This window comes from Stegostoma tigrinum, chromosome 42 (genome assembly GCF_030684315.1).
Source record: "Stegostoma tigrinum isolate sSteTig4 chromosome 42, sSteTig4.hap1, whole genome shotgun sequence".
Taxonomy (NCBI): domain Eukaryota; kingdom Metazoa; phylum Chordata; class Chondrichthyes; order Orectolobiformes; family Stegostomatidae; genus Stegostoma; species Stegostoma tigrinum.
The window spans coordinates 6,071,981-6,144,069 of record NC_081395.1 but is presented as its reverse complement, the minus strand read 5'-3'; the positions used below and the strand labels follow the sequence as shown (position 1 = coordinate 6,144,069).

At 49.7% G+C, this 72,089-nt stretch overlaps 3 protein-coding genes across 4 annotated transcripts in view; 1 reads left to right on the top strand and 2 right to left on the bottom strand.

Moving 5' to 3' along the window:
• Positions 1–496: 496 nt before the first annotated feature.
• On the bottom strand, positions 497–12,015 carry LOC125449352 (zinc finger and BTB domain-containing protein 3-like). 2 transcript variants are annotated; one of them, XM_048525095.2, is made up of 2 exons: positions 11,429–12,015; positions 497–4,791 (listed from the first exon to the last, which is right to left on the bottom strand). In XM_048525095.2, exon 2 carries the CDS (start codon positions 4,712–4,714, stop codon positions 3,107–3,109), a length of 1,608 nt encoding a protein of 535 aa, XP_048381052.1. In that variant the 5' UTR covers positions 4,715–4,791; positions 11,429–12,015; the 3' UTR covers positions 497–3,106. The 2 variants fall into 2 exon arrangements, with proteins under 2 accessions (XP_048381052.1, XP_048381051.1); XM_048525094.2 differs by having other exon boundaries at positions 11,433–12,012.
• Positions 12,016–22,131: 10,116 nt separating this feature from the next.
• Positions 22,132–59,251, top strand: pld7 (phospholipase D family, member 7). The gene is made up of 13 exons (XM_059641581.1): positions 22,132–22,497; positions 35,430–35,585; positions 39,965–40,171; positions 41,516–41,644; positions 42,572–42,783; positions 45,200–45,383; positions 45,938–46,052; positions 47,077–47,204; positions 48,096–48,296; positions 49,954–50,093; positions 50,730–50,895; positions 51,380–51,479; positions 55,860–59,251. The coding sequence occupies exons 1-13, from the start codon at positions 22,444–22,446 to the stop codon at positions 56,066–56,068; spliced, it is 2,001 nt and encodes a 666-aa protein (XP_059497564.1). The 5' UTR covers positions 22,132–22,443; the 3' UTR covers positions 56,069–59,251.
• Positions 59,252–67,265: 8,014 nt separating this feature from the next.
• Positions 67,266–72,089, bottom strand: part of polr2g (RNA polymerase II subunit G) — a 17,017-nt gene continuing 12,193 nt past the window's right edge. The window contains exons 4-8 of the mRNA XM_048525013.2: positions 72,043–72,089; positions 71,806–71,871; positions 70,347–70,418; positions 68,793–68,826; positions 67,266–68,115 (exon numbers count right to left, since the gene is read on the bottom strand). The exon at positions 72,043–72,089 is cut by the window's right edge and continues 4 nt beyond it. Of these exons, the coding sequence (XP_048380970.1) occupies positions 68,102–68,115; positions 68,793–68,826; positions 70,347–70,418; positions 71,806–71,871; positions 72,043–72,089 (233 nt within the window). The 3' untranslated portion in view covers positions 67,266–68,101. The remainder of the gene's footprint in view (positions 68,116–68,792; positions 68,827–70,346; positions 70,419–71,805; positions 71,872–72,042) is intronic.

Below are 72,089 nucleotides of genomic sequence, written 5' to 3'. Positions count from 1 at the left end.
AGTTTCCTTTGTCATTAGGACTTTTGTAATTTCATATTTTGAAGATTTTTTAACCAGTTTGTTATAATTTTCTCCAATTGTAGGACTCTTGTAGCCTCCTAGGGCCCATTGATGCTGAGTTTAGCACCTGAATATTTTGAAATAGTGGATTATCACAGAATATTACTTAAATGGGGAAAGACTACAGAAACCTATGGGAGAGGGATTGGGAGTCCTTGTCCATGAGTCACAAAAAAAACTACCACTCAATTTCAGGAAAGGTAAATAGAATGTTGACTGTGTTTTGAAAAGGAGTGGAGCGTAAGAGTAGGGAAGTTTTTGCTAAAACTATACAAGGCACTGGTCAGACTATAGATGAAAAACTGAACAGTTTTGAGTCCCTTATCTAAGGAAAGATATACTGGCATGGGAAGCAGTCAGAGACAATTCATCAGCTTCATTCAGGGTATGGAGAGACTGTCTTATGAGAAGTTGAAAAAGTTTGTGCCTGCACTCATTGGAATATACAAGAATGAAAGGCAACTTTATTGAAACATACTACAGTCTTGGGGGTACAACTCAATGATAAAACATTTGACTGCAGATCAAGAGGTCCCCTGGTTCATATTCAGATGGCCCCTATTTTAAGGGCAGCACGGTGCCTCACAGCGCCAGGGACCTAGGTTTGATTCCATCCTGGGGCAACTGTCTAGGGTTTGCACACTCTTCCCCATGTCTGCAAGGGCTTGCTCCAGTTCTCTCCCACAGTCCAAAGATGTGCATGTTAGATGGATTGGCTGTACTAACCTGCCCGTGGTGTCCACAAATGTGCAGGCTAGCTATGGGAAATGCAGGATTACAGAAATAGGGTAGGGGAGTAAGTCTGGGTGGAATGCTTTTTGCAGGGTTGTTGTGGGCTCAATGGGGCAAAATGGCCTGTTTCCATACTGTTGGGATTGTATGATTCTTAAGGGACTTGAACCAGAAGATATAATCTCTGACTTCACCTCACGAAGAAGCAGCACTCCGAAAGCTTGTGATTCCAAATAAACCTGTTGGACTATAACCTGGAATCATGTGACTTCTGATTTTGTCTGACAGTCACCTCCACATCAGAGTAAGGAGGTCACCTATTTTAAGACAGAGATGAGGAGGAATTTCTTCTTGGAGGCTAGTGACAGTGGAATTCTTAACTGTAGAGGTTTGAGGTTTGGTAACTAAGTATGCTAAGAAAGACAGATTTTTAATTGGTAAAAGATTGAGAGTTATGGGGAAGGAGTTGAAGATGATCAGATCAGCCATGATCTCATTAAATGAGAGAGAAGAGTCAATGGGCTGAATTAGTCCCACTTCAGCTCTTATGTCTTATGGAGAAGTCAAAGGCCAAATAAAAATGGGTGGAAAGCCAACTGGATCAGCAAATAGCAACTCCAGAACTGGGAATGTCCTCACCCTGGCACAGTTTACCAGAATGTAGCATTGTCCTCTGTTTACAAGATCAGGAACATAAACAAATAAATATTCCAAAGGCATATGGGATACTTGTATTACATTGCAGTAGTTAGGCCACAGCTGGATTACTGTGTTCAGTTCTGGTTGCCTCACTAAAAGAATTAAAGGTTAGGGTGAGCAGGTGGGTTAGTGGAGCCGAGTCCACAGAAAGATCAAACATGATCTTATTGAATGGTGGAGTGGGCTCAAAAGGCCAGATGGCCTACTCCTGCTCGAATTTCTTACGTTTTATAGGAAGGATGCAATTACACTTGAGGGAGTGCAGAATCTCCAGGGAGTTGCCTGGGCTAGGGTGTTTCAGCAATGAAGACAGGATGGGCATGAGTTGTTTTCCTTAGAGCAGTGAAGGCTGAGGAGCATAAAATTGAGAAGCATAAGGAGAGAAAGATCCATCTTAGTGGGGGCATAGATTTAAGGTACAGAGCAGGAGGGTTTAGAAGGGATTTAAGGCAGCATTTTCTTTCACCCAGAGGGTGATGGGTATCTGGAACTTACTGCCGAGAAAGGAGGTACAGTTGGGGAACATCAAGACATCTAAGTATTCAGATGATCACTTGGATATTCATAGCATAAAAGGCTACATGAGGGGGGCTCTTGTGCAGCACTGTCCTTACCACTGAGACAGGAGACCCGAATATGAGTCCCACTTACTCACAGATTGGTGTCATAACATCTCTGAACAGGTTTATCAGAAAATAACAACAAGGCTACAGGTCAAATGCTGGAAAATGAGACAAGATAAGTGCTTATTGACTGCACAGAAATGATGAGTCTCTTTCCTAAGCTGCTAAACTATTTGACTGTAAAACAAATCCCATGTCACTGTGCACGGTGAGACCAAACTAAATGGGTCTATGAACAGGACCTACAGACCTAACAAAGACATCCCTCCTACTTCAAAACTGTCCCTGTGAACACATCTACCCCTTCCTGCTCTGCGGGTGCTCCACACTGTGACACATTTACATTTAGAAATTACCATCACAAGAATGGTCAACAGCATTATTACACAGCAGTGAGGTGATTGCGTCGAGCAAATCGATGATTGTTTTAATATATGTAACAAACTAAATGCTGTTAAATCATCACCCATTTGACCCAGAGAGAGTACGAACAAAGAAATTAATTGGAAACAAAGACCCATTCCTCAAATGTACAGCTTTTACTCAACTGCTCCTGGGACCGAATTTAAAGTCATTTTACAGGATGGCTGGTGTGGATATATATATATATATATGTATATATTAAAAGACTTTTTGTTGCAATTTTGTGTTTTTTTTCCCCTCCAAATGTTAGAACTCTTGTAGCATCGAAAACTGTCCACTGTCACTTCAGGACACAAAGTGGGAGTGCGGAGAAAGAGTTGGTGGTGGGGTAAGAGTTGAGAAGGCAGGAGAGGGAAGAGTGGGGGAAACGGGGGGAAGAGTTGAAGATAGAAGAGGGGGAAGAGTTGAGAATAGATGATGAAAGAAGAGTTGAGTTGAAGATGGAAAAGGGGAGGAAAGAATTGAGTTGAGGATAGAAGAAGGGGGAAAAGAGTTCAGTTGAGGATGGAAGCAGGGGGAGGGGGGGAAGAGTTGAGGATGGAGGAGAGGTCGGGGAATGGGGATGGATTTCATTTCCACTGTTCTGAAGGAGGCTTGTCCAGCCACTTCCAGCCCCCGTTGGAGTCCTGTCGTCCGGGGCTGGGTCCGGGGCCAGGACCAGGGCCAGGCCCTGGCCCAGGGGATGAGGATGAGACCTGGGCGTTATGGTACTTGCGCATATGGCGGTACAGGTCCCCGGACTGAGAGTAGCGACGAAGACAGAAGCGGCAGCTGTGGGGTCTCTCTCGGGTGTGCACCAGGGCATGGCGCTTCAGGCTGTAGGCGCAGGAGAAAGTCTTGCCGCAAGCCCCACAGGTTGGCAGCTCATCCTCGGAGCCAGCTGGGCCCGTTCCAGGCCCAGGCGGCAGGTCCTGGAAGTACAGCTTGGCTGAAAGGCCCAGGGCGGCCGGAGTTCCCAGGTCTCCGGGAGAGGCCTGTGGAGCAGGAGCGGGAAGGCCCCGGTGCTGCTGGTGGTAGAGGCTGGGAGCCGGGAACGCGTCGTCCTCTGAAGGCATCTCATCCTCATCCGAGATCACAATGTGGCCCCCGCCCCCTCCACTGCAGGCCAAGGCTGGGGCCTGGGGTTGGGCTAACTCTGTGGGTGGGCAGCCTCGGGACGGCTGCTGAAAGAGCTCATCAAGCTGAGGGCAACAGGAGGCTGCTGTCTCCACCTCCTCAGCCTCGCCTTCGGGTGGCTCCTCACCGCCCTCCTCCTCCGAGAACAGGTCATCCTCCACCTTGACAGTGATCAGATCGCCGTCCTCCTCCGTGTCTCCGTCCCTGGCTGCCTCCTCGTCCTCCTCCTCGTGGGGCTTCCTCCTCCGGCCACTCCTCTCGCCCGACACCCCGGCCCAGCGAGGGCCCGAGGCCTCAGCCGTCGAGGACGAGGGGCTAGCCAGGACATTGCCAGCTGGCCTGCTGGGGTAGGCCTCCGTTTCCATGCCAGCCTGGCTGGTGGTAGTGTCTGCTGGCTCGGGTGGCCAGCGGCCAGGGCCTGAAGCCGGGGCCTCAGGCTGCAACAGCAGGAGGGAGGCCCCAGCCCCGTTCTGCTCACCCTCCGGGCGCCCTGAGGCATATGGCAGCTCCGTTGGCAGTGGGAGCTGCCTCCGAGGCAGTGCTTGTGGGGGAGGTGCTGGAGGAGGAGGCACAACCCCCTGGTAGGAGGCGGACAGGCCCAAAGTTCCGAGGCCGCCTCCTGCACCTGGTGGCGGTTGCTGCTGGGCCTCGTCCTCTTTGCGGGTGCTGTCGGCCTCAGCCAGGGCCCGGGCCTTCAGGCGGCCCTTGCACACCTTGACGATGTCGTTCATGTGCAAGAAGCTGGCGGCAGCCAGGACGTCTTCGGTGGGAGCGCCGCTGAAGCGGAGCCGGCCCTCGTACATGAACTCGAGCAGCAACGAGAAGGCCGGTGCCGTGACTATCTCGTCATCCAGGCCGACCACGTCCCGGCGGCCTGCTGTCACTGCCGCCGCCTCCTCCTTGTAGAACATGTGGAAGTAGGTGCTAAAGGAGGCCAGCACAGCTCGGTGGGCCTGGAACTGCACTGCCCCCACCAGCACTGTGCAATCACACAGAAAACCCTGGTGCCTCTGGTCCCGCAGGCTCTGCAGCAGCACACGACCGTGGTCTGGGAATTCCATCGGGGTGAACTGTGTGTTGGGGGTAGGGGGATCAGGGATTGTCTCAGACTCACAGGGAGCCTCAGGCCTTGCTCATCCTGGAACAGAAAAGAGAGTGGAGAAGGATCATTCAGTGACACTGGACTGACATGAAGGCAGCTTCCATATTTACCAAATCTGGATGGTCCTTGGAGAAAAGAGAGTGCCTGCTCCCTCAGCATTGACCCTCCAACCTCACGGCACCCTGTCAGCACTGACCCTCCGACGTCAAGGCACCCCCTCGGCACTGACCCTCCCACCTCACGGCACCCCGTCAGCACTGACCCTCCCACCTCACGGCACCCCCTCGGCACTGACCCTCCCACCTCACGGCACCCCCTCAGCACTGACCCTCCGACGGCACAGCACCCCCTCGGGACTGACCCTCCAACGTCACGGCACCCCCTCAGCACTGAACCTCCGACGGCACGGCACCCCCTCGGGACTGACCCTCCAACGTCACGGCACCCCCTCAGCACTGAACCTCCGACGGCACGGCACCCCCTCGGCACTGAAGCTCCGACGGCACGGCGCCCCTTGGCATTGACTCCCTGACAACACAGCACCCCCTTGGCATTGACCCTCCAACGTCACGGCACCCCCTCAGCACTGACCCTCCCACCTCACGGCACCCCCTCGGCATTGACCCTCCGACGTCACGGCACCCCCTCGGCACTGGACCTCCATCGTCACGGCACCCCCTCAGCACTGGACCTCCGTCGTCACGGCACCCCCTCAGCACTGGACCTCCGTCGTCACGGCACCCCCTCAGCACTGACCCTCTGACGTCACGGCACCCCCTCGGCACTGACCCTCCGACGTCACGGCACTCCCTTGGCACTGACCCACCGACGTGGCGGCACCCCCTCGGCATTGTCCTCCGACGTCACGGCACCCCCTCGTCACTGACCCTCCGACGTCACGGCACCCCCTTGGCACTGACCCTCCGACAACATGGCACCCCCTCGGCACTGAACCTCTGATGGCTTGGCACCTCCTGACAGCACTGACCCACCGACAGCATGGCACCTTCTCACAGCACTGACCCTCTGACAGTGCGGCACCCCCTCACAGCACTGACCCTCCAGCAGCACGGCACCCCCTCGCAGCACTGGCCCTCTGATGGTTTGGCACTGCCTCACAGTGGTGACCCTCCAACAACATGGCGCCCCCTTAGCACTGACCCTCCGAGGGCATGGTGCCCCATAAATGGGACAGTCACATTAACACCAATAACCAACATTTACATTGCATAGGAACCAGGAGGTCATTCAGCCGCTTGAGACTGTCCCACTATTCATTTAACCAAAGCTGATCTCTTTGCAACTCCATTTACTCCCTCCTTGGTCCCTTAACTCTTAATTCCTCTTTACCAAACAAAATCTATTGATTCCCAGTTTTGTCACCTGTAAGTAATGCGCAGGGCTTGTTGACAATCTGGGTATACATCTACATTTTATACATACGGAGAAAGAGTGCAGGAGGAGAAACGGGAGAGGGGGAAGAGAAAGAAAGAGAGAGAACAAAATGGCAGTTCCAGATCTCCTATCCCCTTTATGTGAAGAATTGCCTCATCAAACCTGAGTCAACAGAATTAATGATCTCACAGGAAAAGCATCTCCAGGTATCAGCAATCATTATATGACTGAATTTTAGATTCCATATGATGGAGAGGGGGCTGGGTCCCTCAGCATCATTTTTTAAACAAATTTAAATGAGGGGAATTATGAGGGTGCGAAAGCGGCACTGGCTAAAGTCATTTGGCAAAGTGTGTTAAAGGATGGGTCAATAAGAGACGCGTTTAAGCGGATATTTCAGAATACACAGAATAGATACATTCAAAGAGTATAAAAAATTCCAAGGGATGGACTCACTACTCAATGTTACCAATTATCAATGTGAAAAACAGGATGTAAATATTATAAAAATAACATTGTGTGTTGACAAGTGGTATTAAAAAATTAGAACATAAAAGATTGCAAAGATTAGCAAGGAGAGACAAATTACAGCAAGAGGGAAAGCTGGCTAGAAACATAAAGAGAGATGGTAAGAGTTTCCATAAATATTTTAAAAGGGAACGAGTTAAAAAAGTGAGCACTGTTCCTGTGAAAAGTGAATCTGGAAAATTATAGAGTCACAGGATTTTACAGTATGGAGGAGTCTATTTGACTCGCTGCCCGTATACCAGCTCCCAAAAGAGATCCCAGCTGGTCCCATTCTCCAGCACTATCTCCGTAGTGCTCTAAATGTACCACTTTCAAACATATATCCAGGTCACTTTTCAAGCTTGGTATGGGATCCACCTCCATCACTATCTCAGGCAGCTTGTTCCAAATCCTATCAACACTCTGAGTAAAGGTGTTTTGCCTCATCTCACTGACAATCTTGAAATTGTGACCCCTCTTTACTGACATACCAAATAGTGGAAACAGAATATCTTTCTTTACCCTGTCAAAATTGTTCATAATTTTGAACATCTCAACCTCTTAATCTTCTATGCTCCAAGGAGAATAAACCCAATCTCTCTACTCTCTCTTTGGTTCTAAAATCCCTCATTCTTATTATCACTTTGGTAAATCTCCTTTGCATTCCCTCCAAGGCTTTACCGTTCTTCCCTAAAATAAAGGTGCCCAGGGCTGAGCAGAACACTCCAAATTAATAATGAAAAATAAGGAGTTGGAAGATGAATTGCACAGATATTTTACATTGATCTTCACTGTAGAGGATACCAGTGACATCTCTGAAGCAGTTAAAAATCAGGAAATGAAATGAAGGACGGAACTCAGGGAAATCACAATCACCAGAGAAGCAGCCTCCCCCCTTTAATATTTCAGCTTGATCTGTCTTAACCGCTCCATTGTCTGGGAGAGAAAGTTTCTCCCAAATTCCCAACTGTTTTTATTAGTGACTGTCTGACATTGATGGCTGAACCCTAAACCCCAGAGACAATAGATATAGTTTTGAGAAGAACCACTTAGCTATCCTGTCTCTTTGACAGATTTGTCCAATTACAGCCACTCAGCCCCACAGCTATTTTCCCCAAATTGTTACTCTACAGACCGAAAAGTACCCAGGTCCTGATGGACTTCAACCCAAGGGCTTAAAAAAATTGGCTTGTGAGACAGTTCACACATTGCTTTTAATTTGTAAAATTCCCATTAGATTGGAAAGCAGGAAACCACATGCCAGTTAGATTTGCTGTGGAGAAAATGTTAAAAGTTACTAATCAAAAGGTATAGCAGAGTGCTTAGATAAATTGAAGATAATCAGGCAGAGTCAGCACGATTTTGTGAAAGAGAATCATGTTCAACCAATCTATTGGAGTTATTTGAAAAGAAATTATGCATTATGAATAAAGAGGATTTCCAGAAGGCAGTTGATAATGTGCCAAATGAAAAGTTTTTGACAATATTCAAAGTTCACTGTGTTGGGGTGACATATTAGCATGGAGAAAGGAGTGTTTGGAAGGCAGAATATATTATGCATTAATGGTCTTTTTCAGATTGGCAAAATAAGACAGTGGCATGCCACAAGGTGGTGTTGCTGGGATTTCAACTATTTAGAATTTATGTAAATGACTTGGAGAAAGAAATTAAAGGTATCAATGCTAAATTTGCCCATGAAACAAAGATGGATGCTGTGAGGTGCAGAGGATTCTGGCTGTCCAGTGCATGAATCTTAAAAGTATCCAGGGAGAGCAAGTAATTCAGAAAGACAACAAAAGTAAGGAGGTTTTGCTTCACCTATACAGAGCATCGGAGAGACCACGTCTGGAATATCGTGTACAATTTCGGTCCCCTTATTTAAATAAAGGATGTAAATGCATTGGAGGCATTTCAGACATTTACTAGGCTAATACCGGGAATGGGCAAGTTCATTTATGAGGAAAGGTTGAACTGGCTAGGCTAATATCTACTGCAGTTCAGAAGAGTAAGGGGCCAATTGATTGAAACATATACGATCCTGAGGGGTTTTGACAGGATGGATGTGGAGAGGACGTTTCCCCTTATGGGAGAATCTAGAACTGAGAGTTATTATTTAAAAGATCAGGAGTCATACATTTAAACCTGCTTTCTCTCAGAGGATTGAAATTCTTTAGCACTCATTGCCTGAATAGAATCATAGAACCCCTCCAGTGTGGGAGCAGGCCATTTGGCCCTTGAGTCCACACTGAATGTCCGAAGAGCATCCCAAACCCCCTACCCTATCTCTGTAACCCTGCATTTCCCATGGCCAATCCACCTAACCTGCACATCTTTGGCCTTCATTGAATAGGTAGTGGAAGCAGAGTCCTTGAACAATTTTAAGAGCTAGGCAAATAGGTGCTTAATAAACAAAGGTTATGGGGGGGGCAGGGGTTAACGTAGATTTGAGGTTATAATCAGCTCAGCTGTGATGTTACTGGATCACAGAATGTGCTCGAGTGGCTGAATGGCCTACTCTTCCTTATTCATATGTTTGTCTGAATTTGATGGTTCTATTCCACTTGAGGAAACAGTTTCTATCAACTCTGTCGAGTCCTTTAATCATCTTAGATACCTTGACTGGCTAATCCGATTGAAGAAGGAAGTGACAGAGGTGGGTGCAACATTTAAAAGAGATTTGCACAGGTGGATGAACAGGAAAAGTTTAGAGGGATATGGGACAAATGCTGGCAAACTGGACTAGTTCTGTTTAGGAAACCTGGTTGGCATGGATGATTTGGGCAAAAGGGTCTGTTTCCCTTTAAGGGACTGTACGACTCTATGGCCCCCTAATCTTCCACACTCAAGGAAATGTGAGCACAGTCTGTGCAACTCATCCTTGGAATTTAACACTTTCCAAACCCACCTTCCATGTTGGTAATACTGCTTCACATCAACCTCCTCCCAGCCCTCTTCAACTTCCCCGGTCACCCTAATCTATTCCTTCCAGTCTCATGTGTTTATGCAGCCTCCCCCCTTTAATATTTCAGCTTGATCTGTCTTAACCGCTCCATTGTCTGGGAGAGAAAGTTTCTCCCAAATTCCCAACTGTTTTTATTAGTGACTGTCTGACATTGATGGCTGAACCCTAAACCCCAGAGACAATAGATATAGTTTTGAGAAGAACCACTTAGCTATCCTGTCTCTTTGACAGATTTGTCCAATTACAGCCACTCAGCCCCACAGCTATTTTCCCCAACAACTCAATAACCCTTTTCTTTGAAGATGTTTCCCTGGAGTAGAATTAGCCAGAACAGTGTCAGCAGAGAGTGCTGGCTTGTAGGCCCGATGTGCGAACTCCTGGAATGGTGGCAGGGTGCTGTAGTAATGGTGAAGCAGGACTCTTGGCTGCGTTGGGCCTGGAGTGGGACACTTTTGGCATCAGTGGTGTCGGTGCCTGGAACAGGGACCGTGCATTAGTTCTGCAGCTGTGTTTGGGACCCCAGTCGATGAAAATGAACTCAATTTCAGTACTTTTCCTTTCATTGTTTTTTACATCAAAATGGTGCCTAATTGTGTACCTTTCCCTCTATCTCTGTGGACATGTTTGACAATAAATCATTCTTTCATTCATTCACTCACTGCCTCAAATAAAACATTCTCATCTCCCCCTCGGGTCCTTTTCTTTAGTCTCTTCAATCTGTGTTACACTGGTGATGGATCCTCCTGCTGCTTTTCTCACTCATTCATTCGACCCAAACATCTTCCTGATTTTGAACTTCACAAATCAATATCCCGCTGAACCTTCCCTTCTCCATGAGGAATGGTCCCAGCGTCTCCAGAATCCCGCATGAACCAAAGTCCCTCTTTCTGGGTCCCATTCCAGTAAAACTCCTCTACGTCCTCTGCAAGGCCCTGAGATCCTTCCTGAAGTTTGGAACCCAGAATTGAATATGACGCTTTAGTTGGGGACTAACCAGTGTTTATACTTTTTAACTTGGTGCCTTTATCGAGCAGGTCGAGGATTCCAGTGTTGATTTTGTGTTTCATCAGAGTTGTGTTCCAAAAGTTTATCGCTTATTTTAACTTGTTTAAGACTGGATCGGTTTAGCTTGGGACTGCCTCTTCTCAATCAGAAAAAAAACATTCCCTCAACTGGTACCCAAGATGTGGCGGTGGATTTACAAGGGCTGGCTAATATGCATTAAATGCATTAAAGAAGTTGATCTGCTTGAGGCCAGAGATAATGGGAACTGCAGATGCTGGAGAATCCGAGATAACAAAGTGTGGAGCTGGATGAACACAGCAGGCCGAGCAGCATCTCAGGAGCACAAAAGCTGACGTTTCGGGCACAGACCCTTACGATGAAGGGTCTAGTCCCCGAAACGTCAGCTTTTGTGCTCCTGAGATGCTGCTTGGCCTGCTGTGTTCATCCAGCCTCACACTTTGTTATGTTAGATCTGATTGAGGCACAAGATTTTGAGTAAATTTGACGAGGTGGATGCTGAGAGGATGTCTCCAGCTGCGCCAGAGAATCAAAGTAGGGGGCACAGGTCAAATAAAAAAAATTCTCCCGTTTAACACAGGAGGAATTTTCTGTTTCAGAAGGTGGTGGGTCAGAGGAGCTGATTGGTCAGTTGTTACCTCCCGAGGGGATCTGATTGGCGAGTTAGGTGCCCCGCTGAGGGGATCTGATTGTCCAGTTCGTTACCCCCTGAAAGGACCTGATTGGCCAGTTACTTAGCCTCCCTCTCTCTCTATTGGCGGCTCTACAACAATTAAAAAAACGTACTCACTCCGTTCACTGATTGGTCGCAGACTCATAACCAATTCGCAAACGGCTGCCGTCCGCACTGGGAGGGGGCAGGCCTCCACTCAGGCCCGACCCCGCTGTTGATTTGCCAGTCCGACTGTCAATCTGTCTTCGATCGCCGCTGATTGGCTATAGTTTGGCCGTCGCTCGCCCGGCACTCCGCTGTTGATTGTCTGGCGTAGATGTCACTCATTCCAGGTTCTGCGGCTGATTGGTCAGGTGGGCTGTCACTCAACGCTCCGGCCGCAGTCCAATTGGATATTATCCGCGAACCGCTGCCGGGGTGACACACAAAAAAATAACCGAAAAGGGGCGGGAGGGGATAGATCCAGTTCACCCCAGGTTCCGTACCCGCTCCTCCTTCTCTCTGCCTCACACGGCCTCACTCTGTAGAGTCCCGAGCCAGAGTCTCTTCCTCTCCGGAGAAAACCTTCTAAACGCAGCGGCGCCTTTGGTTCCTTTCGCCCACCCCCCCCACAGCGCGAGCCGCCGGAGCTGATGCGCAGGCGCAGAACGGGCCACGACCACGACCAGACCGGAAATGGCTCCCGATCTCGCGAGATCCTCGCCGCTTTCGCCTTGGCAACGCCAAGGTTGGGAGGACTGTCACATGCATTGCACGTTCGGCCCCTGACCGAGCAAGATAGTCGCCGCTGTAGCGCCACCTGGAGGCTTGGAGGACTACATCCACAATCAACACCCCGCTCGGAGACTCTCTTCCCAGTGATCAGCCGTCCCCCTATCGCCACCTGGAGGCTGGGAGGACTTTTCTATACACCTCAGTCCCCCCCACCCCCAGTGCTCCGCTCACCTGTAGCGCCCCCACTGGTTGGGAGGGCTACCACATTCTAACATCCTCCTAGGTTCCTCAATGCTTTGGGAGGACTCCTCCACCACCCTTTTGGAGTCCCTCATCCTGTTTACCATTGACCAGAAGTGAGTAACTCACCTCTTAACTCCACAAAGCCTGCCCAAGGCACAAGGTAAGGGTGGGATGGAATGCCCCCCACTTGCCCCTGGGTGGGGGCAGCCCCAACCACACTCAAGAAACCTGACACCATCCAGGACAAAGCAGCCCCCCCCCCGCTTCGATTGGCACCACATCCACAAACATCCCACTCCCTCCCTCCACCCACCGACGCTCGGTCGCAGCAGTGTGTACCATCTACAAGATGCACAGCAGAAACTCACCAAAGATCCTCAGGCAGCACCTTCCAAAACCCAAGACTTCTACCCACGCAGATGGGAAAGGGCAACAGCTACGTGAGAAATCCACCACCTGTAAGTTCTCCTCCAAGCCGTTCGCTATGCTGACTTGAAAATGGATCACCATTCCTTCCGAGTCACCAGGTCAAAATCCTGCCCCAATGGCGTTGTGAATGCACCTAGATCAAAGAGACTACGGGAGGGAAGCTCACCACCACCTTCTCTGAAGGGAAGTGACACCTTTAGAATTGCTCGGAGAACACCAGTGTAAAACTCTGTCTTAAAGTGACGTGAAGTGGTGGACGTGGGTACAGGTACAATGTTAAAAAGAACATTTAGATAAGTACGTGAATAAGAAATGTTCAGAGGGATACAGGCCAAATGCAGCCAGGTGGAACCACACTGTTAGTTTGGAATTATGGTTGGTATGGACTGAAGGGTCTGTTTCCATGCTGTTTGACTGAGAAATGACCCCATGAGTAGCAACAAAGCAAATATTTTGCTATTTGTCATCGTTAGTGATATAAGTATGATGAATGACCCAAACAGGTTATTCATTGCTATAGAGATGTGGCAGAATTTTGTAGTAAATTAATTCCCTTTTTCCTTCTTTTGTAACACGGTTTCTGTCTGAAGGGAGGAAGAATGGCAGCCCATTTCGCATCTAGCAAGCTCCCATAGACTACATGAATGACTCTTACCTTCTGAGGCCTGGAACACCAAAATTATAGAAGCCTCTGAGAGAAAATAATTCTCCTTATCTGTGGATTGACAGGTGACCCCTCTCAAAGTTAAAACAGTGCCCCCTGGTTTTGGACTGACCCACAAGAGGAAACATCCTTTCCACATTCAAATCGTCAGGCTGTTCAGGGTCTTAGAGCCACCAATAGAACTGTGGAACAAAAGGAAAGTTGCTGGAAAAGCCCAGCGGTTCTGGCAGCATCCGTGAAGGATAAAACAGAGTTAACATTTTGGGTCTGGTGACCCTTCCTCAGAACTATGAACTGTGGATGCTGTGAATCAGGAACAAAAACCGAAGTTGCTGGAAAAGCTCAGCAGGTCTGGCAGCACCTGAGGGCAGAAATTAGCATTAATGATTCGGGTCCAGTGACCCTTCCTCAGAACTGATGGTAGCATGGAAAATGTTGGATTATATGCAGAACACAGGGTGTTGGGAGAGGGTAAGGAGTAAATGATAGGTGGGGATACAGCCAAAAAGAGAGAGAGAAGAACAGTTGGACAGATAAAGGAGTGGATAACAATCTGGCTAGGAGGATGAATAGCTATTAATGGGGACTGTTAGTGATTGACTTTGGGTTGTGTTATCTTGCGTGTCTTGTAAACTTCAGTCAAATTGTCCCTCGCTGCTTTGAATTCCAGAGGATTTAAACCCAGTATGTCCAACCTTTCCTAAATAAGACAACCCACTCCTTCTAGTAAACCTCTGCTGAACTGCCTCAAGCCCCTTTACGTTTAGGGGAGGTGACAGTCTAGTAGAATTATCACTGGACCTGGATTTGAATCCCGCCACGGCAGATGGTGGAATTCTAATTCAATAAAAATCTGGAATTATAGAGTCTGATGTTGTTTGATTATCAGAAAAAAAACACCCTTTAGGGAAGGAAATCTGCCATCCTTACTTGGTCTGGCCGACATGTGACTCCAGACCGATAGCAATGGGGTTAACTCTTATCTGCCCTCTGGGCAATTAGAGATGGGATATTATGATGGCCTGGTCAGCGACGCCTTCATCCTATGAATGAATTTTTAAAATTGCATCTTTAAATAAGCACACTATGCTCTAGGTATGGTCTTACCAATCCGCTATGTAACTGAAGCATAATTTACTTCTTTTTATTTTCAGTTCCTCTCATAATAGACCCCATAATAAGACTGTAAGCTATTGGACCAGAATTTGGCCATTCAGCTCCACCATTCGGTCATGTTTGATATGTTTCTCAACCCCAATCTCCTGCCTTCCCTCCTGTCACCCTCGATCCCTCTTTCCAATCAAGAACCCAGCTATCTCTGTCTTAAATACGCTCAATGACTTGGCCTCTGCAGCAATGAGTTCCATAGATTCATCAGTCTCTGGCTGAAGAAATTTCTTCTTATCATTAAGGGATAACATTCTAACAAGCCACTTCATTATTCGCTGTACCTACACACTTTTTGCGATTTGAGTATTCAAACACATAGATCATTCTGCAACTTAGAATGCTGCAGCTATTCTCTATACCCTGCCTTTTTATTCTTCCTGCCAAAGTGAACAATTTTATCATTTTCCATGTCATATACCAAAGTTTTGCGCGATCACTTAACTTATCCAAATTGGTCTGCATCCTTGTTATGTTATCTTCATAACATGTGTCTTTGTGTCAATTGTAAATTTAGCTCCCACTTCTTCACTTTCCCTTTGGTAAGTCATTGATATAAATTGGAAAATGTTGAGAGCTCAGAACAGATCCATGAGGGACTTGTGATGATAGTGTCACTTTAAAAGATTATTTTGTCTTTTTTTGTTTGAAGAGAATTTGTAAAGGCAGAGGTGCTGAACTGGCTATTGAAGTCAGCTCAAGTAAACAACATGGGAAGCTTTTAGGTTTTCTTTAGAAAAGTTAGAACCATGGAAGCAGCTTGAATGGGAGTGGCCACTTCTCACAGATCAGGCTTTCTAATTTTTTTAGCTTTAAGCAGCAGAAGCTGTTTGGGGTCTCAGGAGAGCTGGAAGCTGTTCAGTGAATGATTCCTCGCTGCTACTTTTTCCGAAATTCCTCTTAATGCTTTATCCCTCCTGGAATGGAGAACTGCTGTTAAGAACCTGAGATAACAAGGTGTGGAGCTGGATGAACACAGCAGGCCAAGCAGCATCTCAGGACCAGGAACGCTGATGTTTCTGCCCCTCTGATGCTGTGTTCATCCAGCTCCACACCTTGTTATCTCGGATTCTCCAGCATCTGCAGTTCCTACTGTCTCTCAGAAGCATCTGTGTCTGAATTTGTGTTTTTGCCAAGGGGTGTGTATATGAAATGTTACCATATTGGAACAGTTAGTTAGTAATAGTTACTGTATCTATTATTCAGTTAAATTTTCCAATTGTTGCTATTCTAAATTCCTTCTTTGTTTGTATTTGAACTATAGTGCTTAAATAAATAGTGTTTTGCTAAGCATTGAGTAGTTTGACCAGTCACATCACATCTGGAACATGCACTTCAGATCTACCTTTAAAATAAGAAAAAGTTAGGGTTTAGGCTACCTTTGTAAAATATTTTGAGGGGCCCCAGTCTGGTCCACTAGTCACATCCTGCGGTGGGAAAAAGACTCATTTATCCGTAGTGCATTTTACTCCTATGAACATAGAACAATACAGCACAGAACTCACCCTTCGGCCCTCAATGTTGCGCCGACCTGTGAACTAATCTAAGCCCCTCCCCCTATACTATCCCATCATTATCCATATGCTTATCCAAGGACTGTTTAAATGCCCCTAATGTGGCTGAGTTAACTACATTGGCAGACAGGGCGTTCCACACCCTTACCACTCTCTGAGTAAAGAACCTGCCTCTGACATCTGTCTTAAATCTATCACCCCTCAATTTGTAGCTATGCTCCCTCATACAAGCCGACATCATCATCCTCGTAAAAAGACTCTCGCTGTCCACCCTATCTAATCCTCTGATCATCTTGTATGTCTCCATTAAATCCCCTCTTAGCCTTCTTCTCTCCAATAAGAACAGACCCAAGTCCCTCAGCCTTTCCTCATAACACCTTTGCTCCAGACCAGGCAACATCCTGATAAATCTCCTCTGCACCTTTTCCAATGATTCCACATCCTTCCAGTAATGGGGCGACCAGAACTGCACGCAGTATTCCAAATGAGGCCGCACTAGCGTTTAGTACAGTTGCAGCATGACATCACGGCTCCGGAACTCCATCCCTCTCCCAATTAAACCTAACACATCGTAAGCCTTCTTAACAGCACTATCAACCTGGGTGGCAACTTTCAGGGATCTATGTACATGGACACCAAGATCCCTCTGCACATCCACACTATCAAGAATCTTTCCATTGACCCAGTATTCTGCCTTCCTATTATTCCTCCCAAAGTAAACCACCTCACACTTATCCGTATTAAACTCCATTTGCCACCTTACAGCCCAATTCTGCAGTTTATCCAAGTCTCCCTGCAACCTGCAACATTCTTCCACACTGTCCACCACTCCACCGACTTTAGTGCCATCTGCAAACTTACTAAACCCATTAACCTATGCCTGTGTTGAAATCGTTTATAAGAATGACAAACAGCAGTGGTCCCAAAACAGATCCTTGAGGCACACCCCCAGTAACCGGACTCCAGGCTGAATATTTTCCATCAACCATCACTCATTGCTTTCTTACAGAAAGCCAGTTTCTAATCCAAACTGCTAAATCTCCCTCAATCCCATGCCTCCGTATTTTCTCCAATAGCCTACCATTTGGAACCTTATCAAAGGCTTTACTGAAGTCCATGTACACCACGCCAACTGCCCGACCCTCATCCACATGCTTGGTCACCTTCTCAAAAACTCAGTGAGGTTTGTGAGACACGACCTGCCCTTGACGAATCCATGTTGACTATCTCCAATCAAATTGTTGCTTCCTAGATGATTACAAATCCTATCTCTTATAATCCTTTCCAAACCTTTTCCTACAACAGACGTAAGGCTCACTGGGTTTATAATTACCTGGGTCATCTCTACTGCCCTTCTTGAACAAGGACACAACATTTGCAATTCTCCAGTCCTCTGGTACTAAACCTGTAGACAATGAGGACTCAAAGATCAAGGCCAAAGGCTCCGCCACCTCCTCCCTACATTCCCAGAGAATCCTCCGAAAAATTCCATCCTCTACAATATTCTCCTTTTCCTGAGTAAAAACAGATGAAAAATATTCATTTAGCACCTCTCCAATCTCCACAGGGTCCACTCCAATAATTTGGATAAAATGGATTTCCTTTTGACAAAATTGTGTTGACACTTTCCAATGACCTTGCCTTTTCTAAGTGTGAACCTATAATCTCTGTAATGTCTGATTTTAATACCTTTTCCCACAGCACATGTCAAGCTAACTGGCTCATAGTTTCCTGCTTTCCACAGGACACCGAAGGAACACCTTAAAGGAGGGGATGAAGAGATTCAGGGGCCCAGTTTATGGCACAGCAGTGAGTGTGTTGGGATTAAGCGGAGGAGGAGGTGACTGATGTAAGGGAGTAGGCCAAAAAGACACATAAATGTGAATTTGACAATTTTAATTTGTTGGGTTCTGATGCACAGAGGGAACCTCTGTTTGTTGGTCTCTTCCCACAGCTGCTGAAAATTTGTGACTGTGCTGAGGCTTTAAGAAGTGCATTTTGTCCTGGTTTCTTTCAGAGAGACTGACTGGGGGACAGCTGCTGAGCAGTCTATAAGAAGAAAAGCAACTTGTAAAGCTCCCTCTACACTGTGTCCCTATGAAACACCCCCGAGGACAGGGACAGCACAGGGTTAGATACAGAGTAAAGCTATCTCTACACTGTCCCCCATCAAACATTCCCAGGACAGGGACAGCATGGGGTTAGATGCAGAGTAAAGCTCCCTCTACACTGTTCCCACCAAACACTCCCAGGACAGGGACAGCACAGGGTTAGATACAGAGTAAAGCTTCCTCTACATTGTTCCCACCAAACACTCCCAGGACAGGGACAACACAGGGTTAGATACAGAGTAAAGCTCTCTACACTGTTCCCAACAAACACTCCCAGGACAGGGACTGCACGGGGTTAGATACAGAGTAAAGCTCTCTACACTGTTCCCACCAAACACTCCCAGGACAGGGACAGCACAGGGTTAGATACAGAGTAAATCTCTCTACACTGTTCCCACCAAACACTCCCAGGATAGGGACAGCACGGGGTTAGATACAGAGTAAAGCTCTCTACACTGTTCCCACCAAACACTCCCCAGGGACAGGGACGGTACATGATTACATTTGGTTTGATTTATTGTAGTGAAATGTACCTAAGTACAGTGTAAAGCTTTGTTTGCAAGCAGTCCAGGCAGGTCATTAGCAAGCAAGTACATACAGATCATAGGGTGCTCAGACAGAGCAACGCGTACAAAGTTACCCCCCACAAGAAGTGCCCAAAGCAATACGATCATTAGCAAAACGCACACTGTTTGAAGTTAGAGAGACCATTCATCAGTCTACTAACTGCAGGGAAGAAGCTGTTCTTCCTTGGTGTATGTCTTCAAGCTTCTGTATCTTCTGCCTGATGGAAAAAGTTTTGGGAGAACACTACTGGGGTGGGGGATGGGTCTTTGATGATGTTGGCAGCCTTTCCATGGCAATGAGAAGTGTAAGTGGAGTCCATGGATGGGAGGCTGCCTTCTGGGATGTGCACACAACGTTTTGTAGCTTCTTGCAGAACAGCTGGGCAGAGCAGTTGCCGTACCAGGCCGTTATGCACCCGAGCAGTTTGCTTTCAATGGTGCATCTGTAAATGTTGGTGAGGGACCTTTAAGGACATACGAAATTTCCTGAGCTGCCTTCTTGTTGTGCCTTCTTGACCATCACATCTACATGGGAAGCCCAGGACAGGGTGTTGGTTATCATCTCTCCTAGGAACCCGATGCTGTTGACCCTCTCCACCTCAGCTGCGTTGATGTAGATGGGGACGTGTCCTCCTCCTTTCTTCCTGAAGTCAATGATCAGTTCTTTAGTTTTGCGACATTGAGAGAGAGGCTGTTATCGTTGCAACCACAACACCAAGCCCTCTGTCTTCTTCGTCTATTCTGACTCATCGTTGTTTGATATTCTGACCTACAGTGGTGGCATTGTCAACAAACTGGTCGATGGCGTTCCTTCGTAATTTGGCTACACAAACATGAGCTTAGAGTAAGGGGCTGAGAACGCATTCTTTGGGGGGGGGGGTGCGGAAGGGCTTCAGTGTTGAGAGTTATCGAGAATGTTGTCTAGGTCAGAAAACTGAGGATCCAGTTGCAGAGGGCAGATCTGAGACATAGTTCTGGAAGTTTTGAGATTGAGCTGGGGGTGATTGTGGTATCAAAGACAGAGCTGTAGTCAGTGAGTAGGAGTCTCGTTGTCCACATGTTGCAGGGATGAGTGCAGGGCTTTGGAAACGGTGTCTGCTGTTGACCTGTTACATCACTGGGCAAAGTGTAGGGGATCGAAGCAGGTTTGGAGACTGGGGCTGATGTGGGCCATGACCAGCCTTTATGATTGATGGAGGTCAGAGCCACTGGGTATAGTCATTGAAGCACAGTTGCTTGTGCTCTCTTTGGTTCTGGGATGATGGTGGATACAAAGTAAAGAAACAGAGTAAAGCTCCCTCCATGCTATGCCCAAACACTCCCCAGGACAGGGACAGCACAGGGTTAGATACAGAGTAAAGCTCCCTCTACACTGACCCCATCAGACACTCCCAGGACAGGGACGGCATGGGGTTAGATATAGAGTAAAGCTCCCTCTACACTGTCCCCCCTCCATCAAACACTCCCAGGACAGGGGCAGCACAGGGTTAGATACAGAGTAAAGCACCCTCTACACTGACCCCATCAAACACTCCCAGGACAGGGACAGCACGGGGTTAGATACAGCGTAAAGCTCCCTTTACACTGACCCCATCAAACACTCCCAGGACAGGGACAGCACGGGGTTAGATACAGAGTAAAGCTCCCTCTACACTAACCCCATCAAACACTCCCAGGACAGGGACAGCACGGGATTAGATACAAAACATAGAATATAGAATAGTACAGCATAGCACAGGCCCTTCAGCCCACAATTTGTGCCGAACTTTTTACGCTAATACTAAGGTCTATCTAACTTGCACCCCTACCTTATACTATCATCCTTATGCCTATCTAATAGCCACTTAAATGCCCCTAATGAGGCCGACTCCACTACCCTCTCCGGCAGTGCATTCCATGCCCCTACCACTCTGAGTAGAGTAAAGCTCTCTTGACGTAGATAAGCTGCAGAGCTGGGCCGAGAGGTGGCAAATGGAGTTTAATGCGGACAAGTGTGAGGTGATGCACATTGGTAGGAGTAACCAGAAGGCAAAGTACTGGGCTAATGGTAAGATTCTTGGTAGTGTAGATGAGCAGAGAGATCTCAGTGTACATGTACACAGATCCTTGAAAGTTGCCACCCAGGTTGACAGGGCTGTTAAGAAGGCATACAGTGTTTTAGCTTTTATTAATAGAGGGATCGAGTTCCGGAAAAAAGAGGTTATGGTGAAGCTGTACAAAACTCTGGTGCGGCCGCGCTTGGAGTATTGTGTACAGTTCTGGTCACCGCATTATAAGAAGGATGTGGAAGGTTTGGAAAGGGTGCAGAGGAGATTTACTAGGATGTTGCCTGGTATGGAGGGAAGGTCTTACGAGGAAAGGCTGAGGGACTTGAGGCTGTTTTCATTAGAGAGAAGAAGGTTGAGAGGTGACTTAATTGAAACATATAAAATAATCATAGGGTTAGACGGGGTGGATAGGGAGAGCCTTTTTCCTAGGATGGTGACGGCGAGCACGAGGGGGCATAGCTTTAAATTGAGGGGTGCAAGATATAGGACAGATGTCAGAGGTGGTTTCTTAACTCAGACAGTAGTCAGGGAATGGAACGCTTTGCCTGCAACGGTAGTAGATTCGCCAACTTTAGGTACATTTAAGTCATCATTGGACAAGCATATGGACGTACATGGAATAGTGTAGGTTAGATGGGCTTGAGATTGGTATGACAGGTCGGCACAACATCGAGGGCCGAAGGGCCTGTACTGTGCTGTAATGTTCTATGTTCCATGTTCTATGACACACTGACCCCATCAAACACTTCCAGAACTGGGACAGCACGGGGTTAGGTAGAGTAAAGCTCCCTCTACACTGTCCCCATGAAACACTCCCCAGGACAGGGACAGCACGGGGTTAGGTACAGAGTAAAGCTGCCTCTACACTGTCCCCCATCAAACACTTCCTGAACTGGGACAGCACGGGGTTAGATACAGAGTGAAGCTTCCTCTACACTGTCCCCCATCAAACACTCCCCAGTACAGGGACAGCACGGGGTTAGGTAGAGTAAAGTTCCCTCTACACTGTCCCCATCAAACACTTCCAGAACTGGGACAGCACGGGGTTAGGTACAGAGTAAAGCTCTGTCTACACTGTCCCCCATCAAACACTCCCAGGACAGTAAACAGCACGGGGTTAGATACAGAGTAAAGTTCCCTCTACACTGTCCCTCCATCAAACACTCCCAGGGACAGGGACAGCACAGGGCTAGATACAGAGTAAAGCTCTCTCTACACTGTCCCCCATTGAACACTCCCAGGGACAGGGACAGCACGGGGTTAGGTACAGAGTCCCAGGAGAGGGTGTGATACGACTGGACCAATGTAAAAGTAGAGACGGAGCTGTGCAACATTCCTTCTCCACTGGAGGGCAGCGTTATTGTTGGTTGATGGACAGAACAGGAAAGATTAAAAAAAAAACCCGCTCAAACTGACAAACCTGTTTGAATTCGAAAGTTTATGCTGCGGCGTTGGCGAATGCCTTGCTAGCCACAAGGGTCTTTCTTCTTAAAGGGGATTTTCACCGGTTTCCTAAATCAGTTTGCAAATCAAAAGCCACTGCAGACGCAGTCAGCAAACGAAGCAAAACCAAGACATCCCACCAGTAACTTAGAAAAAAAGTTCCCCCCCTTAAAGGGAAGTTTTGTCTTGTTTTGGTGGGGTGTGGGACAAGACTTGCTGTCGTACTGCAATGCCGAGGAAGGTCCAGGAACATCGAAGGAGGTCGAAGCGTCTGAAGGAGCAGGTACGTGCATCTTTAAGAGGGACTGGCGTAAGAATGAATTCGAGCAAAGTGCAAAAGTGAAAGCGTTTGTTTTGTATTCCAAAAAAAATAGTACTGCTGGGGACTGAACGCTTGAGAACTAGACCTGAATTTGCAGATCGCCCTCCCCAAAACCTCCGGCATTCGTAAAATTAGCCAGTGAACTCTAATGTCATTGCGTCCCCATGTCTAGTACCTCCTACTGTGTTTGTCTGTGTGTCCTTACCCCCGGGTGGTGTTTCAGGGAAACATGGTGGCAGTAATTAACGCTCATCCTGAGTTTTATGTTGTCAAACCAGCGCATATTTTGCAACATTTTAACTGTGTCAGTTTCCAATGCTGACAACATTCCCGCAGGCATGTGTGTTCAAAAATAGAAGCAACAGCGACCGAGAGAGTCGGGAATTCACTCCACCCCCAAATGCTGCATTAGATTTACTATAAAATGTTACACTTCGAAATTTTTATTTCTCCAAGGCATCCCGGAAGTGGACGCAGCATTCACAGATCAGTTTCTGATCACTTTTGGCGCCAAAAAAAGCGAATGAAAAATGCATTTCTCGATGGCAAAAATACAAAACAGCGACAACAAAATACCCTTCAAATTGTAGTAAACGTGGCCAGTTAGCGGACTGAAGTGAGGGGGCCTGGATAAAGGTGCACAGGAAGAATCTGCTCAAGGATCGAGATTTCAAACACCGCAGTTTTAAATTGTTTAGGGAACGAAACAATGTCATTGCGAGAAGAAACTTTTTGTCTCTTCGCACAGGGAGTGGTTACAGTGTGAAAGGCACTGCCTGGAAATGTGATGGTGGCAGGTTCCAACGAGCATTTGGATATTGAGAGAGGCGGGGGTGGTGTTAGTTAAAGAGGGCGAGTCCAGAACACGACGGGCTGAATGGCATCTCTCCACACCGCAGGCACCGACGCCGTCGAGCTCATCAAGCGTGCACTGACACTCCGAAAACTATCCAATCCAAAACCGCCCCCCCGAAGCTGTTCCCATAACTCCCATCTTTCCCATGGTGATCCCAACCTGACCTGCACATCCCTGGACACATTTCCCATGACTAACCCAACCTGACCTGCACATCCCTGGACACATTTCCCATGACTAACCCAACCTAACCTGCACATCGCTGGACATATTTCCCATGACAAACCCAACCTAACCTGCACATCCCTGGACACATTTCCCATGGCGATCCCAACCTGACCCGCACATCCCTGGACACATTTCCCATGGCGATCCCAACCTGACCTGCACATCCCTGGACACATTTCCCATGGCTAACCCAACCTGACCTGCACATCACTGGACACATTTCCCATGAATAACCCAACCTAACCTGCACATCCCTGGACACGTTTCCCATGGCTAACCCAACCTAACCTGCACGTTCCTGGACACATTTCCCATGACTAACCCAACCCAACCTGTTCATCCCTGGACACATTTCCCATGGCGATCCCAACGTGACCTGCTCATCCCTGGACACATTTCCCATGACTAACCCAACCCAACCTGCAAATCCCTGGACACATTTCCCATGACTAACCCAACGTGACCTGCACATCACTGGACACATTTCCCATGACTAACCCAACCCAACCTGCTCATCCCTGGACACATTTCCCATGACTAACCCAACTGGACCTGCACATCCCTGGACACATTTCCCATGACTAACCCAACCGGACCTGCACATCCCTGGACACATTTCCCATGACTAACCCAACCGGACCTGCACATCCCTGGACACATTTCACATGGCTAACCCAATCTAGCCTGCACGTTCCTGGACACATTTCCCATGGCTAACCCAATCTAGCCTGCACGTTCCTGGACACATTTCCCATGGCTAACCCAATCTAGCCTGCACGTTCCTGGACACATTTCCCATGGCTAACCCAATCTAGCCTGCATGTTCCTGGACACATTTCCCGTGACTAACCCAAACTAGCCTGCATGTTCCTGGACACATTTCCCGTGACTAACCCAAACTAGCCTGCACGTTCCTGGACACATTTCCGATGACTAACCCAACCTAACCTGCTCATCCCTGGACACATTTCCCATGACTAACCCAACCTGACCTGCACATCCCTGGACACATTTCCCATGGCAATCCCAACCTAACCTGCACATCCCTGGACACATTTCCCCTGACTAACCCAACCTAACCTGCTCATCCCTGGACACATTTCCCATGACTAACCCAACCTAACCTGCACATCCCTGGACACATTTCCCATGGCGATCCCAACCTGACCTGCACATCCCTGGACACATTTCCCATGGCGATCCCAACCTGACCTGCTCATCCCTGGACACATTTCCCATGACTAACCCAACCTGACCTGCACATCACTGGACACATTTCCCATGACTAACCCAACCTAACCTGCACGTTCCTGGACACATTTCCCATGACTAACCCAATCCAACCTGCACATCCCTGGACACATTTCCCATGACTAACCCAACCTGACCTGCACATCACTGGACACATTTCCCATGACTAACCCAACCTAACCTGCACATCCCTGGACACATTTCCCATGACTAACCCAACCTAACCTGGACATCCCTGGACACATTTCCCATGACTAACCCAACCTAACCTGCACATCCCTGGACACATTTCCCATGGCGATCCCAACCTGACCTGCACATCCCTGGACACATTTCCCATGGCGATCCCAACCTGACCTGCTCATCCCTGGACACATTTCCCATGACTAACCCAACCTGACCTGCACATCACTGGACACATTTCCCATGACTAACCCAACCTAACCTGCACGTTCCTGGACACATTTCCCATGACTAACCCAACTGGACCTGCACATCCCTGGACACATTTCCCATGACTAACCCAACCTGACCTGCACATCCCTGGACACATTTCCCACGACTAACCCAACCTGACCTGCACATCCCTGGACACATTTCCCATGACTAACCCAACCTGACCTGCACATCCCTGGACATATTTCCCATGACTAACCCAACCTAACCTGCACATCCCTGGACACATTTCCCATGACAAACCCAACCTAACCTGCACATCCCTGGACACATTTCCCATGGCGATCCCAACCTGACCTGCACATCCCTGGACACATTTCCCATGGCGATCCCAACCTGACCTGCACATCCCTGGACACATTTCCCATGGCTAACCCAACCTAACCTGCACATCCCTGGACACGTTTCCCATGACTAACCCAACCCAACCTGCAAATCCCTGGACACATTTCCCATGACTAACCCAACGTGACCTGCTCATCCCTGGACACATTTCCCATGACTAACCCAACTGGACCTGCACATCCCTGGACACATTTCCGATGACTAACCCAACCGGACCTGCACATCCCTGGACACATTTCCCATGGCTAACCCAATCTAGCCTGCATGTTCCTGGACACATTTCCCGTGACTAACCCAAACTAGCCTGCATGTTCCTGGACACATTTCCCGTGACTAACCCAAACTAGCCTGCACGTTCCTGGACACATTTCCGATGACTAACCCAACCTAACCTGCTCATCCCTGGACACATTTCCCATGACTAACCCAACCTGACCTGCACATCCCTGGACACATTTCCCATGGCAATCCCAACCTAACCTGCACATCCCTGGACACATTTCCCCTGACTAACCCAACCTAACCTGCTCATCCCTGGACACATTTCCCATGACTAACCCAACCTAACCTGCACATCCCTGGACACATTTCCCATGACTAACCCAACCTAACCTGCACATCCCTGGACACATTTCCCATGGCGATCCCAACCTGACCTGCACATCCCTGGACACATTTCCCATGGCGATCCCAACCTGACCTGCTCATCCCTGGACACATTTCCCATGACTAACCCAACCTGACCTGCACATCACTGGACACATTTCCCATGACTAACCCAACCTAACCTGCACGTTCCTGGACACATTTCCCATGACTAACCCAATCCAACCTGCACATCCCTGGACACATTTCCCATGACTAACCCAACCTGACCTGCACATCACTGGACACATTTCCCATGACTAACCCAACCTAACCTGCACATCCCTGGACACATTTCCCATGACTAACCCAACCTAGCCTGCACGTTCCTGGACACATTTCCCATGTCTAACCCAATCTAGCCTGCACGTTCCTGGACACATTTCCCATGGCTAACCCAATCTAGCCTGCACGTTCCAGGACACATTTGTTCGATGACTAACCCAACCTGACCTGCACATCCCTGGACACATTTCCCATGACTAACCCAACCTAACCTGCACATCCCTGGACACATTTCCCATGGCGATCCCAACCTGACCTGCACATCCCTGGACACATTTCCCATGGCGATCCCAACCTGACCTGCTCATCCCTGGACACATTTCCCATGACTAACCCAACCTGACCTGCACATCACTGGACACATTTCCCATGACTAACCCAACCTAACCTGCACGTTCCTGGACACATTTCCCATGACTAACCCAACCTGACCTGCACATCCCTGGACACATTTCCCATGGCAATCCCAACCTAACCTGCACATCCCTGGACACATTTCCCATGACTAACCCAACCTAACCTGCTCATCCCTGGACACATTTCCCATGGCGATCCAAACCTGACCTGCACATCCCTGGACACATTTCCCATGACTAACCCAACCTAATCTGCACGTTCCTGGACACATTTCCCATGACTAACCCAACCTGACCTGCTCATCCCTGGACACATTTCCCATGACTAACCCAACCTAACCTGCACATCACTGGACACATTTCCCATGGCTAACCCAACCTGACCTGCTCATCCCTGGACACATTTCCCATGACTAACCAACCTGACCTGCACATCACTGGACACATTTCCCATGACTAACCCAACCTAACCTGCACGTTCCCGGACACATTTCCCATGACTAACCCAACCCAACCTGCACATCCCTGGACACATTTCCCATGGCTAACCCAATCTAGCCTGCACGTTCCTGGACACATTTCCCATGGCTAACCCAATCTAGCCTGCACGTTCCTGGACACGTTTCCCATGGCTAACCCAATCTAGCCTGCACATCCCTGGACACATTTCCCGTGGCTAACCCAATCTCGCCTGCACGTTCCTGGACACATTTCCCATGACTAACCCAACCTAACCTGCACATCCCTGGACACATTTCCCATGACTAACCCAACCTAACCTGCACATCCCTGGACACATTTCCCATGGCGATCCCAACCTGACCTGCACATCCCTGGACACATTTCCCATGGCGATCCCAACCTGACCTGCACATCCCTGGACACATTTCCCATGGCTAACCCAACCTAACCTGCACGTTCCTGGACACATTTCCCATGACTAACCCAACCCAACCTGTTCATCCCTGGACACATTTCCCATGACTAACCCAACTGGACCTGCACATCCCTGGACACATTTCCCATGACTAACCCAACCGGACCTGCACATCCCTGGACACATTTCCCATGACTAACCCAACCGGACCTGCACATCCCTGGACACATTTCACATGGCTAACCCAATCTAGCCTGCACGTTCCTGGACACATTTCCCATGGCTAACCCAATCTAGCCTGCATGTTCCTGGACACATTTCCCGTGACTAACCCAAACTAGCCTGCATGTTCCTGGACACATTTCCCGTGACTAACCCAAACTAGCCTGCACGTTCCTGGACACATTTCCGATGACTAACCCAACCTAACCTGCTCATCCCTGGACACATTTCCCATGACTAACCCAACCTGACCTGCACATCCCTGGACACATTTCCCATGGCAATCCCAACCTAACCTGCACATCCCTGGACACATTTCCCCTGACTAACCCAACCTAACCTGCTCATCCCTGGACACATTTCCCATGACTAACCCAACCTAACCTGCACATCCCTGGACACATTTCCCATGACTAACCCAACCTAACCTGCACATCCCTGGACACATTTCCCATGGCGATCCCAACCTGACCTGCACATCCCTGGACACATTTCCCATGGCGATCCCAACCTGACCTGCTCATCCCTGGACACATTTCCCATGACTAACCCAACCTGACCTGCACATCACTGGACACATTTCCCATGACTAACCCAACCTAACCTGCACGTTCCTGGACACATTTCCCATGACTAACCCAACTGGACCTGCACATCCCTGGACACATTTCCCATGACTAACCCAACCTGACCTGCACATCCCTGGACACATTTCCCACGACTAACCCAACCTGACCTGCACATCCCTGGACACATTTCCCATGGCGATCCCAACCTGACCTGCTCATCCCTGGACACATTTCCCATGACTAACCCAACCTGACCTGCACATCACTGGACACATTTCCCATGACTAACCTAACCTAACCTGCACGTTCCTGGACACATTTCCCATGACTAACCCAACTGGACCTGCACATCCCTGGACACATTTCCCATGACTAACCCAATCCAACCTGCACATCCCTGGACACATTTCCCACGACTAACCCAACCTGACCTGCACATCCCTGGACACATTTCCCATGACTAACCCAACCTGACCTGCACATCCCTGGACATATTTCCCATGACTAACCCAACCTAACCTGCACATCCCTGGACACATTTCCCATGACAAACCCAACCTAACCTGCACATCCCTGGACACATTTCCCATGGCGATCCCAACCTGACCTGCACATCCCTGGACACATTTCCCATTGCGATCCCAACCTGACCTGCACATTGCTGGACACATTTCCCATGGCTAACCCAACCTAACCTGCACATCCCTGGACACGTTTCCCATGACTAACCCAACCCAACCTGCAAATCCCTGGACACATTTCCCATGACTAACCCAACGTGACCTGCACATCACTGGACACATTTCCCATGACTTACCCAACATAACCTGCACGTTCCTGGACACATTTCCCATGACGAACCCAACCCAACCTGCTCATCCCTGGACACATTTCCCATGGCGATCCCAACCTGACCTGCACATCCCTGGACACATTTCCCACGACTAACCCAACCTGACCTGCACATCCCTGGACACATTTCCCATGACTAACCCAACCTGACCTGCACATCCCTGGACATATTTCCCATGACTAACCCAACCTAACCTGCACATCCCTGGACACATTTCCCATGACAAACCCAACCTAACCTGCACATCCCTGGACACATTTCCCATGGCGATCCCAACCTGACCTGCACATCCCTGGACACATTTCCCATGGCGATCCCAACCTGACCTGCACATCCCTGGACACATTTCCCATGGCTAACCCAACCTAACCTGCACATCCCTGGACACGTTTCCCATGACTAACCCAACCCAACCTGCAAATCCCTGGACACATTTCCCATGACTAACCCAACGTGACCTGCTCATCCCTGGACACATTTCCCATGACTAACCCAACTGGACCTGCACATCCCTGGACACATTTCCCATGACTAACCCAACCGGACCTGCACATCCCTGGACACATTTCCCATGGCTAACCCAATCTAGCCTGCATGTTCCTGGACACATTTCCCGTGACTAACCCAAACTAGCCTGCATGTTCCTGGACACATTTCCCGTGACTAACCCAAACTAGCCTGCACGTTCCTGGACACATTTCCGATGACTAACCCAACCTAACCTGCTCATCCCTGGACACATTTCCCATGACTAACCCAACCTGACCTGCACATCCCTGGACACATTTCCCATGGCAATCCCAACCTAACCTGCACATCCCTGGACACATTTCCCCTGACTAACCCAACCTAACCTGCTCATCCCTGGACACATTTCCCATGACTAACCCAACCTAACCTGCACATCCCTGGACACATTTCCCATGACTAACCCAACCTAACCTGCACATCCCTGGACACATTTCCCATGGCGATCCCAACCTGACCTGCACATCCCTGGACACATTTCCCATGGCGATCCCAACCTGACCTGCTCATCCCTGGACACATTTCCCATGACTAACCCAACCTGACCTGCACATCACTGGACACATTTCCCATGACTAACCCAACCTACCCTGCACGTTCCTGGACACATTTCCCATGACTAACCCAATCCAACCTGCACATCCCTGGACACATTTCCCATGACTAACCCAACCTGACCTGCACATCACTGGACACATTTCCCATGACTAACCCAACCTAACCTGCACATCCCTGGACACATTTCCCATGACTAACCCAACCTAGCCTGCACGTTCCTGGACACATTTCCCATGTCTAACCCAATCTAGCCTGCACGTTCCTGGACACATTTCCCATGGCTAACCCAATCTAGCCTGCACGTTCCAGGACACATTTGTTCGATGACTAACCCAACCTGACCTGCACATCCCTGGACACATTTCCCATGACTAACCCAACCTAACCTGCACATCCCTGGACACATTTCCCATGGCGATCCCAACCTGACCTGCACATCCCTGGACACATTTCCCATGGCGATCCCAACCTGACCTGCTCATCCCTGGACACATTTCCCATGACTAACCCAACCTGACCTGCACATCACTGGACACATTTCCCATGACTAACCCAACCTAACCTGCACGTTCCTGGACACATTTCCCATGACTAACCCAACCTGACCTGCACATCCCTGGACACATTTCCCATGGCAATCCCAACCTAACCTGCACATCCCTGGACACATTTCCCATGACTAACCCAACCTAACCTGCTCATCCCTGGACACATTTCCCATGGCGATCCAAACCTGACCTGCACATCCCTGGACACATTTCCCATGACTAACCCAACCTAATCTGCACGTTCCTGGACACATTTCCCATGACTAACCCAACCTAACCTGCACATCACTGGACACATTTCCCATGGCTAACCCAACCTGACCTGCTCATCCCTGGACACATTTCCCATGACTAACCCAACCTGACCTGCACATCACTGGACACATTTCCCATGACTAACCCAACCTAACCTGCACGTTCCCGGACACATTTCCCATGACTAACCCAACCCAACCTGCACATCCCTGGACACATTTCCCATGGCTAACCCAATCTAGCCTGCACGTTCCTGGACACATTTCCCATGGCTAACCCAATCTAGCCTGCACGTTCCTGGACACGTTTCCCATGGCTAACCCAATCTAGCCTGCACATCCCTGGACACATTTCCCGTGGCTAACCCAATCTCGCCTGCACGTTCCTGGACACATTTCCCATGACTAACCCAACCTAACCTGCACATCCCTGGACACATTTCCCATGACTAACCCAACCTAACCTGCACATCCCTGGACACATTTCCCATGGCGATCCCAACCTGACCTGCACATCCCTGGACACATTTCCCATGGCGATCCCAACCTGACCTGCACATCCCTGGACACATTTCCCATGGCTAACCCAACCTAACCTGCACGTTCCTGGACACATTTCCCATGACTAACCCAACCCAACCTGTTCATCCCTGGACACATTTCCCATGACTAACCCAACTGGACCTGCACATCCCTGGACACATTTCCCATGACTAACCCAACCGGACCTGCACATCCCTGGACACATTTCCCATGACTAACCCAACCGGACCTGCACATCCCTGGACACATTTCACATGGCTAACCCAATCTAGCCTGCACGTTCCTGGACACATTTCCCATGGCTAACCCAATCTAGCCTGCATGTTCCTGGACACATTTCCCGTGACTAACCCAAACTAGCCTGCATGTTCCTGGACACATTTCCCGTGACTAACCCAAACTAGCCTGCACGTTCCTGGACACATTTCCGATGACTAACCCAACCTAACCTGCTCATCCCTGGACACATTTCCCATGACTAACCCAACCTGACCTGCACATCCCTGGACACATTTCCCATGGCAATCCCAACCTAACCTGCACATCCCTGGACACATTTCCCCTGACTAACCCAACCTAACCTGCTCATCCCTGGACACATTTCCCATGACTAACCCAACCTAACCTGCACATCCCTGGACACATTTCCCATGACTAACCCAACCTAACCTGCACATCCCTGGACACATTTCCCATGGCGATCCCAACCTGACCTGCACATCCCTGGACACATTTCCCATGGCGATCCCAACCTGACCTGCTCATCCCTGGACACATTTCCCATGACTAACCCAACCTGACCTGCACATCACTGGACACATTTCCCATGACTAACCCAACCTAACCTGCACGTTCCTGGACACATTTCCCATGACTAACCCAACTGGACCTGCACATCCCTGGACACATTTCCCATGACTAACCCAACCTGACCTGCACATCCCTGGACACATTTCCCACGACTAACCCAACCTGACCTGCACATCCCTGGACACATTTCCCATGGCGATCCCAACCTGACCTGCTCATCCCTGGACACATTTCCCATGACTAACCCAACCTGACCTGCACATCACTGGACACATTTCCCATGACTAACCCAACCTAACCTGCACGTTCCTGGACACATTTCCCATGACTAACCCAACTGGACCTGCACATCCCTGGACACATTTCCCATGACTAACCCAATCCAACCTGCACATCCCTGGACACATTTCCCACGACTAACCCAACCTGACCTGCACATCCCTGGACACATTTCCCATGACTAACCCAACCTGACCTGCACATCCCTGGACATATTTCCCATGACTAACCCAACCTAACCTGCACATCCCTGGACACATTTCCCATGACAAACCCAACCTAACCTGCACATCCCTGGACACATTTCCCATGGCGATCCCAACCTGACCTGCACATCCCTGGACACATTTCCCATTGCGATCCCAACCTGACCTGCACATCCCTGGACACGTTTCCCATGACTAACCCAACCCAACCTGCAAATCCCTGGACACATTTCCCATGACTAACCCAACGTGACCTGCACATCACTGGACACATTTCCCATGACTTACCCAACATAACCTGCACGTTCCTGGACACATTTCCCATGACGAACCCAACCCAACCTGCTCATCCCTGGACACATTTCCCATGGCGATCCCAACCTGACCTGCACATCCCTGGACACATTTCCGATGACTAACCCAACCGGACCTGCACATCCCTGGACACATTTCACATGTCTAACCCAACCTAACCTGCACGTTCCTGGACACATTTCCGATGACTAACCCAACCGGACCTGCACATCCCTGGACACATTTCACATGGCTAACCCAATCTAGCCTGCACGTTCCTGGACACATTTCCCATGTCTAACCCAATCTAGCCTGCACGTTCCTGGACACATTTCCCATGGCTAACCCAACCTGACCTGCACATCCCTGGACACATTTCCCATGACTAATCCAACCTAACCTGCACATCCCTGGACACATTTCCCATGGCGATCCCAACCTGACCTGCACATCCATGGACACATTTCCCATGGCGATCCCAACCTGACCTGCTCATCCCTGGACACATTTCCCATGACTAACCCAACCTGACCTGCACATCACTGGACACATTTCCCATGACTAACCCAACCTAACCTGCACGTTCCTGGACACATTTCCCATGACTAACCCAACCTGACCTGCACATCCCTGGACACATTTCCCATGGCAATCCCAACCTAACCTGCACATCCCTGGACACATTTCCCATGACTAACCCAACCTAACCTGCTCATCCCTGGACGCATTTCCCATGGCGATCCAAACCTGACCTGCACATCACTGGACACATTTCCCATGACTAACCCAACCTAATCTGCACGTTCCTGGACACATTTCCCATGACTAACCCAATCCAACCTGCACATCCCTGGACATATTTCTCATGACTCACCCAACCTAACCTGCACATCCCTGGACACATTTCCCATGACTCACCCAACCTAACCTGCACATCCCTGGACACATTTCCCATGGCGATCCCAACCTGACTTGCACACCACTGGACACATTTCCCATGACTAACCCAACCTGACCTGCTCATCCCTGGACACATTTCCCATGACTAACCCAACCTGACCTGCTCATCCCTGGACACATTTCCCATGACTAACCCAACCTAACCTGCACATCACTGGACACATTTCCCATGGCTAACCCAACCTGACCTGCTCATCCCTGGACACATTTCCCATGACTAACCCAACCTGACCTGCACATCACTGGACACATTTCCCATGACTAACCCAACCTAACCTGCACGTTCCCGGACACATTTCCCATGACTAACCCAACCCAACCTGCACATCCCTGGACACATTTCCCATGGCTAACCCAATCTAGCCTGCACGTTCCTGGACACATTTCCCATGGCTAACCCAATCTAGCCTGCACGTTCCTGGACACGTTTCCCATGGCTAACCCAATCTAGCCTGCACATCCCTGGACACATTTCCCGTGGCTGACCCAATCTCGCCTGCACGTTCCTGGACACATTTCCCATGACTAACCCAACCTGACCTGCACATCCCTGGACACATTTCCCATGACTAACCCAACCTGACCTGCACATCACTGGACACATTTCCCATGACTAACCCAACCTAACCTGCTCATCCCTGGACACGTTTCCCATGGCTAACCCAATCTAGCCTACACGTTCCTGGGCTCTACGAGTAATTTAGCACAGCCAATCCACTTGTGGCCTGCCCGTCTTTGGACAGTGGGAGGAAAGTAGAACACATGGGGAGAATGTGCGAACTCTACGCAAGACAGTCGCCCGAGGGTGTAATTGAACCTGGATCCCTGGCACTGTGAGGCAGCAGTGCTAACGACTGAGCCATCACATCACCCCTATATTGCTGAGATCAAGTTGCATTAGAAAGCGCCGAGCCAAGGAAATGTTTTACCATGAAAAAGAGATGTCCTGTATTTCCTGTTCTGAATGCAGGTTCCAGAGCAGGGTGTGATGGAACCCGAGGGGCAAGAAGAAGTAGATTCCCAATCAAAGGGAATGTTGATCCTGACGCCCAGGAATCCCATCCGAGGGAGCTCCAGACTGCTGAGGAGCAGGGCGACCACAGGGTTAGAGGAGCAGGCTGAGCCGGTGAGTGTAGCGGGTAATGAGCTGGTTGGGGGTAATGCTAGGAACTGCATTGCAATCAATGCTCTGAGATATAGACACAAGGAATTCAGCAGGGGATTGATTGTCTGTTTGGTTATTCCTTAATGGGATGTGGGTATCGCTGGCATTTATTGTTCATCCTGAGTTGCCCTTTGAACTGAGTGTCTGGCTTAGGCTATTTCAGAGAGGCAGTTAAGAGCTGACCATGATGCTGCAGGTCACCAGTGCACCCAGATTAGGTAAAACGCAGCTGCTTTCCCTCCGTAAATGGGCATTAGTGACCCAGCTGGGCTCTTTCAGACCATAGAATCCCAACCAATGTGGAAGCAGGCCATTCGGCCCATCCCGACCCTCTGAAGGGCATCCTACCCAATTCTGTAACCCTGCCTTTCCCCAGTCCATCTAGCCTGCGTGTCATTGGACTGTGGGAGGAAACCGGAGCACCCCGGGGGAGACCTACACAGACAGGGGGGAGAACGTGCAAACTCCATGCAGTTGCCCGAGGGTGGAATTGAACCCGGGTCCCTGGCGCCATAAGGCTGTGGTGCTAACCACTGAGCCACCCATTTTGATGAGCAGCGACAATTAAGTCACAGATGTCGTTACCAAGACCAGCTTCCAGTTGCAGATTTTAAATTGAATACAAGCAAAGATTTTGGAGACGGGATTTGAATCTTGCCACCGAGCCCCCTCACTAGTCCAGTGAAATGATTATTACTCTTCTGCTGGCATCTTCACCTCCTCCAGATCTGCCTCTGTTCCTTTTCCATCTCCTTCCACTTAGCTTTGTCATTCCTATTCACACATCAGACTCTTCCCAGTTCTGAAGAAGGGTCCTTGGAGTGGAACGTTACTTTGTTTCCTTGACCCATACAGACTGGCAGGCACCCCCACCCCAGCTCCCTATCCCCCAGAGCATTTCTAGCCCATTTCATCTTTCTTCTGATTTGCAATGCCCCCAGGTATTTCGATTTTGTGAACGATTTATGAAAATGCCGGTCTTTTCTTTATGGCTTCTGATGGTCATCGCTGACGCAGATAGTTTGCTCGTTAATCACTGTGTGTGGGATCTTGCTGTGCATGGTCAGTGCACTTCCTGCATTGCTGAGATCACCAGCAAATGGCATTGGGACAGCCTGAGGTTGTGACAGGTGCAACGCAATTGAATTTGGCTGTTGAGACAGAGAGGGAGATGTTAACAGGCCCTATAATCCAGATAGTATCCCGGTCTCTGGCTGGATGGATATTAGGGGGATGAGTTTAAAACGGGTTGGGTTAGAGGATTTAGGTAATGTCTCAGGGCAGGGGGTGAGAGGATCTGTCTACCTGATGTGTAACGATGCAGGTTTGTGTTATAACTGGGCGTAAACCTTCCAGAGCCTCTTAAGATCCCCTGCTCATCTCTGTCACCTCCTCAGGCCCTACAATCCCTCTCCTTATTTCTGTAAACACTACACAGCCCTTACATCTCTCTACCTCTGTAACCTCCTCCAGTTCCTATACCCCTTGCAGATCTCTGTCATCTCCTTGATCCCTGAAACACACTCCCTATTTCTCTTGACTCTGCAAACCCCTACACGTCTCCCTATCTCTGTCGCCCCCTCCAGCCCCTTACACCCCCTCCCTGTCTCTGTCACCCCCTCCAGCCCCTACACCCCCTCCCTATCTCTGTAAACCCCCTCCAGCCCCTACACCCCCTCCCTGTCTCTGTCACCCCCTCCAGCCCCTACACCCCCTCACTGTCTCTGTCACCCCCTCCAGCCCCTTACACCCCCTCCAGCCCCTTACACCCCCTCACTGTCTCTGTCACCCCCTCCAGCCCCTTACACCCCCTCCCTGTCTCTGTCACCCCCTCCAGACCCTTACACCCCCTCACTGTCTCTGTCACCCCCTCCAGCCCCTTACACCCCCTCCCTGTCTCTGTCACCCCTTCCAGCCCCTACACCCCCTCCCTATCTCTGTCACCTCCTCCAGCCCCCTACACCCCCTCCCTATCTCTGTCACCTCCTCCAGCCCCTACACCCCCTCCCTATCTCTGTCACCCCCTCCAGCCCCTACACCCCCTCCCTATCTCTGTCACCCCCTCCAGCTGCTACACCCCCTCCCTGTCTCTGTCACCTCCTCCAGCTGCTACACCCCCTCCCTATCTCTGTCACCCCCTCCAGCCCCTTACACCCCTCCCTATCTCTGTCACCTCCTCCAGCCCCTACACCCCCTCCCTGTCTCTGTCACCTCCTCCAGCCCCTACAACCCCTCCCTGTCTCTGTCACTCCCCTCCAGCCCCTACACCCCCTCCCTGTCTCTGTCACCTCCTCCAGCCCCTACACCCCCTCCCTGTCTCTGTCACCTCCTCCAGCCCCTACACACCCTCCCTGTCTCTGTCACCTCCTCCAGCCCCTACAACCCCTCCCTGTCTCTGTCACTCCCCTCCAGCCCTTACACCCCCTCCCTGTCTCTGTCACCCCCTCCCTATCTCTGTCACCCCCTCCAGCCCCTACAACCCCTCCCTGTCTCTGTCACCCCCTCCAGCCCCTACACCCCCTCCCTATCTCTGTCACTCCCTCCAGCCCCTACACCCCCTCCCTATCTCTGTCATCTCCTCCAGCCCCTACACCCCTCCCTATCTCTGTCACCTCCTCCAGCCCCTACAACCCCTCCCTGTCTCTGTCACCCCCTCCAGCCCCTATAGCCCTCTCCATCTCTGTAACTTTCTAAAACCGCTACACCCCTCCAAGATGTCAGCATTCGAACTCAGTCCTTACGAGCACCTCTCAGTTCCTGTGACTGGGCTTTGTGGGCATTCCTTCTGCTTCCTGGGACTCTGGATATCCCTCCCTAAACCTTGCTGCGTCTCTCTCTCTCTCTCTCTCTCTCTTTCTTCTCCATTAAGACTCTCATTAAACCAATCTCTTCAAACAAGACTGCTCCTAAAGGCTCTTCGTGTGGCCCAGGACCAAAATTTGTTGGGTTACGTGGCCAGGAGGATGTTACGTCAGGTAAAGGTGCCAGCACATTGTTGTTGGTTTTGTTTCATATCTCCATCTTTCTCTACACCTGACTCGGTTCTACAACCTCGTACAGCTGTGTTCCACTTTGCTGGAGTATTGCTGTGAGTCACTGTAGGTACTGTTCTCCCCAGATAGAGCTTAGCTGTTGATATCACACATCAGCACTGTCCCTGTTCCTGCTGGGGGGAGATCCATTCAGACACAGTCAATAATATGTGCAGATGGTGCCCTCTCCTGGTGGCTGGAGGTTTTGCTATCATAAGAAATGTGCCATTTTCACCCCTCTCACTCTCTCTCTCTCTACTGTCTTTTTCACTCTGTCAGTCGCTCTTGGTCTCTTGCTCAGTCTGTGTCTCTTTGTCTGTCTCTCTCTCTTTCTCTCAGTGTCTGTCTCTCAGTCTGTGTCTGTCTGTTCTTTATCACTGCCAGTCCTATCCAACGAGCCCGACAACTCATTCCCAGCTTTCAGTCGTGGTTTTTCTCATGGAAAGGAAATTGAGTACCTACTCCAGAGACTTTTACAAATAATTCCTGTGCTATAGTCAGCACTGTCGGAGGGTCAGCACTGAGGCAGCGGGCAGTGTCGGAGGGTCAGCGCTGAGGGAGTGGGCACTGTCGCAGGGTCAGTGCTGAGGGAGTGGGCACTGTCGGAGGGTTAGTGCTGAGGGAGTGGGCACTGTCGCAGGGTCAGCGCTGAGGCAGCGGGCACTGTCGGAGGGTCAGTGCTGAGGGAGTGGGCACTGACGCAGGGTCAGTGCTGAGGGAGCGGGCACTGTCGGAGGGTCAGTGCTGAGGGAGTGGGCACTGTCGGAGGGTCAGTGCTGAGGGAGCGTGCGCTGTCGGAGGGTCAGTGCTGAGCGAGCAGGCATTATCGGAGGGTCAGTGCTGAGGGAGCGGGCACTGTCGGAGGGTCAGTGCTGAGGGAGCAGGCACTATCGGAGGGTCAGTGCTGATGGAGTGCCGCACTGTCGGAGGTGTCATTTTTCAGATGAGACATTAATATGCGACCCCCCCAAAGCCCTCTCATGGGTCCAATGTTTAACCTCAACCAGCTTTGCTGAAAACAGGTGATCTGGGTCATTTTCACATTGCGGTGTGTGGGATCTTGCTGTGCTGAGTAGCACACGTTTTTTAGAGTACGTTTTACACAGCACTTCCTTGTGTGTGTGAGGTGTTTCAAGAGTGACGATGTCCTTTCTGTCCCAGATCGGTGGGTGGGATGGGGGTGAGCGATGGTCTGAGGACCGAGTCTGACAGCTGCACCCTCTCCTGCACCTCACTTCCATAACATCTCAGAGCACAGTGATAGCAGTGCCGAAGCATCTCATTTCGGATCGGGTCATGTTCCATCAGGTAAATTTGAAGCCGCTTCAGGTTGTTCTGCAGAAGGTGAAGGCAGACATAAATATGAAGAGAAAGAAGAAGAAGAAGAAGGAGGAGGAGGAGGAGGAGGATGAGGGAGAGGAAGAGGAGGATGAGGGAGAGATGAAGGAGGAAGTGGAGAATGGAACTCAGCACCAGGACACCCCCAGAAGCATCATGCCCCCTCTGGTGGTCAAGGTCAGTATTACAGTCTTCTGGGCTTGAAGTCCAGGCGCCTGGTCCTTGTGGGGATGGTTGAGGAATGCGACGGGTAATAGAGGTCGAGGACACTGGGCATCAGTGGAGTGCCACAGGGGTGGCTGTGAGCAAAATACCTCAATTTTACAATTCCTCTCCTGGTTTTCAAATCCCTCCCTGCTACACTCTGATCACAGTAATGACCCCAATAACCTGCACCCCTCCCTATCTCTGTCACCTCCTCCAGCCCCTACACCTCTCCACCTCCTTCCTATGCCTGTCAACCCTCCTGCCCCTACACAGCCTCCCCATCTCTGTCACCCCCTCCAGTTCCTTCACCCCTCCCTATCTCTGTCACCCCCTCCAGTTCCTTCACCCCTCCCTATCTGTGTCACCCCCTCCAGCCCCTACGCCCCCTCCCTATCTCTGTCACCCCCTACACCCCCTTCCTATCTCTGTCACCTCCTCCAGCCCCTACACCCCCTCTAGCCCCTACACCCCCTCGCTATCTCTGTCATCCTCCCTGGCCCTTATGTCCCTCCCTATCTCTGTAACCCCCTCCATCCCCTACACCCCCTCCCTATCTCTGTCACCCCCTCCTGCCCCTACACCCCTTCCCTATCTCTGTAACCCCCTACACCCCCTCCCTATCTCTGTCACCCCCTCCAGCCCCTACACCCCCTCCCTATCTCTGTCACCCCCTCCAGCCCCTACACCCCCTCCCTATCTCTGTCACCCCCTCCTGCCCCTACACCCCTTCCCTATCTCTGTAACCCCCTACACCCCCTCCCTATCTCTGTCACCCCCTCCAGCCCCTACACCCCCTCCCTATCTCTGTCACCCCCTCCTGCCCCTACATCCCTTCCCTATCTCTGTAACCCCCTACACCCCCTCCCTATCTCTGTCACCCCCTCCAGCCCCTACACCCCCTCCCTATCTCTGTCACCCCCTCCCGCCCCTACACCCCCTCCCTATCTCTGTAACCCCCTCCAGCCCCTACACCCCCTCCCTATCTCTGTAACTTCCTCCAATTCCCGTCCCTTGAGCATCTTCTAATTCCCACCACTCCACGATTAGTGGCCGAGGTTTCAGGTTTCCTTGACCCTGGGCTCTGGGAATTCCCCACCTCGACCTCTCAGCCTGCTGTCTCATTCTCTGTGTTTTTACTCTTGTTCAGATGCTCATTAAAGCTGCCCTTTTTGACAGAACCTTTGTTCAACTGACCTCATATCTCCTGGCGTGTCTTGGGGTCAAATTCTCTCATGAAGCAGTTTGGGGAAGGCTTTACAGTGTTAAAGGTGACAGATAAATGGAGCATGTTGTTTGCTGTCTCCTTTACTTTAGTATCAGGAGAGTCTGAGACCAGCTATGTCTAGCCTTCAGAAACTGAGAGCGAAAATTCCCGAAGAGCCCAGGAGGAGGACGATATGGAGAGATCTCCCAAAGATCCCAACAGTGAGAAAAACTCCAATGGTAATCTTTCACTGTTCAGTCTCTCTGCCTTCTCGTCTTCATCCTCACTGTGCAAAAATCATTGTCCCCAGACGCCCCATCAAACACTCCCAGGACATGGGCAACACGGGGTTAGAGACAGAGTAAAGCTCCCTCTACACTGTCCCCCATCAAACACTCCCAGGACAGGGACAGCACGGGGTTAGAGACAGAGTAAGGCTCCCTCTACACTGTCCCCCATCAAACACTCCCAGGACATGGGCAACACGGGGTTAGATACAGAGTAAGGCTCCCTCTACACTGTCCCCCATCAAACACTCCCAGGACAGGGACAGCACGGGGTTAGAGACAGAGTAAGGCTCCCTCTACACTGTCCCCCATCAAACACTCCCAGGACAGGGACAGCACGGGGTTAGATACAGAGTAAGGCTCTCTCTACACTGTCCCCCATTAAACACTCCCAGGACAGAGACAGCACAGGGCTAGATACAGAGTAAAGCTCCCTCTACGCATCAGGGAGACATTGGCATGTGTGATGAGAAAGATCTCAGGAACCGTCTGCTGCTGCTCTGTCAGGGACATGCCTTCATTTAAATTGGCTTCACTGTCCTCACGTACAAGGTTGGAGGTTGGAGGGATTGGGGAACGGGTGCTGTGTTCTGGGGCCAGTTTAAATGTGACGATGGATGAAACAAAGTCCTTTTCTATCTGAGCCCTGTCTCCCTACGAGGGAACGTAGCATCAGAATGTACTGTGATGCCTCACATGGTGAAATGCCCACGACCCGTGACCTCATAGGGGTTACGATGGGAGGTGACCCGTCCTCCTCTTGTCTGTGAACTTGAGCCCAGCTGTTCGACTGCCGATGGCTTCGCCGGCAGGAGGGTGTCTGCAACGCTTGCCCGTCATGGTGTCTGCCTGTCTTGTTTCCTCTCTGTCACCTCGCAGGGCACCTTGACGAGGCGTCGGCCCAGCTGCAGCTTGTTGCTCTGCATCCTGCTCCCTGCTGTCCTGCTTCTGGCTCTCTGCAGCTGGTACTTACTGGGCTCAGGCCAGGGGGCACTGCCCACCGCAGCCTCGGGCCTGGTTGGCTTGCTGAAGGTGGACTGGATTTACAGCTCGTTACCGTGGCAACAGGAGGCCTGCCAGGACGACTGCAAGTAGGCCCGGGGTGTGGGGCAGGGCGCAGAGGGTCTGGAGGGGGTGTAGGGGATGGAGGGGGTGTAGGGGATGGAGGGGGTGTAGGGGATGGAGGGGGGTGACAGAGATAGGGAGGGGGTGTAGGGGGCTGGAGGGGGTGACAGAGATAGGGAGGGGGTGTAGGGGGATGGAGGGGGTTACAGAGATAGGGAGGGGATGTAGGGGATGGAGGGGGTGACAGAGATAGGGAGGGGGTGTAGGGGGCTGGAGGGGGTGACAGAGATAGGGAGGGGGTGTAGGGGATGGAGGGGGGTGACAGAGATAGGGAGGGGGTGTAGGGGATGGAGGGGGGTGACAGAGATAGGGAAGGGTGTAAGGGGCTGGAGGGGGTGACAGAGATAGGGAGGGGTGTAAGGGGCTGGAGGGGGTGACAGAGATAGGGAGGGGAGGGGGAGAGGCGGTGACAGAGATAGGGAGGGGGTGTAGTGGCTAGAGGGGGTAGCAGAAACAGTGAGGGTGTGAAGGGGCTGGAGGGGTGATAGAGATTGGGAGGGTGTGTAGGAGGTGACAGTGATGGGGAGGCGAGGGGGTGGAGGAGGTGGCAGTGATGGGGAGGGGGTGGATGAGGTGGCAGTGATGGGGAGGGGGTGGATGAGGTGGCAGTGATGGGGAGGGGATGGAGGAGGCGGCAGTGATGGGGAGGGGCTGGAGCAGGTGACCGTGATGGGGAGGGGAGGGGGTGGAGGAGGTGACAGTGATGGGGAGGGGGTGCAGAGGGCTGGTGGTGGTGACAGAGATAGGTAGGGGCCGGAGGGGGTGTCAGAGATAGGGAGGGGGTGTAGTGGCTACAGGGGGTAGCAGAAACAGTGAGGGTGTGAGGGGGCTGGTGGGGTGATAGAGATTGGGAGGGTGTGTAGGAGGTGACAGTGGTGGGGAGGGGGTAGTGGAGGTGACAGTGATGGGGAGGGGGTGGAGGAGGTGACAGTGATGGGGAGGGGAGGGTGTGTAGGAGGTGACAGTGGTGGGGAGGGGGTGGTGGAGGTGACAGTGATGGGGAGGGGGTGGAGGAGGTGACAGTGATGGGGAGGGGAGGGGGTGGAGGAGGTGACAGTGATGGGGAGGGGAGGGGGTGGATGCCGTGACAGTGATGTGGGTGGGAGGGGGTCGAGGAGGTGACAGTGATTGGGAGGGGAGGGGGTGTCGGAGGTGACAGTGATGGGGAGGGGAGGGGGTGAATAAGGTGACAGTGATGGGGAGGGGGTGGAGGAGGTGACAGTGATGGGGAGGGGAGGAGGTGGATGAGGTGACAGTGATGGGGAGGGGGTGTCGGAGGTGACAGTGATGGGGAGGGGGTGTCGGAGGTGACAGTGATGGGGAGGGGGTGGATGAGGTGACAGTGATGGGGAGGGGGTGGATGAGGTGACAGTGATGGGGAGGGGAGGGGGTGGATGCCGTGACAATGATGGAGACGGGGTGGAGGAGGTGGCAGTGATGGGGAGGGGAGGGGGTGGATGAGGTGACAGTGATGGAGAGGGGGTGGAGGAGGTGATAGTGATGGGGAGGGGAGGAGGTGGATGAGGTGACAGTGATGGGGAGGGGGTGTCGGAGGTGACAGTGATGGGGAGGGGGTGGAGGAGGTGACAGTGATGGGGAGGGGAGGAGGTGGATGAGGTGACAGTGATGGGGAGGGGGTGTCGGAGGTGACAGTGATGGGGAGGGGGTGGATGAGGTGACAGCGATGGGAAGGGGAGGGGGTGGAGGAGGTGACAGTGATGGGGAGGGGAGGGGGTGGATGCCGTGACAATGATGGAGACGGGGTGGAGGAGGTGGCAGTGATGGGGAGGGGAGGGGGTGGATGAGGTGACAGTGATGGGGAGGGGGTGTCGGAGGTGACAGTGATGGGGAGGGGGTGGAGGCGGTGACAGTGATGGGGAGGGGAGGGGGTGGATGAGGTGACAGTGATGGGGAGGAGAGGGGGTGGAGGAGGTGACAGTGATGGGGAGGGGAGTGGGTGGAGGAGGTGACAGTGATGAGGAGGGGAGTGGGTGGAGGAGGTGACAGTGATGGGGAGGGGAGGGGGTGGAGGAGGTGACAGTGATGGGGAGGGGAGTGGGTGGAGGAGGTGACAGTGATGGGGAGGGGAGTGGGTGGAGGAGGTGACAGTGATGGGGAGGGGAGGGGGTGGAGGAGGTGACAGTGATGGGGAGGGGAGGAGGTGACAGTGATGGGGAGGGGGTGGAGGAGGGATTTAAAAAGAAGGATAGAAAATGTGGAGTAAAGACTGATTGTTCACCTGATGAGGGTCAGCGAACACCGGGAGTGAGATAGGACACGGGACATCAGGGATTTCCAGAGGATGGGAGATCGGCCTGGAAGCTGCCTGGATATTTTGTTAATCCCGGGGAGAAATCCATGTGACTTGTGTTTGTTTTGCAGGATGACTCTGGTGGAGAGTATTCCGATCGGACTCCTGTACTCCAAAGATACCCCGCACCACCTCTCCATCTACCAAGGATGGATGGACCTTCTGGCCCAGGCTAATCACACAGTGCAGATCGCAGCGTTTTACTTCACACTGAGCGGCAGTGACCTGAGCCAGGGGGATGGTTTGGCCTCTGAGGTGAACAGCGCTTTCTTGATGTATTGCTCTCTCTGTCACTAATCTGAATTTAAGTTGATAAAAGCCTTGGTTAACGAAGGAACAACTTCCAATTTAGGGAATGAAATCTGCCCCTCCTGACTAGGTCTGGCCTACATTTGACTCCAACCTGACCTGCCTTTATCAGCCAATTACTCGGGCAGTTAGGGATGGACCATAATGGCTCACCTCCCTTTGAAGCAAAACTTCTCCAAAAAGATGAGATTTGCCGATCACTTGTGCTCGCTCTCTGAGTAACCCTGTTCTTCCTTCAAGTCACTGAGAGGCATAGTGACTGTAACATGGTCAGCCTAGTGGACCTGATAGAATAGGGGTTCCCCGACTGGGGCTGTTAACCTGGTCCAGTTGGGGAGCCCTGGCTGACAGAAATGAACAGGAGCATCAGAGGTTCAGTTCACTCTTGAGAGCCGGCTCTGAGGGAGCTGGGATCAGCGTCACGCGTGTATAAAGGGCGACGGGCCGGCCTTTGCAGAGTTATTCCCACGCGCCGATTTTGCGATTTGGTTTGTGCTCAGGGCGATGAGGTCTTCAAGCAGCTGGTGCGTTTGAAATCACGAGGGATTTCCCTGAAGATCGCTGTCAACAGTCCCCAGCAGTTTGCAAAGGACACAGACTATCTGGAGAAAAGCGGTGAGTACCCCAGCGTGCCACTTTCTATGCGTTCTTGAGCCTCTCCACAACCACCGCTGTGTGCACCCTTCCAAATCTTCCCCCTCGACATTCGTCTTCGGGATCCCCCAAACTCTTGCCAGGATCTTGAAGCCACCCCTTGGCAGCTGCGAATGGCGGCAGCCTATTCACATTCGCTGAAGTTTTCAACCACAATATTTGAGCATCGTCTCCCTCTCCGCCAAACTCCCTCGTTTTAATCCATTCCCTCTGCACGTTTGCTTTGGAAGACTTCCCCATGGCTGTTACTCACCTTCTCCAGCACCTTTCCTGCTGATCTTTGATGAATCCCTGTGTAAACCCGCGGAGACCACCTTGGAACTGTCCGATCTTTCAGGCCGATCGTCCCCGTGTTGCTCTGTTCATGAGACTGGTCAGGAGAAGGTCATCCAGCCCATTGAGTCTGCTCCAACCCCTACCGAATTAGACCGTGGATGACCGTGGTCCCCCATTCTGGTGACACTACAGCCTCTCTATCCCTGCAAGGCAGGTTGACAGCCTAACGGTATTATCACTTGACTATTAATCCAGAGAACATGAGTTTGAGTCCCACTGTGGCAGATGTATCATTTGAACCCAATAAAATGAATCTGGAATTAAGGCTAATGATGAGCATTATCGGACAAACCCATCTGGTTCCCTCCTGCGCTTTAAGGGAAGGAAACTCTCATCCAGTCAAAGGATGTGGGCCCATCCCTAATTACCCACAGCAGTATGGTTTACTCCTCTCCGCCCTCTGGGCAATTAGGGATGGGCCCACATCCTTTGACTTAAAATCTTCAAGAAAAGACTGCAGCAGTGTTCTTGTCCTCAGGCAAATCTGATTCCCGAGTGTCGTTCCTTAATACTCCAAAGGTCGGGAGAGAAAGCAAGAATTTGCGATTCCCAGTAGGAGGATTGCTGACTGTAAATTATTGTTGTCTATGTGGTACTAGTTCTGGGGCACACTCAGTGCAGCCTCTGACTGCTGTGTTCTATGGTACAGGTGCCGAGGTGAGACAAGTTTTCTTGAAGAATCTGACGGGTGGCATTGTCCACACCAAGCTCTGGGTGGTCGATGGACAGCATGTCTACATTGGCAGCGCCAACATGGACTGGCGCTCGCTGACCCAGGTAACGAACAGAGGGCAGGGAGGGGTTGGCGATGGGCTGCACTCAAAGGACCCTGGGAAGACTCCGTGCCACCCACAGGTGGCTCAAAGGACGCAGCCTATAAGCAAAGGGAGGCCCTTCGAACCTACTTCTCCAGTCCACGGTGGTCGATCCGTTTGTGGCCTCAACTGCTCCCCTGACACTCCCTCGCCGTTCAACGATTCCTTTCTCTCGCTTCCCGTGTCTCCATAAAGACGGGCATCAGCATCAAACTGGTCTCTGCCAACAAAGAGTGATCTTCTAATGCAAACCTCAATCATTCACCCGTCCTTGGCCGACCAACCAAGCCCTCCCATTGGTGGGAGGAGAGCTGGCCAAATAGTCACATCACCAGGCCAGATAACCCAGAGGCCCACACTGAAGACGGGGCCACGGGTTCAATCCCATCCCGGCCTCTGATGGAATTCGAAGTTAATGAATGAAACCTCAGTGTCAAGCTCGTCTCAGTGACGGTGCCCCCTGCTGATTGTTAAAAACCCACCCGGCCCTTCAGGGAAGGAAATTTGTGCAGTCTGACCCACACACATGTGACTCCAGTCCCACAGCAATGGGGATGCCGTCTGGGATGGGCAATAAGTGTTGACCTGGCCCGTGGCACCCATGAATGAATGAAGTGCGGGCATGATGTCGGGGATGGGGGGGAGGGAGTTACGTGGGCTACAGGGACTGGGATTTGGTATTTACCCTACATCCACTGAAATAGGATCACGTGGGTCTCCGTCCCATTTGTGGGACCTTGCCGCGTGCGAGTTTCGAGATGTGTCTCTGTCGGCTCGGGAAGTAGAGGCGGGCACGTAACCCTCCGTTTGCCCCTCTTCTCTCCCCCCTCCCAACCGCATGTTCTGTGTCCAGGTCAAGGAGCTGGGGGTGGTGCTGTCCAACTGCAGCTGCCTGGCACGCGACGTGGCCAGGATCTTCGGCACCTACTGGCACCTGGGGACGGAGGGGGCAGCCATCCCCCAGCAGTGGCCTGGCAAGTACACTGCCCTTTCCAGCAAGGAGCGCCCACTCAGGCTGAAACTGAATGGGATCGAAGCAGACGTGTATGTCACGGTGAGTCTTGCAGCCTTTTCCCGACCTCGCCAAGCTGGAAGTTAGTCGGAGGGTGGGGTTTGACGGGGACAGGTGGGTGGCAGCCTCTGCTGCTGGCGGGGGGTGGATTTTGGTTTGATTTATTCATGTCATGTGTACTGAGATACAGTGAAGAGTTCTGCCTGCTATCCAGACGAACAGTTCCTGGCATAAGTATGTCAGGGAAATAGAACAGGGTGCACCAGATAGTGTTACAGCAACAGAGGAGGTACAGAGGAAGAGCAGCTCTAATATAGGAGAAGTCTGTTCACTCGTCTTCAATTTTTGATCTCACAAGGAATCAAGGGCCACGGGGAGAGTGCAGGGAAGTGGAGTTGAAATGCCCATCAGCATTGATTTAAATGGCAGAGTGGATTCGATGGGCCGAATGGCCTTACTTCCACTCCTAGGTCTTATGGTCTTAAGTCTGGTAACAGCAGGGAAGGAGCTGTTCTTAAATCTCAGTTTCAAATTCTGTCCCTCTTGTCCTCAACTTCCCAACCAACGGAAGTTACTTCTCTCCGTTGACTGCTCTCCTTTCCCTTTGATATTGTGAAGGTTTCAGGCGAGTGCCTGCCGAGCAATTAGAAATATTCTGAGGGAAGCAAAAGTTTGGGAGAGAGGGGAGCCTGATTGGAACTTGGAATACTTTGCTGGAGGAAGTTCTGATTCGGAACCATATGCCCCTCTATTTTTGGACTTCCCTACTGTCAAAGACCTTGTCCATTTAGCCTATCTATGCTCCCCATGATTTTATAAACCTCTATAAGGTCTCCCCTCAGCCTCCGACACTCCAGGGAAAACAGCCCCAGCCTATTCAGCCCCACCCTGTAGCTCAAACCCTCCGAGCCTGGCAACGTCCTTGTAAATCTTTTCTGAACCCTTTCGAGTTTCACAACATCCTTCCTGCAGCAGGAGACCGGAATTGAACACAGTTTTCCAAAGGTGGCCCTAACCAATGTCCTGTATAGCCTCAGCATGACCCTCCCAACTCCCTATACTCAATACACTGACCAATAAAGGCGAGTGTACCGAACACCTTCCTCACTGCCCTGTCTACCTGCAACTCCACTTTCAAGGAACTATGAACCTGCTCCCCAAGGTATTCAGCAACATTCCCCAGGACCTTCCCATTAAGTGTATAAGTCCTGCCCTGATTTGCCTTTCCAAAATGCAGCACCTCACATTTATCTAACTTTAATTCTACCCGCCACTCCTTGGCCTGGTGGTCCATCTAATCAAGATCCTGTTGTACTCTGAGGTAACCTTCTCCGCTGTCCACTCCACCTCCAATTTTATTGTCATCTGCAAACTTACTGACTGTACCTCCTAAATTCACATCCAAACCATTTATATCAATGACAAAAAGCAGTGGACCCAGCACCGATCCCTGTGGCACACCGCTGGTCACAGACCTCCAGTCTGAAAAGCAGCCCTCCACCGCCACCCGCTGTCTCAGGCAGGGGGGCTAGAACGGTGCACAGTACTCTGCGTAACTAACCCCCCCCAGATCTCGCGTGTGTGTGTGGCCTTGTGTGGACGTGTAAGCGATATTAGATTTCTGGGTCCGAAGTATGGGAGTGAATGTGACACTCAGGCTGGCTGTGAAAGTGACCGCGCTGGACTCTGTCTCCTGCAGAGCGCCCCACCCTCCCTTTGTGCTTCTGGCCGCACTCCGGACCTCGACGCCATTCTGAGCGCGATCGATGACGCGGAAGCTTTCGTCTCCGTCTCGGTCATGGAATTGCTCCCAAGCTGCCAGTACTGTGAGCCTCCAAGGTAGGTGGGCTGCTGATCTGAGAGGTGGGGGGGGTGATGGGGCGGGGTGAATGGTAGGGGGTTGGGCGATATACCTGCCCACGTCAACCCAGTCCCCAGCCGCGACCGCTTTGGGGGTGAGCTCAGGGGCTCCGGGGTGATGCCTGCTGCGGCGGAATAGCCGAGCCTATTACCACTGGCTCGAGACGCGGAAATAGCCGACCCACCCTCCCATTGTTGGTTGGTGGGGGGGGGTCAGGCGGGCAGAGTGCTGCCTTCCTAGCGAGGTGCCAAGCTGAGGGTAGCCTTCCTAAGCCCCTCGATGCCCCTGCAGCTGGTTAAAGAAAGAGGTGGTTGAGGTTAGGGGAAGGAGGAGGGTTTGGTGGGGTGGTGGGAGCCTTTTTTGACAGTCCTGGCTTTAACTGACCCGCGCCACTGCAAATCGGGTTATCTCAGCTGACGCCACTTTGGTGGGATCTTGCTGTGTGCCCCGGCTGCCCTCCAAAGGGAGTTTTGCTGCGTGTGCAGGACCTCCTGAGGCGGTGTAGGGCTGCAAGGGGGTGGTTCGAGGACGATTGCGCCGATTGATAAGGTTTGTAAGAATGTTTATTTAAATTTGCTGATGGCTACCCTCACCCGTCCCTCCATTTGTCCCAGATTCTGGCCAGCCATCGATGACCGTCTGCGCAAGGCGGCTTGCGAGCGGCGTGTGTCAGTGCGCCTCCTGATCAGCTGCTGGCAGCACACATACCAGCCCATGTTCATCTACTTGAAGTCCCTGAGCGTCCTCGCTGAGCACCCGCTGCACTGTGATATCGAAGTGGTGAGTCAAGCAGCCATCTCACTGCACTGCTCCCTCACTAACCTCGCAACTCTCAATAACCCTGCCCGTTTCGAAGGGGCCGCCCCGCCCACGGGGCTGGCCGATGGAAAGCGGGCAAGGTGCCACTTCTGTCGGAGGAAGGGCTAACCGCCAAATGGTCCCGATGGTCTCCCCCTGCCCCACCATGTCCCATTCCCTCGTTAGAGCGTCATCGTACCTCAGGCAAGGTGGAGAAAGCAGGAATTTCATGGTGACCTCAACCCGCTGCGGGAATCAAACCCGTGCCTCTGGAGTCCCTCTGCGTCGCGGTTTGGCCGCTCAACCGACTGAGCTGAGGTGGGGTAACCCAAGCATAGGAGAGTCACCTGCTGTAGAACTCCGTGTGATTCTCTGGGAAGGGTTCAGACGTTGTATGGAGCCTCTGTGGCTTTTTCAGCCAGCCCCCTACTAACTCGCTGCCCCCCTCCTTTTTCCCTTTGTTCAGCGGATCTTCAAGGTTCCAGCCACAGAGCAACAGAAGAAAATACCTTACAGCAGAGTCAACCACAACAAATACATGGTCACCGATCGCATCGCCTACATTGGTGAGTTGGTGTAGGAGGGGCTGGGGTGGGGGTGGGGGGTTAGTTGACGGTGAGGCTGCGTGCTCTGTTGGGTAGATTAGGACCAAAACAAGGTGATCCAGGAAATTGTTCCCACTGCTCTGTCCTCCATGTCCTACTCCACCGCCCCCACTGGTGGGTGGGTGTAATCAGAATGTGGCATGTTCACATAATAAATTCTCCACTGTGTTTCGAGATGTGCCAATGTATTGATGGGAGAGAGGTGGCTGTGTGGTAACATTGCCAATATTTTTAACAACTGAATAAATGTCAATTGAGTAGGGCCAGGGCTCGCTGTCTTTATACCTTTGTGAGTCAAGAATGTCATTGGCAAGGTCACTACTTATTTGTCTGTCCCTAATTGCCCCTGGAGAGGGTGGCTTCTTGAACAACAGCAGTCCACATGGCGTAGGGACACAATGCTGTTCGGGAAGGAGTTCTGGGATTTTGACACAGCGACACTGAAGGAATGTCCAATACGTTTCCAGTTAGGGATGGTGTGTGGCCCGGAGTGGAACCTGCAAGGGGTGGCGTCCCCATCTGTCTGTCACCTTTGTACTTGAGGCCAGAGCTCGTGGGTTTGGAAGGTGCTGACTGTGTGAGCTTGATGAATTTCTGAGGTATAGATGGTACACACACAGCTGCTCCTGAGCATCGGAGGTGAAGGGAGCGGATGTGGTGCCAATCAAGCAAGGGGCTGCTTTGTCCAGGATGGTGTCGAGCTTCTTGAGTGTTATTGGGCCTGCCCCCATCCAGGGGGCAAGTGGGGAGTACTCCATCGCACTCCTGACTTGTGCCATTGACAAGCCTTGGGGAGTCAGGAGGTGAGTTACTCACAACGGGATTCCCTGTTCTTGTAGACCTGTATTAGAACATAGAACAGTACAGCACAGTAAAGGCCCTTTGGCCCACGATGTTGTGCCGAACCTTTACCCTAAACCTAAGGTCTATCTAACATCCACCCCTACTTTATACGATGATCCATATAGAACATAGAACAATACAGCACAAAACAGGCACTTCAGCCCACCATGTTGTGCCGACCATTGATCCTCATGTATGCACCCTCAAATTTCTGTGACCATATGCATGTCCAGCAGTCTCTTAAATGTCCCCAATGACCTTGCTTCCACAACTGCTGCTGGCAACGCATTCCATGCTCTCACAACCCTCTGTGTAAAGAACCCGCCTCTGACATCCCCTCTATACTTTCCTCCAACCAGCTTAAAACTATGACCCCTCGTGTTAGCCTTTTCTGCCCTGGGAAATAGTCTCTGGCTATCAACTCTATCTACGCCTCTCATTATCTTGTATACCTCAATTAGGTCCCCTCTCCTCCTCCTTTTCTCCAATGAAAAAAGTCCGAGCTCAGTCAACCTCTCTTCATAGGATAAGCCCTCCAGTCCAGGCAGCATCCTGGTAAACCTCATCTGAACCCTTTCCAAAGCATCCACATCTTTCCTATAATAGGGCGACCAGAACTGGACGCAGTATTCCAAGTGCGGTCTAACCAAAGTTTTATAGAGCTGCAACAAGATCTCACGACTCTTAAACTCAATCCCCCTGTTAATGAAAGCCAAAACACCATATGCTTTCTTAACAACCCTGTCCACTTGGGTGGCCATTTTAAGGGATCTATGTATCTGCACACCAAGATTCCTCTGTTCCTCCACACTGCCAAGAATCCTATCCTTAATCCTGTACTCAGCTTTCAAATTCAACCTTCCAAAATGCATCACCTCGCATTTACCCAGGTTGAACTCCATCTGCCACCTCTCAGCCCATCTCTGCATCCCATCAATGTCCCGCTGCAGCCTACAACAGCCCTCTATACTGTCAACGACACCTCCAACCTTCGTGTCGTCTGCAAACTTGCTGACCCATCCTTCAATCCCCTCATCCAAGTCATTAATGAAAATTACAAACAGTAGAGGCCCAAGGACAGAGCCCTGTGGAACACCACTCACCACTGACTTCCAGGCAGAATATTTTCCTTCTACTACCACTCGCTGTCTTCTGTTGGCCAGCCAATTCTGTATCCAAGCAGCTAAGTTCCCCTGTATCCCATTCCTCCTGACCTTCTGAATGAGCCTTCCATGGGGAACCTTATCAAATGCCTTGCTGAAATCCATATACACCACATCCACAGCTCGACCCTCATCAACTTTTCTAGTCACATCCTCAGAGAACTCGATAAGGTTTGTGAAGCATGACCTGCTCCTCACAAAGCCGTGTTGACTGCATTTAATCAAGCCATGCTCTTCCAGATGGTCATAAATCCTATCCCTCAGAATCCTTTCTAACGTTGCAGACGACAGACGTGAGACTTACTGGTCTGTAATTACCAGGGATTTCCCTATTTCCTTTTTTGAAGAGAGGAATTACATGTTTCTCTCTCCAGTCCTCAGGTACGACTCCAGTGGAGAGCGAGGATGCAAAGATCTTCGCAAGTGGCGAAGCAATTGCATTTCTCGTTTCCCAAAGCAGCCGAGGACAAATCTGGTCCGGGCCTGGCGACTTGTCAATCTTAATGTTTGACAAAATTCTCAGCACATCAGCTTCCTCTATCTCTATCCATTCCAGCATGCACACCTGCTCTTCAAAGGTTTCATTCACTACAAAGTTCGTTTCTTTCGTAAAGACAGAAGCAAAAAACTCATTTAGGGCTTCCCCTACCTCCTCAGACTCCACACACAAGTTCCCTATGCTATCCCTGATCGGCCCTACTCTTTCTTGGACCATTCTCTTATTCCTCACATAAGTGTAAAATGCCTTTGTGTTCTCCCTAATCCGTTCTGCCAAGCCATTCTCATGCCCCCTCCTGGCTCTCCTCAGACCATTTTTGAGCTCTTTCCTTGCCTGCCTGTAATCCTCTAGAGCTGAGCTTGACCCTAGCTTCCTCCACCTTATGTAAGCTACCTTCTTCCTTTTGATGAGAAGCTCCACTGCTCTCGTCATCCAAGGTTCCTTTATCTTACCCCTTCTTGCCTGTCTCAGAGGGACATATTTACTCATCACTCGCAACAACTGTTCCTTGAACAGTCTCCACATGTCTATAGTTCCCTTACCATGGAACAATTGCTCCCAGTCCATGCTTCCTAACTCATGTCTAATCGCATCATAGTTTCCTCTTCCCCAATTAAATATCCTCCCATTTTGCCTAATCCTCTCCTTCTCCATAGCTATGTAGAATGTGAGGCAGTTATGGTCACTATCACCAAAATGTTCTTCCACCACAAGATCTGATAACTGCCCCGGCTCGTTTCCGAGCACCAACTCTAGAATAGCCTCTCCCCTCGTTGGCCTGTCAACGTACTGAGTTAGGAAACCCTCCTGAACACACCTTACAAAAACAGCTCCATTCAAATCTTCTGCTCGAAGGAGGTTCCAATCAATATTGGGAAAGTTAAAGTCACCCATTACAACAACCCTACTACGTCCGCACGTTTCCAAAATCTGCCGACCTATGCTTTCTTCAAACTCCCTGCTGCTATGGGGGGGCCTGTAGTAAACCCCTAACGAGGTGACTACTCCCTTGCTGTTCCTAATTTCCACCCATACTGACTCAGTAGGCAGATCTTCCTCGACAATGGAAGCTTCTGTAGCTGTGATACCCTCTCTGATTAGTAGTGCTACACCCCCTCCTCTTTTTCCCCCCTCCCTATTCTTTTTAAATGTTCTAAACCCTGGAACATCCAGCAACCATTCCTGCCCATGAGAAACCCATGTCTCTGTTATGGCCACAACATCATAGCACCAGGTACTGATCCATGCTCTAAGTTCATCACTTTTATTCCTGATACCTCTTGCATTAAAGCAAACACACTTTAACCGATCCCTTGGTTCCTTCCCAGGAAAATCCTTCCCACTAGCTGGTCTACCTCTTGCTACTGCCTCACCTGCATCAACGCTCACCTCCGGTATACAGCTCAGGTTCCCACCTCCCTGCCATACTAGTTTAAACCCTCTCGAACTACTCGAGCAAACCTTCCACCCAGGACATTGGTCCCCTTCCAGTTCAGATGCAACCCGTCCTTCTTGTACAGGTCCCACCTTCCCCAGAAGGCATCCCAATTGTCTACATATCTGAAGCCCTCCCTCCTACACCAGCTGCGTAGCCATGTGTTAAGCTGCGCCCGCTCCCAGTTCCTCGCCTCGCTATCTCGTGGCACCAGTAGTAAACGAGAGAACACTACTCTGTTCGTCCTGCTTTGCAGCTTCCATCCAAACTCCCTGAAATCACTTTTTATATCCTCAATCCTTTTTCTGGCTATATCATTAGTGCCAATATGTAACCATATATGATCCATATCAGGGCTTTGTACGTTGACTATGAAGAAAGTATTTGTTCTGTGCTTACAGGAACGTCTAACTGGTCGGAGGACTACTTTGTGAGAACGGCCGGGGTGGGGCTCATCATAAACCAGACAGGGGTGTCACACGACAACACGGGCACACTGCAGAGCCAGCTGAAGGCAGTGTTCGAGCGAGACTGGAATTCCAATCACGCACTGAAGCTGGACAGCGAAGAGATGAAGCAGCAATGCCTGTGGCACAGGGAGGGTGCGTAAGGAGCTGGGAGCATTATCAGCAGTGTTTTGGGGGTGGATTGGGGGTTAAGATCAAGGGAGCCAGGTAAAAACCTCAGGGTTTCCCAGTCTCCCCCTCCCTCCCCACCCTTTGACCCCTTGCTACATCTTACCACTCGGCAAAGCAGCTGCTTTAAAATGTATGGAGCCTGCTTCAGGAAATCCCTCCTTCTCACCAAGCTCCCCCCCGCCCCACCCAAACAAAATTGCAAAGTTGATTCATCAGAAGTTATTGACAACAAAAGCTGTTCCACACTGCCTGGGTTTGCCTGGGCCTTTTTATTTGCTTCGACCAAGGAACATTGTATGGATTCTGAATTTTTGAAGCACATTTATCGCCACTCGGTCCCTCCCCCTCTGGGTTCATGGAATGTTTCAACAGGCAAAGCATTCCCGATTTTTTTCTTCCCCAATAAAGGTGCTGTGTTCCTGGAGGTCTGTGCAGTATCTTCCCTTCCTTCAAGGAACCTGCCCATTCCCAATCTGTTTGTTCAAGGACGGCAAATCACTTTCAAAATAAAACTGCATGGCTCAAATGTAGACATCTCTGGGATGTCCGGCTCGCTGCTACGCTGGTTCCGACCCCCCTACCCCCAACTCGGAAACCATTCGGCCCATCATTTGCTAGCTAAGCGTGTGTTCGGCCTGGTACCTGCTCCACCCTGTTAACCCAATCCTCAGCCAGTCCCACCGAGAACCCACTTTGAATGCTACCCCTGGGAAAATCTCTATTAGTTCAGCTACTGTGCAAGGTCAGTTACAAACAATGTGCCTACCAATGTGGGTTCCTGATTTGAGACAAAAACTAGCTACCCTTGGTCCGAACGTAAATGTAACTCGTTTTGAGAGAAGTAGTTGTAGTGAGCTTGGGTGTAGCTGAGAAAGCCACAGATGGTTGAAGCTTGCATTCTTGCATTCATCAGGACATTCACAAAAATACCACCGAGTCAAAGGAACAACATTTTACACTTTACAAGAAGAGGGTGCTGATTATTTGGCAAGTGGGCTTTGATTGCTCAAGGGTTTTGCAGGCAGAATGAATACATTCACATGTACTGTGCCTGTTTCAACTCAACAAAACATGCAACAGACATTGACCAATGTCTTGACCAATTAGAGTCAATCTGCCTGGTTTAAATTTAAAGAATGTTTGGCACTTGACTGTCAGTCATCAGCCAGGTGAAAAACATGCAATAGCCATTGACCAATGCCTTTGTCAATTAGAGCCAATCTGCCTGATTTAAATTTAAACAAGCATGGCAGTTGACTGTCAGTCATCATCAACCAGTTGAAAAACATGCAACAGCCATTGACCAATGCCTTGATCAATTAGAGTCAATCCGCCTGGTTTAAATTTAAACAAGCATGGCAGTTGACTGTTAGTCATCACCAAACAGGTGCATTCTGCATGGCAGCACCTCTACAAATCAGAGTCTGCTTGTCAACCAATCAACTGTCTCTTATTATGTAGTATAAAATGTTAATTCTTGTGGAACTGCCCTGATGTGTTCAAGGATCTTGTTGAGAAATCTCAACAGGATGCAACATTGTTTTCAGGAATATTGCTATTAAAACACTAGTAGGGTATTCATCTGAAGCATGGTGGAGGCTTTAAAATGTGGGGGAGTGGGGGCTGGAGCAGCAAGAAAGATTCATGAGAATGTTTCCAGGGATCGAGGAACTTTTGGTGACATGGATAATAGGCAGAAACTCGATCTTTTCTTCTGAGGGAAGAGAAGGCTCAGAGCAGATCTGACTGAGAAGTTTGTAGTCTGAAAGCTTGGGTGAGACTAGAATGGGAAAAATTATTCTTGTTGCTGGAAGGTTGAGAATCTGAAGACACAGATTTGACATTGACAAAAGGAGCTATGCTGATGGTTAGCATTACTGCCTCACGGTGCCAGGGATTCAGGTTCGATTTTGCCCTCAGGTGACTGCCTATGCAGATTCGCACGTTCTCCCTGTGTCTGCGTGGGTTTCCTCCCACAGTCCAAGAGGGGATAGGTCAGTCCAGGGAGGACGGACAGGTCAAGGAGGCGGGATGAGGTGGTAGGTAGGAAATGGAGGTGCGGCTTGAGGTGGGAGGAAGGGACGGGTGAGAGGTCGTGCTAAATTGCCCCATAGTGTCCAGGGATATGCAGGCTAAGTGGGTTAGCCATGGGAAATGCAGGGTAACAGGGATAGGGTGGGGGTTGATGGGTATGGGTGGGCTGCTCTTTGGAGGTTTGGGATGGGCTGAATGGCCTGCTTCCACACTATAGGGATTCTGTAACATGGAGGGAAACTTTTCATGCGGTGACTGGATAGGGTCCAGAATGCACTACCTGAGGGGCTGGCAGAAATCAAGGCTGTTGAAGGGAAATCAGACCATCACCTGAAAAGTTATGGGGAGAAGATGGGGTAATGGCTGCCGGTGGACAGTTCCTTCAGGGGGCCAGCGCAGGCCTGATGGGCAGATTGGCCTCCTCCTTTGCATTCTTTGTCCTACATCCCAATCTCTTGCACTTGCCCAGCCGCTGCCACGACAAAAGCCCCTCCAACCCCATGCTGAATGAATGGCACAGCAGAAAAAAGACCTCTTGTTTTCTGTAGCATCTTCTGTCATAACCTCAGGATATCCCTTGCACTATTGTGGACTACTTCTGCTGTTGCAATAGAGGAAATACAGCAGCCTGGAAGCAGACACCAAGATCCCACAAGCAGCAATAATGACTAATTATTTTGTTTCTTTGCCCTTCTTAAAAAAAACAAGAGCGGTTTGCTGAGGGATAAATTTTGACCTCATGAAGACAATTAACTCTCCCCACAAGCCTGTGGTCAAGAATATTTTTTTTGTTTAAAAAAGATATATATTTTGTTACGATTCTATTTTTTAATCTTTTGTACTGAAGTGTAGCATTTATTTAGCTTGGGACTAAAGTTGATCACGACTGAGAAATTTTAACATGCTTTTTTTTAAAAAGAAGGATCAGTGAGCGATGTGTCTCCCCTCTTGTTGAAAGCGGGGTTTGAAGGACCACGGGGTCAAGAGGATAACTTTTGCCCCAGTCGCCATTTTAAGTTGTGAAAGACTCCGTTTCCCATGGAAATGTGTCATGATACCTTTCTGCCTGTGGCTGCAGCTCTGGCAGTGTGACAGGTTTACAAGATAACAAAGTGTGGAGCTGGATGAACACAGCAGGCCAAGCAGCATCTCGGGAGCACAAAAGCTGACGTTTCGGGCCTAGACCCTTCATCAGAGAGGGGGATGGGGAGAGGGAACTGGAATAACTAGGGAGAGAGGGGGACGCGTACCGAAGATGGAGAGAAAACAAGATAGATGGAGAGGAGAGTATAGGTGGGGAGGTAGGGAGGGGATAGGTCAGTCCAGGGAAGGTGGACAGGTCAAGGAGGCGGGATGAGGTGGTAGGTAGGAAATGGAGGTGCGGCTTGGGGTGGGAGAAAGGGATGGGTGAGAGGAAAAACAGGTTCGGGAGGCAGAGGCAGGCTTCACAAGGACTGCACAAGCTTCAAAATCTCCCCTTCCCCCACTGCATCCCAAAACCAGCCCAGCCTGTCTCTGCCTCCCTTACCTGTTCTTCCTCTCACCCATCCCTTCCTCCCACCCCAAGCCGCACCTCCATTTCCTACCTACTAACCTCATCCCACCTCCTTGACCTATCCGTCTTCCCTGGATTGACCTATCCCCTCCCTACCTCCTCACCTATACTCTCCTCTCCACCTATCTTCTTTTCTCTCCATCTTCGGTCTGCCTCCCCCTCTCTCCCTATTTATTCCAGTTCCCTCTCCCCATCCCCCTCTCTGATGAAGGGTCTAGTTCCCGAAATGTCAGCTTTTGCGCTCCTAAGATGCTGCTTGGCCTGCTGTGTTCATCCAGCTCCACACTTTGTTATCTTGGATTCTCCAGCATCTGCAGTTCCCATTATCACTGACAGGTTTACATGGCTAGTTTCAATTATAAAAGCAGCCTAACTGTTTGAATTGAAGTGAAATAAAGTTTAACGGGAAGTCTTTGCCAGTGATTTGACTGTCAATTCGACACCTTTTTTTTCCGTTGTAAATTTCCTGCGGATGGATAATATTTTGATCTTGATAAGGAAAAGCGAAACACTGAGGAGGTTAACTCTGGTTGTTTCAGTTGAGCATGTTTTGCTTTGTAGAAAAATTGAGCAGTGCATTTTATTTTTTTAGAAAACTGATTCCACATTCCTGACAAATAAAAAGCCTTGTGCCTTTGTCACAACCAACCAGGCTAAGAAACTGTACGCAAACTTGCAGATCCCTGCTGCAGTCACAAGGAACTCTGCCCAAACAGTGTCCATACATCAGCAGAGATCTGTAATTATTTTCTCTGTGGGCAAAACAGGCAAATAAGGAGGTTCATGAATCTAATTGGGGTGCAGTACTGGCAAGGAAAGGTCTGTCACTGTAAGATAGTGGGTTACAATATTGTACCCTGGTGTTATACCGCGTAAGAGCTGTCCCAACAGGTCAGTCCCCCAATGTTATACAGCGTAAGAGCTGTCCTAACAGGTCAGTCCCCCAATGTTATACAGCGACAGATGTGTTCCCATCAGCACCATGCCTCAGTGTCGTACAGTGACAGACCTGTCCCCACCGGTACCGTACCCCAGTGCTGTACCGTACCCCAGTGTAATACAGTGACAGCCCTGTCCCCACCAATACCGTACCCCAGTGTTATACAGTGACAGACCTGTCCCCACCGGCACTATACCAGTGTTATACAGTGACAGACCTGTCCCCACCAGTACTGTACCCCAGTGTAATACAGTCCATGCCTCTTCAAATGCATTTAAGTCCTGTCTTTCAGATCACTTCCAATAACTTAGCCACCACCAATGTCATACGCACAGTCTGTAGTTTCTCAGGCTTCTCCTTACAGCTATTCTTAAACAATGGCACAACATTAACTACCCTCCAGCCCTCTGGCACCTCAAATAACTCTGCTAGGGGTCCCTGCAATTTCGTCCCTAATTTCCCACAACATGCTGAAATACACTTGATCAGGTCCCAGAAATTTATCCACCTTTATGTTTTCTAAAACTTCCAGCACTTCCTCATCTGTAACGTGAACCATTTTCAAAACACCAATATGCATTTCCCTGAGCTCGACAGCACCCATTTCTTTCTCCACAGTTAATTCTGACACAAAATATTCATATAGTATCTCTCCCATCTCCTATCGTTCCACACCGAGATGTGCTCATTGACCTTTAAGGTGCCTTATTCTCTTCTTAATTGCTCTTTTGTTCATACTGTACTTGTAGAATCTCTTTGGATTATCCTTAGCCTTATCTACCAAGGCTATCTCATATTCCCTTTTTACACTTCTGATTTCCCTCTTAAGAATGCCCCTACACCCTTTATATGTTACAAGAGATTCATTTGATCCCAATTGTCTATATCTAATACATGACTATTTTTTTGACCAGAACCTCAATATTTGCCTCCCGCTTACATGGACACAAGGTCTACTTAGAGCTTCCCCAAGCAGTGTCCCGGAATTTGCAGATGCAAACCACCTAGCACGCTCTGGAAGAGACAATTAGAGAGTCTATTTCAACTCTAGCCCAGAGTGCAAACAAGTAGAGTGCAAATGTTTTGTGGTCATGCAGGCTGGGATCACTGTGGGGTCTCTCGTGGATTCTCAAACCTGCGGTAGGAGATCTGGGGTAAATTATACTTGATGTAGGGGCACGGGCTGCGTGGGATGGGAAAATGTTGGTGTTGTCAATTATAAGGATGGTTCGTACAGAGTTGTAGAACACTGTTAACTCCCTTTCTGCCCAAAATGCGGACAGGGGATTGAGTTCACATTGTTTCACCTACAGCTTGGGACAGATTTGATGGGTCAAAGGACCTCTACTGCACTGTATGTTTCTATGAACCCATAGTGTGTCTGGGGCAGAGCTGTCACCATCCTTATTGTCGCAGTGACAACGCACATTGAGCAGCAGCCTCAATAGCTATCGTTCAGATTGCTTGTAAACAGGATCTGCTTGTGTTGAAATAAAACAATTTGAGCTTCTTACATGAGACTCTTCAGCAGCTGTTATTTTCGCGATCAAATATTATTCTCAGAGCTGTCTCGTTTCAAACCACAGGATTGGACAAAAGCAAAGTTGGCAGCTCTGTTGACCTCAGGCTGCATTTATATTCAACAGCACAGGGTGCACCTTCTCTGACAGAAACCTGTCCTCACCAGTACTGTCCACCAGTGATATACAGGTCAGACCTGTCCCCACCAGTACTGTCCACCAGAGGTATACAGGGTCAGACCTGTCCCCATCAGTACTGTCCACCAGAGGTATACAGGGTCAGACTTGCCCCCACCAGTACTGTCCACCAGTGATATACAGGTCAGACCTGTCCCCATCAGTACTGTCCACCAGAGGTATACAGGTCAGACTTGTCCCCACCAGTACTGTCCACCAGTGATATACAGGGATATACCTGTCCCCACCAGTACTGTCCACCAGTGATATACAGGTCAGACCTGCCCCCACCAGTACTGTCCACCAGGGATATACCAGCCTCTACCAATACTGTTCACCAGTGATATACAGGGACAGACCTGTCTACCAGTATAATCCACCAGTGACATACAGGGAAAGACCTGTCCACACCAGTACTGTCCATCAGTGATTATAAAGGATCAGGTCTGTCATCATCAGAACTGTATCCCAGTGTTATACAGCGACAGACCTGTCCCCACCAGAATTGTACCCCAGTGTTATACAGTGACAGACCTGTCCCCACCATCAGACAGATCTGAACCCACTAGCTCTGCACCTGTGATATACAGGGACAGATCTGACCCCACCAGTAATGCACACAAGCGTTAGACCTGTCCCCATCAGTACAGTCCATGTTCTGCAGTGACAAGTGTGTCCCACAGTACAGCACCTGTATTATACAATGACCGACCTGTCCCTGCAAGGACTGAAACTGAATATATAGTGTCAAGACTTGTCCCCACAAGAATAAAACCCAATGTTATTCAGTAACAGACCTGTCCCCACTAGTATTGTACCCCAGTGTTACACAGTGAGTCCTGTCCCCACCAGCTTAAGCCCAGTGATGTACAGCAACATGTCTGTCCCCACCAGTAATGTATCCCATATTATACAGTGGCAGCCATGTCCTCACTAGTACTGAAAACAAAAACTGGTAGAAATCACAGCAGCTAAGGCAGCACAGAGAGAGCAAGCAACCTTACGTTTCTAGTCTAGATGACTTTTTATTACAAGTGATGTGACGTGCGCATTTATGCAATTGTGCTGGGGGAGAAAGGGTGTCGATAATTGAGATTAAGTGATTGGAACGTGAGAATGGCAGGACAATGGTGTGTTTAACTGCCAGACTGGAATGAGTGGAGGGGAGCGAGGACATAGTGACAGAGAACGTAACAAGTACAGCTAAAAGGGGAAGGAATGGGAGTGGGTCCATAATCTGAACTCAGTATTAAGTTCAGAAGGTTGTAAAGTGCCTAGCTTGAAGATGAGAAGTTGCTCCTCCAGTTTTCACTGTGATTCACTGCAGCATTGTGGCATGCTGAGGACAGACAAGTGGGCATACAAGCAGGAAGTGGTGTTAAAATGACCTGCCACAGGAAGGTCGCGGTTATGCTTGAGGTTATGATTGCAGAGGTGTTTTGCAAAACAGTAATCCAGTCTGGTTTCTCCAATGTAGAGTAGGCCATATAAGTTGCAGTGAATACAAGAGACCAAATTGGAGGTGGTGCAGGTGAAATGCTGCTTCACCTGGGAAGACAATCTAGACCCTTAGACGGTCAGCAGGGAGGAGACCAGGGAGCAGGTGTTGCACCTTCTGCGATTACATGAGAAGTGCCACAGGAAGGGGTGGTAGTGTTTGTGGTAGAGTAATAGGCTAGGGTGTCCCAGAGGGAAGGACCCATGCGAAATGCAGTCGGGGCAAGATGTGTTTGGTGGTGGCATTCTACTGGAGTTGTCTGAAATGGCAGATAATGATCCTTTGGATGGAAAGGCTGGTGAGATGAAAAGTGAGGACAAGAAGGACCTGATCATGCTGTTGTGAATAATGGGAAGGGGTAGTCCTTACCAGTACTGAACCCTAACATTATAGTGACCGAGCTCTCCCACCCAGTACCATACACCGATATTATACAATGACAGACCTGCCCCCACCAGTCCTGTCCTGTCCTGTCACTGACACCAATGTGATAGGACTGATATCAAACAATGATGAGTCAGAATACAGGAAGGTGATTGAGGGCTTGATGATGTGCTACAATGATAACAACCTCTGCTTCAATGTCGAGCAACGCAGAAGAACCGATCATTGACTTCAGGAAGAAAGGAGGAAGACGTGCCCTATCTACGTAACAGAGCGGAGATGAAAAGGATTGAACATTGTCAGTTATTGTCACTCTTGGGAACTTGACAATGTCCTGGACCTCCCATGCAAATCGATGGTCAAGAAGTCACAACGCCCCATTCTTCAACTGTATTCACTCTAGAAAACGGCAATGTTGTCGAGGAGAATACTGAGATACAGGCTACTAGACTAGGTGGGATTGAGGTTCATAAGGAAGAGGTATTAGAAATCCTTCAGAGGGTGAAGATAAGTCCCCTGGGCCGGATGGGATTTATCCTCGGATCCTCTGGGAAGCCAGGGAGGAGATTGCTGAGCCTTTGGCGTTGATCTTTAACTCGTCATTGTCTACAGGAATAGTGCCAGACGACTGGAGGATACTAAATGCGGTTCCCCTGTTCAAGAAGGGGAGAAGAGACAACCCTGGTAATTATAGACCAGTGAGCCTTACCTCAGTTGTTGGTAAAGTGTTGGAAATGGTTATAAGGGATAGGATTTATAATCATCTAGAAAAGAATAAATTGATCAGGGATTGTCAGCACGGTTTTGTGAAGGGAAGGTCGTGCCTCACAAACCTTATTGAGTTCTTTGAAAGGTGACCAAACAGGTAGATGAGAGTAAACCAGTTGATGTGGTGTATATGGATTTCAGCAAGGCGTTCGATAAGGTTCCCCACAATAGACTATTGTACAAAATGTGGAGGAATGGGATTGTGGGAGATATAGCAGTTTGGATCGGAAATTGGCTTGCTGAAAGAAGGCAGAGGGTGGTAGTTGATGGGAAATGTTCATCCTGGAGACCAGTTACTAGTGGTGTACCGCAAGGGTCGGTGTTGGGTCCACTGCTGTTTGTCATTTTTATAAATGACCTGGATGAGGGCGTAGAAGGATGGGTCAGTAAATTTGCAGACGACACTAAGGTCGGTGGAGTTGTGGATAGTGACGAAGGATGCTGTAGGTTGCAGAGAGACATAGATAAGCTGCAGAGCTGGGCTGAGAGGTAGCAAATCGAGTTTAATGCAGACAAGTGTGAAGTGTTGCACTTTGGTAGGAGTAACCAGACGGCAAAGTACAGGGCTAATGATAAGATTCTTAATAGTGTAGATGAGCAGAGAGATCTCTGTGTCCATGTACACAGATCCTTGAAAGTTGCCACCCAGGTTGACAGGGCTGTTAAGAAGGCATACAGTGCTTTAGCTTTTATTAATAGAGGGATCGAGTTCCGGAACCAAGAGGCTATGGTGAAGCTGTACAAAACTCTGGTGCGGCCGCTCTTGGAGTATTGCGTACAGTTCTGGTCACCACATTATAAGAAGGATGTGGAAGCTTTGGAAAGGGTGCAGAGGAGATTTACTAGGATGTTGCCTGGTATGGAGGGAAGGTCTTACGAGGAAAGGCTGAGGGACTTGAGGCTGTTTTCATTAGAGAGAAGGTTGAGAGGTGACTTAATTGAAACATATAAAATAATCAGAGGGTTAGATAGGGAGGATAGGGAGAGCCTTTTTCCTAGGATGGTGATGGCGAGCACGAGGGGGCATAGCTTTAAATTGAGGGGTGAAAGATATAGGACAGATGTTAGAGGTAGTTTCTTTACTCAGAGAGTAGTAAGGGAATGGAACGCTTTGCCTGCAACGGTAGTAGATTCACCAACTTTAGGTACATTTAAGTCATCATTGGACAAGCATATGGACATACATGGAATAGTGTAGGTTAGATGGGCTTGAGATCGGTATGACAGTCGGCACAACATCGAGGGGCGAAGGGCCTGTACTGTGCTGTAATGTTCTAAAATGTTCTTCCTCAGGCAACTTGGAAAATTCAACCTGTCCGTAAAGACCCTCACCAACTTTTTTGTCCAGGTGCATAACGGCCTGGTAGGGTAGTTAAGTCTCAGTTATACTGAGACCACATCAAGAGTACTGTGCAGTGTTGCTCTCCTTATTCATTTAAGGAAGAATGTAAATGCATTGAAAGCAGTTGAGGTTTCCTAGACAGAGTTGGAATTGGTGGGTTGTTATATAAGGGAAGGTTTGACAGGCTCAGCTTGTACCTATCGGAACTATGAGGAGACTTGATTGAAACACACAAGATTCTTAGTGATCTTGACTGGGAAGATGTGGAGAGGATGTTTCCTTTTGCAGGAGAATCTAGAACTAGGAGTCACTGTTTAGAAGGAAGGAGTTTCCCATTTAAGGCTGAGATTAGGAATTCATTTTTCCACCCCAAGAGTCATGAGTCTTTGGCACACGCTTTCTCAAAAAGGTAGTGGAAACTTAACATTTTAAGGCTGAAGTAGATCCTTAATAAGCAAGCGGGCAGCACGGTGGCTCAGAGGTTAGTGCTGCTGCCTCTCAGCACTAGTGACCTGGGTTCGACTGCACCCTCGGGCGACTGACTGTATGGAGTTTGCACATTCTCCCCGTCCCTGCTTGGGTTTCCTCTGGGTGCTCCGGTTTCCTCCCAAAGTCCAAAGATGTGCAGGTTTAGGTGGATTGGCCATGCTAAATTGCCCCACAGGTTCGGGAATGTGCAGATTCGGTGGGATACAGGGTGATGAGTCTAGGCAGAATGTTACGAGGTTCGGTGTGGACTTGTTGGGCCAAAGGGCCTGTTTTCATACTGTAGGGATTCTATGGAAGTGAACAAGGAGTTGAAAGGACAGAAGGAAATGTGAAGTGATTTATATTGAATGGCAGAGCAAGCCTGAGAGTCTGAGTGGCTTACTCCTACTCCATCTGTAAATGACACAAAGATGATGAATCTGCAAACTTTAGTACTCAAATTTTGTCCAAAAGAAGCACCAATTTTCCAGCACAATCATACTTTCTTTATTAGAATTACCTACCACGTCTTTTATTCAAAAGAATAAGGAATGCTTTAAAAAGACACGTGAATCTCAAATCTCCATTTGTATTCACCAGCACAGTGCCAGACCTCAAGAGTACGCAGATCACAGCCTAAGTCCCAGGCAAGCTGATTACCAGAAGACAAAGTGGTGCAAGACTGGTGCAATGGTTTAAAAAAAAATCAATCACCCACACCCCCCAAATGTGACAAATTCTCCAGTACAAATGGCCATGGTCACATCTTGTCATTTCGGGTACTGGAAGGGAAGCTAGTTTGAAGGTACTTGCAGCCCACTGGTGTGGCTGAAAGCAGGAGGCAGATTCAGTACTTACAGTTTGTGTTCTAGGGTGCCTGGGTGCAGAATGAGTTATTATAATGGGTATCAATCACTTACTGATCATACTGGTCTAGGGGCCGTTCTTGTAGTTTTACTGAGTCACTATTGAAAGGCAGCAAGTAGAAGCTGAGGGATTGCATGTGTAAAGAGACAGCACAACGGCGTGCCCAATGTCAGAAGGAGAGAGCAGGAGTGCCGCGTCGTATTCAGTTTAGGGTAGATCTTTGCACAGAGAGGGAGATACTCCCTGATGAAAGCGTATCTCACAAGTTGTCAAATGAGGCCATCGTCTCAGACCCAGCCTGAAACAGGAGCTTTAGTGCGATAATTGTAATGCAACTACAGGTAGAGGCTCCCCCCAGCGAGTGAATGCTCAAACAGGGATGACACATTGGGGAAGAAATGGCATCGTCTCTGGGTGGTGCCCGTTTCACCTTCGGAGGTGCAACAACAACTTTAGCTCACCAACCCTGGTGCGGGAAGAAAGAAGAACGTTTAATCAAAAAAGGTCACAATGTACAACATCAAACAATCAGATCCAGCCCTTCCTTCCCTCCAAAAGAATTTCACAGGCTTGAATAATGCATTTACTGTTGCTGTCGTCAGTCAGGTAAAGAGGATATCTCACCCCACAGCACACACTCGCACCAATCACCACTCAGCAAACACTCAATGCTGGCTAACATAATGCTAGGAAATTGAGTCAGCTTTCCCTGACTTGTTTGTGTTTTGAAACTCGAAGGCCTCAGAGCATAGCCGGCAGACCCCAAACCCCTGGCTGTACCTCAACCCCTGACCGCACACCCCCAAACCCCCACCATTTGCCAATGCCCATCGCATGCCAAGCCTCCTTTCTGACTTGTCCTTCTCTCCCAGCAAGGAAATGGGAAACCGGGACATGTCTGCCCATTGTGGTGGTTGGGGCTGTTACTCCCTGGAACCCAATCTGGTACAAAACCATCTTTAACTTCTGTGACAACTCCAGGAATAGCAGGAGTCGATTTCTAGCACCCTACCCTAGTGAGTTGCAACAGTTCCAGCACATTAATGACAGAGGCATCAAAAACGCAAAATATTTAAGAAAAACCACTCAGACCACCTGATCATAGTCACAGATGTAGACTTAGGAACAGAAACCAACACTTACCTAAGTAGTCATCCATCAGAGAGCCAATAGCAAACTGGAAGGAAAATGAAGAATACCTGTTATCAGAGCAACAAGTAACTCCCGATGGAAAAACAAAATACAAGCCACTAGTTCTTGCAACATTCTTCAAAGCATAGTAGAACCTTCAGTCACATGTGGAAGAAGCACAGCTGGAACTGGCACCCTGTGTGCGGGTCAAGCTCTCAGAATGAGGGCTGGTGCTTCCTCATTAACATCCCTTCTAAGCTGCAGGGCAACTCCACTCATGTAGACTGATGTGCTGATGGATGGCTGTCTCTGTGGACACTGCTGCTGTGCACAGACAGAAAGAAACTGCGCTTGGAGTTTTTAAACGTGGGAAAGGCTGTTGCACTGTAACTGCCCATGCCAAGCATTGTGCAAACAACTCTTCCAACAAGGAAAAATTGAAGATGTTTGGGAGCTGAGGGGGTGTACCAATGCAGCTCTTGTTGGCAACAAGTTAATTGGTCACTCATTGGTGACCAGTGACCAACAAGAGACTTTTTTCCAGCCAACAACTACACAATTGGTTCTCAAGTAACTGAACAGCTTGGAGCTGGAAAGAGGATACTGATAGACAGGCAGAGCGGGATAGTGCTCAGTTCTTCCCCAGCTCAGGAATTGTCTGTCTCTATTCTCTGCAGTCAAAATTAGTCAGGGTTGTAAGCTATGGTTTTTAATTTCTTAGTCGGAGATCTTTTACAAGTGAACCAGCCAGTGTGTCTTGTCAATCAGTAAAAGCACCCACAGAAAAACGACTGAATCAACGTGGTGGTCAGCAGAAGAATCATTAGGATTATCTCAACAACAGAACCTGGGAACAAAGATTGCTGAACTGTTTCTCCAAGTGTTTTCTTCTGCTGGTTTGTGTGAGGGGGGAGGGCAGTGGGGGAGGTTTGAGGGGATCACTGTATTGTATATTGACAGTTTATGACTGTTCACCTGCAGAAAGAGGCTAAATACTTGTAATGAATAGTATTTCTTGCTGCATACAGAAACATGGTTCATACTTTCTATCAACCGGGTCTCAACAATCAGGTAAATTGAAGAACTTTATCATAGAATCCCTACTGTGTGGAAACAGGCCCTTTGGCCCACCAAGTCCACATGGACCCTCAGACATCCCACCCAGACCCATCCCCCTCTAACCCACCTAATCTACACATCCCTGAACACTGTGGGCAATTTAGCATCTCCAATCCACCTAGTCTGCACATCTTTGGACTGTGGGACGAAACCCATGGGGAGAACATGCAAACTCCAAGCACAGCTCTGCATTAGCTGGGAATCGAACCCGGGTCAACTGCTTGGAAGGCAGCTGTGCTCACCACTATACCACCATCTTTAACTTCTGTGACAACTCCAGGAATAGCAGGAGTCGATTTCCAGCCATACCCTAGTGAGTCGCAACAGTTCCAGTACATTAATGACAGAAGTATCAACAGAGCAAAATGTTTAAGAAAATCACTCAGATCACCTGATACACAGACAGCCATTATAAACCAATCTGTGGAACACTGGACACATACTTACTATGTCATTCTTATCGACTCTAGTTCCTACTACCTTCAGTCGAATCTCATCATCTTGTTGGATGACAATGTCCTGGAAGTGAAGTCACAGAGTTAGGAGGTTCTGCTTAGTAAATTTCAGTCATGAGAGGAGCTGTGCAGCTTCTACTATGTTATGTTTACATGGCAGCTTCAAAACTGAAGTGATCTAAGACGCATTGCAAGAACATTATCCAGCAAACCACGACACCAAGCCAAAATATTAGATGAGATGACTGTGTTTGGGCAGTTAAGTTTTGAGGAGTTCTTAAAAAGGGACAAAGCAAGTAGAGAAATGGAGAGGTTTAGGGAGGCAGGGCTGCGGGCCTCCTGATTCTTTGGGGATTGGGAACAGTTGCTTTTTCAGTCTGAGCTGTCCACAGTGCACCAACTGGAGCAATTAGGATTGGGAATGCACTAGACGCCAGAATTAGGAGTGCAGATATCTTGGGAAATGGAGCTGGTCATGGAGATACTGAGAGTTGCACACTGCCTGTTTAAGCGGCTATTACTTGTCAATTTGATGACCAGTTCTTTTACTGGTTCAGTAAGTAGGGTAAACAGAGATTTGGCATCATTGAAGAATATTCAGTTTTATTACAGTACCCTTTTAAAGGACTGTTCACTTTTAATTTGATTTAACTCGGTATAATATCGGTCACTTGGAAAGAGAATACAGACATCGAGGGCATTATAGTGCAGTGGTAATGTCCCTAGAGATTGGCTGTCCACAAAAGGGGGATATTTAGTGTCCACTGCCACACTTGAGGCCTTCCATAGCTGGTAGGCACCACAGGAGCCGGACTGCATTGTCATCACCATAAACTCATTTTGAACATTTGAATTTTGTTACAGTTCCCTTTGATATTTTTATTTAGAATTGGATTTCATTAGGCTTTGGTTTTATTGTTTGAAATAAACAACACTGATCATCAAGGCTAACTGGTGGATGCCACAAAGGCTGCAGTGTATCACATTCCTCCAAAATGGTATTTCAACATAAAATTTGTTAAGTTTCCTTTGGTTTTTGCTGCTGTTCTCCTGATCTTCTAATAGTTTTGAGTTGCTGGTTGTTGCTCCTTCCCAAACGGCAGTTAAAAGTCAATCACGTTGCTGTGAGTCTGCAGTCACAGGTAGGTCAGATTGGATTAGGAGAGCAAATTTCCTTCCATAAAAAGGACATCACTGAACCAGTGGATTTTTTATGATAGTTGACAATGGCTTAAAAAGCTCACCATTTTTGAGCCTACCTTTCAAATTAACAATTTTAATTTAAATTTCATCAATGCTTTGGTAGGACTTGAACCAGTGGCACCAGCATATTAACGCATGTCTCTGGATTACCAGTGCTCTCTCCAATGCATTCACATCCTTCATAAAATGTGGTGCCCAGAACTGTACACAATACACCAGCTGTGGTCTAACAAGTTTCTTGCACACACCTCGTCACTGGTCTTGTAGCAGGGAGGGTTGGAATTGGGATCAAACTCCATTTCCGATGGAATTGACTGGAAGGCAAGAGGACATGGTGAAAGATTAATGACAGACTCATCAGTCACTGTTACCCGAAGTGAACTGAAATTCTCAAACTGCTAAAGAGATCCGAATCCATCTTCTTTGGATTAGAGTAGCAACTTTAGCACTTTCACCAGCTAAGTGGAGGTATTTTTTGAACTTACGTGTCTTGAGATGAAGCAGGACATGGGCCCAATTTCTGTGAAAAGTC

Bases quoted from the DNA above. Each gene is read 5' to 3' on its own strand.
- LOC125449352 (XM_048525095.2), bottom strand. From the start codon at position 4,714: ATGGAATTCCCAGACCACGGTCGTGTGCTGCTGCAGAGCCTGCGGGAC.
- pld7 (XM_059641581.1), top strand. From the start codon at position 22,444: ATGCCGAGGAAGGTCCAGGAACATCGAAGGAGGTCGAAGCGTCTGAAG. The intron at 41,645-42,571 runs GTAATCTTTCAC...GTCACCTCGCAG, and splicing joins CAGTGAGAAAAACTCCAATG to GGCACCTTGACGAGGCGTCG. The intron at 50,896-51,379 runs GTGAGTCAAGCA...CCCTTTGTTCAG, and splicing joins TGCACTGTGATATCGAAGTG to CGGATCTTCAAGGTTCCAGC.